General features: G+C 40.8%; 2 protein-coding genes and 1 long non-coding RNA gene across 6 annotated transcripts in view; 2 read left to right on the top strand and 1 right to left on the bottom strand.

Annotated features, from left to right (window-relative positions):
- The window catches only part of LOC125901609 (zonadhesin-like), a 26047-nt gene extending 1316 nt beyond the window's left edge, over positions 1 to 24731 (top strand). Inside the window, exons 4-37 of the mRNA XM_049597342.1 lie at positions 86 to 309; positions 409 to 481; positions 2410 to 2807; positions 4944 to 5508; positions 5642 to 5838; positions 5933 to 6322; positions 6735 to 7027; positions 8274 to 8539; positions 10076 to 10144; positions 10443 to 10580; positions 10671 to 10927; positions 11017 to 11101; positions 11787 to 11858; positions 12059 to 12193; positions 12313 to 12569; positions 12698 to 12782; positions 12910 to 13044; positions 13245 to 13379; positions 13500 to 13756; positions 13883 to 13967; positions 14095 to 14229; positions 14430 to 14564; positions 14685 to 14941; positions 15068 to 15152; positions 15289 to 15432; positions 15556 to 15693; positions 16066 to 16322; positions 16477 to 16561; positions 16655 to 17995; positions 18367 to 18575; positions 18726 to 18882; positions 18980 to 19344; positions 24045 to 24174; positions 24334 to 24731. Coding sequence (XP_049453299.1) covers positions 86 to 309; positions 409 to 481; positions 2410 to 2807; positions 4944 to 5508; positions 5642 to 5838; positions 5933 to 6322; positions 6735 to 7027; positions 8274 to 8539; positions 10076 to 10144; positions 10443 to 10580; positions 10671 to 10927; positions 11017 to 11101; positions 11787 to 11858; positions 12059 to 12193; positions 12313 to 12569; positions 12698 to 12782; positions 12910 to 13044; positions 13245 to 13379; positions 13500 to 13756; positions 13883 to 13967; positions 14095 to 14229; positions 14430 to 14564; positions 14685 to 14941; positions 15068 to 15152; positions 15289 to 15432; positions 15556 to 15693; positions 16066 to 16322; positions 16477 to 16561; positions 16655 to 17995; positions 18367 to 18575; positions 18726 to 18882; positions 18980 to 19344; positions 24045 to 24174; positions 24334 to 24476 — 7697 coding nt within the window. The 3' untranslated portion in view covers positions 24477 to 24731. The remainder of the gene's footprint in view (positions 1 to 85; positions 310 to 408; positions 482 to 2409; positions 2808 to 4943; positions 5509 to 5641; positions 5839 to 5932; positions 6323 to 6734; positions 7028 to 8273; positions 8540 to 10075; positions 10145 to 10442; positions 10581 to 10670; positions 10928 to 11016; positions 11102 to 11786; positions 11859 to 12058; positions 12194 to 12312; positions 12570 to 12697; positions 12783 to 12909; positions 13045 to 13244; positions 13380 to 13499; positions 13757 to 13882; positions 13968 to 14094; positions 14230 to 14429; positions 14565 to 14684; positions 14942 to 15067; positions 15153 to 15288; positions 15433 to 15555; positions 15694 to 16065; positions 16323 to 16476; positions 16562 to 16654; positions 17996 to 18366; positions 18576 to 18725; positions 18883 to 18979; positions 19345 to 24044; positions 24175 to 24333) is intronic.
- Positions 24732 to 44142: 19411 nt separating this feature from the next.
- On the top strand, positions 44143 to 57585 carry LOC125901610 (uncharacterized). 4 transcript variants are annotated; one of them, XR_007451000.1, is made up of 11 exons: positions 44143 to 44666; positions 47449 to 47658; positions 49264 to 49501; positions 49607 to 49719; positions 52182 to 52379; positions 52701 to 52786; positions 54112 to 54362; positions 55381 to 55509; positions 55694 to 55834; positions 56309 to 56420; positions 57128 to 57585. XR_007451000.1 is itself a non-coding variant. In XM_049597343.1 (10 exons), the coding sequence occupies exons 6-10, from the start codon at positions 54123 to 54125 to the stop codon at positions 57343 to 57345; spliced, it is 840 nt and encodes a 279-aa protein (XP_049453300.1). In that variant the 5' UTR covers positions 49207 to 49501; positions 49607 to 49719; positions 50138 to 50276; positions 52182 to 52379; positions 52701 to 52786; positions 54112 to 54122; the 3' UTR covers positions 57346 to 57585. The 4 variants fall into 4 exon arrangements, 2 of the variants coding, with proteins under 2 accessions (XP_049453300.1, XP_049453301.1); XR_007450999.1 differs by lacking the exon at positions 47449 to 47658 and adding an exon at positions 50138 to 50276 and having other exon boundaries at positions 44144 to 44666; XM_049597343.1 differs by lacking the exons at positions 44143 to 44666; positions 47449 to 47658 and adding an exon at positions 50138 to 50276 and having other exon boundaries at positions 49207 to 49501.
- A 175-nt stretch (positions 57586 to 57760) lies between these two features.
- Positions 57761 to 64009, bottom strand: LOC125901612 (uncharacterized). Its single transcript, XR_007451001.1, has 6 exons — positions 63861 to 64009; positions 63503 to 63650; positions 62171 to 62419; positions 61337 to 61421; positions 60207 to 60474; positions 57761 to 60084 (listed from the first exon to the last, which is right to left on the bottom strand). It is a non-coding gene; the product is annotated as an uncharacterized LOC125901612 (long non-coding RNA).
- Between the last annotated feature and the right edge of the window lie 8080 nt (positions 64010 to 72089).

The raw sequence follows: 72089 nt of genomic DNA, 5'->3' as shown, positions 1-72089 counted from the left end.
TGCAAAAAATGAGCTTGGTCACTTTCTATTTGATGGATTATGTGTCATCTAGTGTATGACATCTTCTTGTCCTTTTCACCCCCAGAGGATTTCGTAGTGACTATTTTAGAGAGTGGCCCACTGGGACTGGAAGGCGAAGCCTGTCTTGAGTTTTGGTACATATCGCCAGTTGTAACTGATGGGTCAGAACTTCGAGTTCTGCTGAAAAGCAGCGCTGGTCTGAAAGAAATCTGGACTCTTACTGCCCTCCCGAGGGATTCATGGAGACAGGTGTTTGTCCCCTTGAACGTCATTGAACCAGGCACTCAGGTAAGATGGCATGTAATCCCATACGCATAATTAAACTGTGTTGGGTAATTAAAATACATTATTGTGCATATTAAAATATATAATCTGCTTTTATATCAGGTTGTAGTCGAAGCAGTATCCACAAGCGGACAGTTCGCATTTAACCTGATGGGTGTGAGCAGAGGCCAATGTGGTAAATATGCTTTTACTCTTGATGACAATGTTCATGCAACACATATATTATTACAGTCATAACACCTGTCAGATTACTGTAAAAACACTTTCACAAACCCATCTAAAGCTTGAAGTTGTAAAAAAAAAAAAAAAAAAAAAAACATTCACAATTTTAGTGAGGTAATAAGAATATTTTTCATTCTTTTGATTAATGGTGAAGTATCACTTACATGAACAAAAGGCTGGATAACTAAGATACTTAAAGTGTAACTTGAGTATTTTTTTTTAACCTGGACCCTATTTTTCCATGTTTTTGTGTCTGACTAATGGGAACAACAGTTTTTGAAACTGGTCCAGCATGGAGCGACAGGGCTGCAGCCGGCAAAACAAGCTACAATGTAATGAGTTGGGGCAATTGTGCACTATCAATTTACATCCACTAAAAGTGCTTGTTTTCGCCACTGACAGGCTCAGATTGTTATTAGAAGAGTCTGAAGACATTATGAAAAGGATCCCTACAGAGATAAACCTTTTGTTATAGAGTAAGATCCTTTTTGTTTAATCAGAATCAGCCCCAATTCTGTCAGTCATACCAGACTCCATTTAAATAAACTAGGGCTGTCAATCAATCAAAATATTTATCATGATTAATCGCATGATCATCCATTGTTAACTCATGATTAATTGCAAATTAATTGCATATTTTTACCTTAAAGGGATATTTTTCAAGTTTTTAATACTCTTATCACCATGGGAGTGGACAAATATGCTTGCTTTATGCAAATGTAGGTATTATCATTGCAACAATCCAAAACAATGACAAATAAAGTCCAGAATATTCTTCCAGAATAACCTTAAAGGTACTGCATGCTCAAAAAATATGCTGAAAGCATACCACAGCAAACTCGAGCCCAACAAGCAACAACAGATGGAAATATTGACCTTGTATATGTAGCATTATTTAGAAATACTAACACAAAACAGTGTCCAACTTAACACTTGTAAAGGTTAAACTAAACACCCCGTGAATTCACATCAACAGGAAATGCAAATAAGTCTGGTTCCTTGAGAGAACAATCTGGCAGGGCTTTGAAGCTGAACATGCCATTCAAAAGATGCCTTTCTTTATCCATTTCTGATCACGGAGGTTTGTTTCTGCTTGCCATCCATAACGTTACTGCTACATCGCATCCTGATTTTCCAAACTACAGGGTGGGCTGAGGGTCATAATTATAGAACGTATGTGCGTCAAAGTTAATACATTTATAATGAGTTAATGCAATTTCTTTTTAACACCACAGATTTTTTGAGAGCCCTAAAATAAACAGTAATTTTATCATCGTGAAGTCAACAGAAACAAAATAAAACTCACAAAAACTGTCTTGGTTCATCACCAGTTCTCACCTGGGTGAAATCAATCCTTAATCCACCCAGTAAGATGTGAAAATATGCTATCTCTACACATGCTAAAATTACTGTTATTTAAATGGAGTGTGAAGGGTTTGATGATGGTGATTTTGGGCCTGTTTCTGGTTGAACAAAATGGATCTTACACTTCAACAAAAGGGTCTATCTCTGTAGGGATCCTTTGTATAATGTTGTCAGACACTTATAATAACAGTCTGAGCCTGTCAGTGGCAAAAAACAAGAACTTTTAGTAGACGTACATAATTGCCCCCGTGGTTACATTGCAGCCTGTTTCGCCAGCTGCAGCCCAATCGCTTTATACTGGACCAGTTTCAAAAACTGTTGTTCCTATTAATCATTTAGACACAAAAACATGGGTAAACAGGGTCCATGTTGAAAATACTGAAGTTACCCTCTAAGAAGAGTCCTTATAGTCCTAACACTGAACATAATAATTAATTTATGTTACTAATCAGTTATTCCTCGCCAGATGGTGTTGTGAATATAAAGTGACTGTTTATTCGGCTGAATCCTCCACAGGACCCCAGTGTGAATCTAACACAGAGTTATGGACAGATGAGTCCACCCGTTGCCTCTGTTCCAGCGGCCAGCTCTCCTGCTCTCCCTCTCAGTGCCCTGAGGGCCAAATCTGTGGTCCTCAAACAGGAAGTTCCAGAGGGATTTCCACCTCTGGGACGTGCACGATCCACAGTCACACAGACTGCAGCACTTTTGATGGAGTGCTGTTCCGCTTCATGGCCCCCTGCACCTACACGCTGGCTAAGACCTGCTCACCCTCCGAGGCCCTGCCCATGTTCAGTGTGGAAGTGGTCAATGAGCAGAACTGGAACTCATCTCTGCCGACTGTTCAGCAGGTCGTTGTGAACGTGGGGAAATTCAGAGTGTCCCTGCTGAGAAGGCAGACACACCGAGTTGTGGTGAGTCACTTTTAAAAGGGGACAGAAATTTAGGAAGGCATACATACTGTGGCACATTGCTGATGTCTGTATCATCTGCCAAAATGAACAGTTCTCCCCAAAAGCTAAAATGTCACACTGCTTTACAAAGAGAAACTAGTTTTCTCTTACCTTTATTGAAGAAAAAAAATCCAAACCAAAACTACTGGTTTCTCTATGTGTATGGTTTCTCTAACATAGTTGGTTTCTCAACTATGTTTCTAAAATGTATATTTATGCGCACTTGAAAAGTACCACATCAGAGAAGCTTTATGGAAACGGAAAAATTTGCTAAAACTTTCTCAACTGCACAAAACGTTGATACACTTGCATGAGGTGGTTTTTGCCTTTGTTTAAAAGAGCGGACGAAACACTTTTGCCAAGTAAGTTCCTAAGTAACCGGCATTTAACTCACATGACCAATCAGCTGTCTCTGCTGTCGGCATCGTCCCGTGCATTAGAATCACTGCGTTAATTTGTCTTCGTCTCCAGACAGCGTGAACCATCGCCAATACTAGCTGATATCAAGAGCAATTGAAACGTGCCGAACTGAAACAAATTACTGATGACTACTCTCCTTTTCTCAACTGGCCAAGGTGACTTGTTTTGTTTCCGGTTTGAAACCTCTACTACTTCTTCTGTGTTTACTGGTGGAGTATATGCCATGCCAAAGCCCATACCCACAACTTCTGATGAGACTATGCTTTGTGCAGCCTAGTTACCCCATTTCCAGCAAACACTTTCGGTATGGTACCTTTGAAACCACAAGTAACCCTTCAACTGGGGTACCCAGGTAGACCCCACTGCATTTCCTCATTACTGGTGACACAGAAGGAAGTCTGCACCTTGTTTATCATCCACAGAACAAGGTAAAACAGGCTGCAGTGAGAGTCTCGCTATGAGATATTTGACTATTTGTGCATTTAGTCCTTCTCAGGCAAGCTCAGGGGCTTAGTTTTGCCGGAGCCCACAGGAACAATGTCCTGCGATGCTTTTTGTTCTCCGAGTGAGGAGTAGAATATATGCCATTCACATAACCAGGTCAAAATTAATATATATAGACACTTGAAGATCCACTCATAACTAAAAGTGTATGTCATATAGAAACTAAAGTAATGGTAAAAATTGTCATATTGAAATTTAAGGTGTGCTGATGGATTCAGGTCGGATTCAAGTTAACGTTCCACCTTAAAAGTTACCGGCAGTCAGTCCAGTGAATTAAATCATTTTTTCTCAGACTCCAGCTGCTGTGAGAGGCAGCAAAACATCCTTTCTTTTAATAGCTACAGTCTACTAATAAAACTCTCCACAGTATGAACAGTGATTACATGAGCCTCAAAACCAGCCACAACTGCAGTGTTCACAGCTCCACCTTTTTGTACCAGATCTGTGTGCTAGGTACCCCAACAGAGGGGGGACCAAAAATGGGAACAGAACGGAACGTTTCCATTGGTACCATCCACAACTTTGTACAGTGGAAACGGAAAAAAGGCGTACCAACTGTACCATACTGTACTGTACTGCTTGGTGGAAACAGGGCTGTTTATTTACTCCAGACCAGTTGATAGAAACACGTCTAATTCGCATTTTATTTTTGTAACATTTCAAAAGTTCACTGAAAAGAGAGTTTAATGGAAACACAGCTAGTAAAGATACTGATGTTATATTGATACTGTGATAAGAGACCAGATATCTTAGATTTTAGATATCATAATACCATAAGTGTTGTCCTTTTCTTGGTTTTAAAGGCTGCATTACAGTATTTTTCTTTTTTTCTGGCTAAAGGAGAGGGTTTCCATCTCCCCAAGAGTCATAATTACTTAAGTACTGTCTGTTCAAATTCATTTTTGAGGCACTGTGCCACGATGCTGCACTGTGTATTGAGCAAAGTAATTTACTGGATCAAGCAGTTCCCATATCTGCAAACCATTCTACTGATAAACTCAGTTTATCATAAAGTGCAGAGTTTAGTGGCGTAATGTCCTGGACTTATCTGCCTTATCAATTCCCAAAGATATATCTATCTCCAGAAAGGTGCTTTTTATGGAAACAGTCAGATACAGTGAGTCCGTATTGATGGCAGCTGGTAAGAGGTCTAAAACTTTTTCTGTTCCTCAGGTTAATGGGGTCTGGAGGAAGCTTCCACTGAGCCTCAGCAGTGGCACAATCAACATCAAGAGCAACCCTGCTGCTGTTGAACTGGAAACCAGCTTCGGTCTGTCTGTCTCATTTGACAACGCTGGTGCTGTCCATGTCAAACTGCCGTCCACCTACTCTGATAAAGTCTGTGGCTTGTGTGGGAACTTTAACCACCTCAGAAGAGATGACTTCAGAAAGCCTGATGGAACAAATGCCCAAGATGCTACAGCTTTGGCCAAGAGCTGGCAAACGGAGGAAAACACCTCCTCCTGTGAAACCATTCTAGTACCCCATCAGTGTGACCCACAGGAGGAAGCTGAGTATGCCAGTGAGCTGTACTGTGGAGGCCTCCTCTCTAGCACTGGGCCCTTCGCTGGCTGCCTAGCCGTTCTGGGAGCGGAGAGCTACTTCAGGGGCTGTGTGGTCGACATGTGCACTGCTCATGGTGACCCAGCGGCGCTATGTGAGACATTACAGGTCTACGCCGATATCTGCCAGGAGGCTGGAGTCGCAGTACCCATATGGAGGAACTCTACATTCTGCCGTATGTTGCTTTATTGCTTCCTGCTTTCATTTCTCTACCCTGATATCAAAATAAGGGAAACGGAGACAACTAATTACTGTAATAGTACAATAACAGTTGAGTTCATGTCCTCTCGTCTTTCTTCCCCTCTCAGCCCTTCAGTGTGGTGAGAACAGCCACTATAACTCATGTGCTGATGGCTGTTCCGATGTATGCTCCGTTCTGGATATAGTCGGTTCCTGTGGAGGCTGTGACGAAAGATGCGAGTGTGACTCTGGCTTCAAACTTAGTGGGGGAAAGTGTGTCCCCGCAGAGGACTGTGGGTGCTGGTACAGTGGAAAACACTATGAGGTAAGTGAGGTCGATGAACAGGTAAAAATTTCATATTCACCTATTCACCTCCACAACACTATAATTTATTCACACACTTCCTCTTTGTCTCCAGAAAGGAGCAACATTCTCCGAGGGAGAGTGTGTGCAGCAGTGCCAGTGCATGGGTAACAATGAAGTGCAGTGCACCAGAATGCAATGCGCAAACCATGAGGTTTGTAAGGTCAAGGATGGGGTCAAAGGCTGCTTCCCTTTCAAACCCGCCACCTGCAGTGTGTACGGTGATCCACACTACATCACCTTTGATGGCATGGCTTATGATTTCCAAGGTGGCTGCAGTTACACGCTGACTACCACGTGTGGAGGTCAAAGCTCAGTCCAGTTCACTGTGATCGGACACAACATGCATCCTCCCATTCAAAACTTCACCCGCTCCAAGCTGGAAGCTATGACCCTTAAGGTTGAGGATCTGTACCTCACTCTGAATCAGAGCGGAGAGGTCTATGTAAGCATGAAAACTTCTTCTAATTCTCTATGTTTCAAATAATGCCAACACTTTTATAACATGCAACTGTATCAGAGGAAGTTGCGCAAACATGTCTCATGACCTGTGAGTGGCCTATTTACTGGATTTGGAGTGTCATTGTTCTGTATTATCTCTTGTAATTTATTAATGACTGAGGCTAATGCCCTTAGTATCAGCACACCCATGTTTATAGGGGCCATTTATTACTCTTTAACCAGTCACCATGGGGAGTAACTTGTTTGCAACATAGCGCTTACGAGAATACAGAACACTAATTGCTGACCTATATGTGTGTATTTGCCCTAAACAGCTAGTTGGTTGCTATTTGATTGCACTTATACACAAAAAAGACACTCTAAACAAACTAAATTCTCACTTGTCCTCTCCTCAGGTGAAAAACAGACCTGTCCTACTCCCCTATTTCACCAATGGTACATACGGCTCAGTTTGGGTCGACCTGAAGAAGAATTATATTATCATGGAGACGACATTTGGGCTCAGAATTATGATAGACACACAGAACAGACTGTTCCTGCAGGTGGATGAGCGCTACAAGTATGAACTGTGCGGACTGTGCGGCACCTACTCTGATCGTCAGGATGATGACTTCGTAGCACCAGAAGGCCAAAATGCTACTGGGCCATTTGAGTTTGGTGACAGCTGGAGGGTGCCAGGCGATGATGAGTAAGCTATTCTACTATAAAGCAAAAATAGCAAAAATTTAAATATAAATATAATGAGTGTTATGACATTCTAATAATTCCAAAGGAAAAAACATACAAATTCAACAGCAGGTGAAAAGAAAAGGGTTTTTTAGCCACACTAGCAGCACTGTCGCTAATTACATTCCCATCAGCCTCAGGTGTACTTTGTGTTTAGAGCTACTTAGCAAATGGTAGCATGCTAACACACCTTACTAAGACAGTGAGCATGAAAAACATTGTATCTACTAACTATCAGCATGTCAGTATTGTCACTGGGTCTCATTCACTAATAAATGTGAACTGTGTTTACTTTGCACTCAAAATAAAGGTGTGTGTTCACATTTTCTAAGACTGGAAGGCCTTCAACATTTGTGCATTTGTGCATATGCATGATCCGAGGCAGTTATAAATTTATTCGCAGTCTAATTCAGGTCAGAACGTATTGATGAATCTCAGGTTTGTGTGTAAAGCAGTCATGAACACAGATTTGTGCATACAAACTGGTTGTTAATGAGGCCCATTTTGAGAATGATAACATACTGGCATTCTCGGAACCCATCGGCTGTATTCGGCATCTGACTTCCGGCAGACGGCGATACAGCCTCTGGGGGCAGACCCCCGATTTTTTGGCACTCCAGTTTAATTTGGGCGGAGGAGGTGAATTTCCGTTTCCGACTTCCATTTATATATAAGTAAATATGCTGAACCACTGCAATGGATTCAGAGTTTGCAGTGACGCCAATTATGTTCCGCCTCGTTCGTTCACCGCATGGAGCATTTAACCTGGCAACAACTGCAGCTGGCTCAAACGTGATTGGTCAATATCACGCGGACTACAAACAACCTACAACCGGAAACCAGGGCTCTCCCGCTCTTCTTCCAGAGGCAAGATCTCCGGGGTTTGCCCACAGACTCTACATTCACTGAATGTAGAGTCTGTATGTAGAGACTAGCATACTGGTGATAGCTCAAACATTTACTGTGTCGCCACACAGATATAGGCTATTTCGAATGTGTTATTCATAGAGGTAGTTGTTTGTACTTTAATAACCAAAGTAATAATCCATTATCATGCACACAATCTCACAATCAAGCAACAAGCTGTTCAAGAATTAATACACACATTATGACACATTAATAAACTTCTTTTTTTTGTCTTATTTCAAATGGAACGTTAAATCCTAATGTCTTGATCTCCTTTTTCTTTTCTAAACTTTCTCCTCCAGGTGTGTTTCCCATCCAAATGATCCCAGACTCTGTGACTATGACCAGGAAAATGAGGCCTACAATGAGTGCTACACCATTTTAGGGGATGCCTTCAAGCCCTGCCATGAATCCATTCACCCAAGCATCTACCTCAATAGTTGTGTGTACGACTACTGCGCCACAAATGGTGACCGTCACACCCTGTGCGAATCTCTCAAGTCCTATGCAGCAGCATGCAGTGTTGCAGGAGTGGAGCTTCCCCACTGGCAGATGAACACAGCCTGTGGTGAGTGTTTGAGTCAGACATGAGGATAATGATGATGGTGTGGGTACTCTGTGAGAGGATATGTACAGGGCTCCTTTTTACATTGGTTGCACTGGTGCACCTGACATTTTCACTGCACCTTTTGGTGCCGCAATAATATATTTTAAGCATAACCTTTTTTGTCAGCTCCCATACTCACTGATAACTTCTTAACTAGGAGTGTTAGGGTACACATGGTTCAGTTCATACCCCTGTTTAGGAGTCACGGTTCAGTGCGATTTTGGTACAGTGGGAAAAAAACAAATTCATGGGGATCCATATTTATTCATTTTGTGTCTAAGACAGACAAAACCCTCTTGCTGGGGACCGAGGGAGCATTTTGCCCACTGGCAGCTTTGTTCAACTATTTTCATTATGAAAAATAAGGAAAATTTAAACAGTTCTGTATTTCCCTGTACGAACACAACACAAACTCTTTTCCCAAACAGCAACAAGTCACAATATGCCATTAAACTAAATCTCTTATGATATGAAATTGAAAATACTGAATAAACAGAACAACAAAAAATAAAACTTCTGCATTTAGGAGTGTTACAATTAGTTGCACCTTGGCTATCTGTCAAAGTGCCAGCTGCTTCAGTAACCATTTATCCTGTTCTGCTTTTAATAGTAATAACAGTAATAATTAAGCAATATCACACGAGAGGGAGTGATGTTGTACTGTGATATCGTCACGGCTGTGATTCGGTCATAGGCACGAGGCCGCACGGCAAGTGGACCAGATCAAATGCCTTGCACCAGAAAGCTGCTCTTGATTGGTCAGAATTTCTATGTGGGAAAAACGAACCACACTCAAACAGACTTGAGTTCCACTGAACTGAACCAAACGGTAGGCGTGAAAGCACCCTGATTCGCAAGTCAATCTGTTTGTTTTTCTAACCATTGGACCTGTTGCTAATGGAGTAGGCCTACAGCTCATGCTTGTAAACTTTGGTTCTACATTACCTGCATCAGTGTCATAAATGTCAGGCAGGTGCACCACTGCCACCAATAAAATTGTTTGGGCGCATCTGACAGATATGTGCGACAAACCTCTGGAACCCTGATGTATGTGTAATGGTATCTGGTTATGACTAAACTGATAGCATTTTTTGACAAAATGAAATATGGTGATTTATTATCACAAAAGATTAGATGAAGTTATTCTTTTACATGTCCTATATTTCTTACTTATTGATTTTCTTTTCCCATAACTTTAAATCTTTCTCCTTCTGTTTTTCGTTGTTTGGATTATGACACAGGGCCGGCCCACTGCATAAGCCATCTAGGCAACAGCCTAGAGCCATGCCTGAGTCAATGGTTTTATGTTTCTTTGTCAATGAAATAAGCAACGTTGGAGAAACTAGGTGATTCAGATGTGGAGGGGGTTGCCTCATGCAAATGATCTGCTTGGGCACCAGAAAGTTTAAGCGTGTGAACTCATTTCCCCTTTTTTTTGTTTTTTGTTTTTTTGTTTCTTCGTTTGTTTGGATTTTCGTTCTATTCTCCCCATTTCAGCTGACCCCCCAACAACTGCAACTCTTCCAACATCTCCAGCTCCTACCTCTCCAACACCTGATCAGCATTGTAAGAGCATTCACGGTTGGGAAGGATTATTTGGTGCTGGGTTGGACTATCAGTAGCATAATCCAATTTATGATTAATAATTTATTCATAACTGTCTCAAAAACCTGGAGAGATGTTTAATATATAACTGTATAACTGTCTTGAATATATCTGAATGACCGTGATATTATTATGTAAAGACTGGATGAAATAATATTTTTGTGGTTGATTCATTCATATATCTCATACTCTAATATTCTTATGTATAATTAGCTCATAATGCTTATGATTTCCACTGTGTTTATGTGATTTTTCACAGTCTGCCCCATAAACTGCGACTTTGAAAGAAATTTATGTGGGTGGGAGCAGCTGGTACAGGATAGTTTTGATTGGACAAGACACTCAGGACCCACCCCAACAAGCTTAACTGGCCCAAACCAAGACCACACCACTGGAGGTATAATCTGAATTCAGGTCACACTATCACATCTGCTGCATCTGTATTTCATTATTCATGTTTATCGTGCTGTTTTCAACATTTCTCTAGCTGGCTACTACATGTACATTGAGGGAAACAGTGTAACCCATGGAGATTCAGCTCGTCTGTGGAGCTCAAATTGCCATTATAATGGCCCACTCTGCCTGAACTTCTGGTACCATATGTATGGTTCAGCCACTGCCATGGCCCTCAATATCTACCTGCTCAAAGACAATAAAGCTACCAAGCTCTGGTCCATGAGGAACAACCAGGGACCAGAATGGCATCTGGGAAATGTTGACATCAGAGTGTCTGGTCCATTCCAAGTAAGTACGACACTATAAACAGACAATAAATGGGCCGACATGTTCATCGTATTCTATATAGTGAAATAATATTTTCCATCCTCTTTCAGATCATAGTGGAGGGAATTCGAGGCTCTACTGATCAATCAGATGTGGCCATTGATGACATTTCCATCCACTTTGGTGCATGCTCAGGTGATGTTCACCTCTTATTAAAATTAATTAAATTAATTAATTAAAAGGAGAATGAATTTGAATAAAGATGTAGGCCACGGTATCATAACTTTGATGGATGAAACAATTTAATTTGTGGAATAACTTTCATTGTAAAAGCCGTTTCTCACTAGTGCAATGCGAAAATGCAGTACAGGATTACGGGTCTGGCGCGAATCATGAGTTTGAAACAGGAACCCTCTTGCTGTGAGGCAACAATGCTGTTGTGGCTAGCCACATTCTGCTAACATAGTGTTAGCAGCTGCTGGACAATCTCAAGCCATATACTGTCCGTTATTTGATTGTTGAGGTAGTCGTCAGAGTTTGTAAAAAAACAAATTGATAAGACATTCCCCATTTTGGCAGCAAGCTGGCAATGTCCTGAGGTATGACATCAGTTGGAACAAATAATTGTTTTGGTATATATTTACGCAGGCGGAAATCCGGCAAAATTGAGGTTCATCCGAATATATCTTTTCCCACACTAATGTTCCACATTCATAAGAACCCACAGAATATTTGCTTTTATAAATTTCCTTGTGATTTTTTCGGTCCATTATCCATGCTTGGTGTGAAACGGCTTTAAAGCAAATAAATTTAGACCTCAAATCATAACCACACCAGATGTCTCAAGGTTTAAATAAAGTCAATAATTACTTCACTTCAGGTACCTTCCCTGGCCTGGGTGGTGGAACTGAACTTCCTCCCATAACTACGGAAGTCCTTCCCTCACACTCAGGTACAGTGCTCAGGAAGCTGTATTTTATGGGCCTCTTGTTTTTGCATCAGAAGGCTGAGTGGTTGAAAATTAACATTTATGTTGAGTGAATGAACAACTTCTGATGGTAATATAAGTTATAGATTGTCTAAATTTTGGACAGTTGTATAAAGGCCTCATTACTTAGTTCATGTTCATTTTTTGCAAATGTTTCCTTATAGTCTGCAATATGGACTGTAGCTTCGACAGCAACCTTTGTAGCTGGGATCAAATGATCACAGATGCTTTTGACTGGACATGGCAAAGTGGTTCCACCCCCACCCTGATGACTGGGCCCTCTGCTGACCACACTGGTGGTAATACACTCTTTCTCTATGTAATATGGTCAATAATGACAGATAATATAAAGGTAAGGAAAGAATCTGTCTCACCATGGAAAGCATATCTTAAAATTTGATCATTTCATCTTTTCTAGATGGTCACTATCTTTACATCGAGGCCAGCAATGTGACATACGGAGACATGTCTCGTCTTATCAGCTCTAAGTGTTCTGACTCTGGTCCTCAGTGTCTGCAATTCTGGTACCATATGTACGGCTCAGCAGACACAATGGGCCTCCATGTTTACCTGATCCAGAACAGATCCGCCCATGCTGTTTGGAGGAAGCGAAATGACCAAGGAAATATGTGGCACCTGGCTCAGGTGGACATCACAACAACTGGAGCTTTCCAGGTCAGACATCTTCCACCAGGCACTAAGTAGATTTAAAGAGTGTCAGCCAATGATGCCGTCACTGTAAAATATTAACTATAAGAGACATCTTACAAATAGTAACGAAGGATTTTTTTTTTCCAACTCAGATCATCTTTGAGGGGCGTAGAGGCTCCAATGAAGAATCCGATGTGGCAATAGATGATGTAAAGCTTTATCGTGGACGATGCTCTGGTAAGAAACATGCACACTAAATAAGTACCACACCACTAAGCATTAAAAATGTTGCTTATCTGAAGGCTGTGTAGCCTGGTAATGTTTAAAATATTTGCAGGTATTAACCGTTCTCACACTGTTGCAGATCTGAGTGGTGGTGTGGCAACAAACCCTCCGAGTGTCCCTGTGCCAACCACTGCAGCTCCACAGCCTCCTCTGGTCAATGTCACAGCTCAGCTCCCTGATACAGCTCCAGTTAACGGACCACTACCACACTCAGGTACAGCGCTCAGGAAGCTGTATTTTATGGGCCTCTTGTTTTTGCATCAGAAGGCTCAGTGGTTGAAAATTAACATTTTTGTGTAGTGAATGAACAATTTCTGATGGTAATATAAGTTATAGATTGTCTAAATTTTGGACAGTTGTATAAGGGCCTCATTACTTACTTCATGTTCATTTTTTGCAAATGTTTCCTTATAGTCTGCAATATGGACTGTAGCTTCGACAGCAACCTTTGTAGCTGGGATCAAATGATCACAGATGCTTTTGACTGGACATGGCAAAGTGGTTCCACCCCCACCCTGATGACTGGGCCCTCTGCTGACCACACTGGTGGTAATACACTCTTTCTCTATGTAATATGGTCAATAATGACGGATAATATAAAGGTAAGGAAAGAATCTGTCTCACCATGGAAAGCGTACCTAAAAACTTTGATCATTTCATCTTTTCTAGATGGTCACTATCTTTACATCGAGGCCAGCAATGTGACATACGGAGACATGTCTCGTCTTATCAGCTCTGAGTGTTCTGACTCTGGTCCTCAGTGTCTGCAGTTCTGGTACCATATGTACGGCTCAGCAGACACAATGGGCCTCCATGTTTACCTGATCCAGAACAGATCCGCCCATGCTGTTTGGAGGAAGCGAAATGACCAAGGAAATATGTGGCACCTGGCTCAGGTGGACATCACAACAACTGGAGCTTTCCAGGTCAGACATCTTCCGCCAGGCACTCAGTAGATTTAAAGAGTATCAGCCAATGATGCCGTCACTGTAAAATATTAACTATAAGAGACATCTTACAAATAGTAACGAAGGATTTTTTTTCCAACTCAGATCATCTTTGAGGGGCGTAGAGGCTCCAATGAAGAATCCGATGTGGCAATAGATGATGTAAAGCTTTATCGTGGACGATGCTCTGGTAAGAAACATGCACACTAAATAAGTACCACAACACTAAGCATTAAAAATGTTGCTTATCTGAAGGCTGTGTAGCCTGGTAATGTTTAAAATATTTGCAGGTATTAACCGTTCTCACACTGTTGCAGATCTGAGTGGTGGTGTGGCAACAAACCCTCCGAGTGTCCCTGTGCCAACCACTGCAGCTCCACAGCCTCCTCTGGTCAATGTCACAGCTCAGCTCCCTGATACAGCTCCAGTTAACGGACCACTACCACACTCAGGTACAGTGCTCAGGAAGCTGTATTTTATGGGCCTCTTGTTTTTGCATCAGAAGGCTGAGTGGTTGAAAATTAACATTTTTGTGTAGTGAATGAACAATTTCTGATGGTAATATAGGTTATAGATTGTCTAAATTTTGGACAGTTGTATAAGGGCCTCATTACTTACTTCATGTTCATTTTTTGCAAATGTTTCCTTATAGTCTGCAATATGGACTGTAGCTTCGACAGCAACCTTTGTAGCTGGGATCAAATGATCACAGACGCTTTTGACTGGACATGGCAAAGTGGTTCCACCCCCACCCTGATGACTGGGCCCTCTGCTGACCACACTGGTGGTAATACACTCTTTCTCTATGTAATATGGTCAATAATGACAGATAATATAAAGGTAAGGAAAGAATCTGTCTCACCATGGAAAGCGTACCTAAAAACTTTGATCATTTCATCTTTTCTAGATGGTCACTATCTTTACATCGAGGCCAGCAGTGTGACATACGGAGACACGTCTCGTCTTATCAGCTCTGAGTGTTCTGACTCTGGTCCTCAGTGTCTGCAGTTCTGGTACCATATGTACGGCTCAGCCGACACAATGGGCCTCCATGTTTACCTGATCCAGAACAGATCCGCCCATGCTGTTTGGAGGAAGAGGAATGACCAAGGAAATATGTGGCACCTGGCTCAGGTGGACATCACAACAACTGGAGCTTTCCAGGTCAGACATCTTCCGCCAGGCACTAAGTAGATTTAAAGAGTGTCAGCCAATGATGCCTTCACTGTAAAATATTAACTATAAGAGACATCTTACAAATAGTAACGAAGGATTTTTTTTCCAACTCAGATCATCTTTGAGGGGCGTAGAGGCTCCAATGAAGAATCCGATGTGGCAATAGATGATGTAAAGCTTTATCGTGGACGATGCTCTGGTAAGAAACATGCACACTAAATAAGTACCACACCACTAAGCATTAAAAATGTTGCTTATCTGAAGGCTGTGTAGCCTGGTAATGTTTAAAATATTTGCAGGTATTAACCTATTTTAAATTGTTGCAACCACTGCAGCTCCAGAGCCTCCCCTGGTCAATGTTACAGCTCTGCCCCCTGTAGCAAACGTCACCATACCTCCTGCAGTGGAAGCAACAACTGATGTCATTAATGACGGCAATGTTACTGTAGCTCCAGCAGATGGAAAACCATCGCACCCAGGTACAGTGCTAATTCCACAGCAGCACTGGTACACCCCCAGTGTTTGAACTTAAATTATTTTTTCCACATCCAGTTTTTTGTGATTTCTGGTGATCTAAATATATGTTTGACTTTTGTTTCCAGTGTGCCAACTCGACTGTAATTTTGAACAAGATCTCTGTCAGTGGAGTCAACTTCTTGCGGACGTTTTTGATTGGACAAGGCATAGTGGCTCCACTCCCACTATGATGACAGGGCCGTCTTCAGATCACACCACAGGAGGTAATTAGCCTTCTGACAGAGGCCAAGTAAAGCTGGCGTAGAACTGTCAGGGAAAACATTAAGCCACTATCACACTAATACCTGTGGGGAAAAATCACTGTTGGCCGTTGAAGTACTTCTTCCTTATCAAACCAGAATGGCAGGCTGTCAAGAGTTTCTGATGTACTGTATTTCATCTGGATAAATCATCTTTCCCTAAAATCCTGAGGGTGTGGCAGTAGAGCTGCTGCCAATTAATTAAGACATTTCTGGTCTTGCAGCAGTCAGCTTCAGCTGCAACTTGGCATGCTTTAAACTTCTGACATGATCTAAGAAAACTTCACTTAACTTTTGTATTACTTTAACTTATCTATCTCTTCTGTCCTTTACCAGATGGCCACTATCTTTACATTGAAGCCAACAGCGCATCATATGGAGACACGTCTCGTCTTATCAGCCCTGAGTGTTCTGACTCTGGTCCTCAGTGTCTGCAGTTCTGGTACCATATGTACGGCTCAGCAGACACAATGGGCCTCCATGTTTACCTGCTCCAGAACAACTTAGCCAATGCTGTTTGGAGGAAGCGAAATGACCAAGGAAATATGTGGCACCTGGCTCAGGTGGACATCACAACAACTGGAGCTTTCCAGGTGAGAGGTTTCTTCTCCTAAACCATCTAATGTGCAAAACAGAGCAAAACACTAATAGGGTACTGCTACCTGCCACAAAGAATGAGTGCAATTGGACACAATCAATCTAAAAAACATACAGTACTTTAGTATTAACCTGCGCACTTATTTTTAGATCATATTTGAGGGACGTATAGGTTCCAGTGATCAGTCTGATGTTGCCATAGATGATGTATCACTTCACCGTGGGCATTGCACAGGTAATTATGTCCTCCTATTGACATTCAATCCAATTCAAACACATCACAACTGAAAATGAGTGCGACTGACTGGATTGTGAACTGTAATTACAGACGTGGCCAAACCAACAAAACCTGCCCCATCAACCTTCAATCCAGTTGTAACACAAGGTCCAGAGCGTCCTCCAGCCAACAGCCCAACTGCTGCACAACCACAAACAGCAACTTCATCAAAACCACAGCGACCATCAACAACCACCGCCACAACAACAACAACTACCCCCACAACAACAGCAGCCACAACCAATTGTGACACACAAACCCCTTCCAGGCCAGCAACAACTACAACTCCAAAAACTTCAAATCCTAATGTCTCAACAACAAAACCACAGCTACCAACAACATCAACAACAATAACCACATCTAGACCCCACCCACCAGCATCAGAGCAACCAGAGCCTGAAATTACAGATGGACCCCAAACAACAGCAGCACCAGAGCAACCAGCTATATCTACTAATGAGCCACAAACCACAGCTGGACCCCACCCAACAACAGCACAACCAGGACTTGAAACTTCTGAGCAACCAGAACCTGAAATTACAGATGGACCCCAAACAACAGCAGAACCAGAGCAGCCAGATACATCATCTACTGATGAGCCCAAAACCCCAGCTGGACCCCACCCAACAACAACACAACCAGGACTTGAAACTTCTGAGCAACCAGAACCTGAAATTACAGAAACTCCTCAAATGACAACAAGACCAGGGCAACAAGCTACACCTAATGAACCCCAAACCTCAGGTGGACCCCAACCCCAAACAACAGAAAGTCAAGAACCTACAGCTAGACCACAACCTCCAACTACAGCTAGACCACAACCTCCAACTGAAACTCAGCCACAAACAACCATTAAACCACAACCACCAACCACGGCTAGACCACAACCTCCAACCACAGCTAGACCACAACCTCCAACTGAAACTCAGCCACAAACAACCATTAAACCACAACCACCAACCACAGCTAGACCACAACCTCCAACTACGGCTAGACCACAACCTCCAACTGAAACTCAGCCACAAACAACCATTAAACCACAACCACCAACCACGGCTAGACCAGAACCACCAACCACGGCTAGACCCCAACCTCCAACTACAGCTAGACCACAACCTCCAACTACAGCTAGACCACAACCTCCAACCACAGCTAGACCACAACCTCCAACTGAAACTCAGCCACAGCCCCAAACAACCGTGAAACCTCAACCACCAACCACCCTTGAACCCCAACCCACAACAACTACACCAAAGCCCACAACATCAGCCGGACCACTACCTACCACAACCATTAAACCACATTCAACAACACAAAGACCTGAGCCTACAACTACAGCTACGCCACAATCTACAACAGCCAGACCACAACCACCAACTACACCTGTACCAAGTAAGTTTAAAGTTTTTATTTCCTTATCAGACTTGGGTTGTATGTATTTTGTTCATACCTTCAAACACTCCTTAAATTTCACCAGAGTATACAGTATTTGATAGAATCAATGTGTGGCACTACATACATATAATACATACACCCTCAATACAGCATCTCAGTATGAGTTTAACTGAAAGAGGGGCATCTGTATTTTCAGCGGCAATGAAAATCATAGAGTCAGGATTTCTAAATACCCTGGAATACCATAACACCATGATACTGCCCAAGCCAATTCCCTTTCTCCATAATGCACATTTTTACATATTAGTCACCAGACTCTACGTTTAGATCTAAGTATATACTCTGTCTCTACCACTCTGTCTCTCTAGCACCATCCTGCCCAGCGAACAGTCATTACACCACGTGTATCCCTGCCTGTAGTCCAACCTGTACATACCTGAATGGCCCGCCTCGCTGCAGTGATGATGATGGCTGTGTGCCGGGATGTGTATGTGATGACGGTTTTGTACGGAGAGGGAGGGTTTGTGTGCCCATCCAACAATGTGGATGTGTGGACAGGAATGGCACCAAACATCATGTGAGTAGTAAAATGACTCTTCAGTGACGCCACAAGTCTTGAATAGTGTCAAATGCTCAGGTCTACCTTCTGAAAGGATGAGTATTACTGCCAAAAATGGTGCATGTGGACACTGATGTCCTACTATTACAATGACTTTTTTTTTGTCAGTTCAATGAAGTGTGGTACACCGATCACTGTCGTCAGAAATGTGAATGTGAGAAAGACGATGGCATGGGGGAGATTGACTGCGATGACGATGATGAGTGTGATGGAAATGCTGTGTGTCTTCAAAATGAGGAGGGCGATTACTACTGCCAGTCCACAGGTGCTGTAACTCTAAACATTTAACTCTGTGACGTATACAAACTATGTTACATCTTGTTCACTCATGTGTTAATTGCTCTACATGTGTTGCTCCACAGGCTTCAGTGAGTGCACCATCACAGGAGACCCAGAGTACAGAACCTTTGATAAAATGAAGCATGACTTTGAGGGTGAGCACTGGTACGTGCTGGTCCGAACCAACAACTTGCCAAATAACCTTCCACACGTCTACATCGAGGGCATCAATATCGCACATGATGACGATGATAGTCACCATCATGATGACAGTAGCAGTGAAGAAGACCACAGTCGCAGAGTTAGAGATGAAGACGAAGATGATGATGATGATGATGACAAACATGATGACGACAGTGATGAAAATGAGGAACACCACAGATTACAGGAGCTTAAGATCAGAGTGTACGATCACACCGTGGAGTTCAAGAAGCATCGCAGGCTGATGGTGAGTATCAGGGGCATTTTTAACACCACACTGCCTCCATCTCATTTTCCTTTGGCTCCTTTTCAGCAGACACACTATTTTGTTCATGGGATAATATCATCATATTTTTTGCCCACCCACAGGCATTTGTGAAAGCGCTGAGGGAAATAACCAGTGCTCCTTGATATTTTCTCTGTGAGGTGTTACGACAGCAGTGAGGCAGAAGATATGCACTAAATTATGCTCTGTCATATGTTATTTCCCCATTGGCACTTAACACACATGTTTGTGTGTAGATGAGAGAGACAGAGAGCGAAGGAGAGACAGAGAGAGCATGTAAAAAAGCTGCAATATTGACATATTTTTTCAGCAGTCAGACTTTATCTTGTACGTACAGAAACACATCACCAGGTGTGAACACTCAAAAGATTATGATAGTCTCCGCAACGCAAAATCAGGGTGAAAAGTCATGTAATGTGAACCAGCCTTAAGCGCAAAAAAATGTGCTTTGTATAGTGAGTTGAGCGTGAGAAAGACAGGGAACTTGTTCCTAAACCAAATGACACATGCGGGAGTGTTTTGGATTTAAACCAAATGACAGGGTGGAGCTCAGTAATTTGGACGAGCCGGGGCCTGTATCACGAAGCAGGATTAATGTCTTAGCGAGGTAACTTCAGGGTTAACCCTGGGTTTTCGGTCTCACGAAGCCGGTTCAGTTCTTATCGGGGTAGATTACCATGGTAACTTACTCTGAACGGCTATCCTGCTCTGGAGCAGGGTAAGTTCAGGGTTGAATCTGATCCTATGAAAAGCGCCACCCACTGGCCAATCAGCTGTTCAGAAAAAAATGACTCCGCTGACAGAAATGCAGCCCAGTCATGGCTGGAAGTTTAATTCATTTGATTGATTTTGATTTGAAAGTTTATTTTGAACATTAAAAAATAAAAGAAAGCAACAACAACAACAGACAATGAAAAGATTGTTAAAAAAGAAGTGGAAAGAAATCAAAATTTCATCCCACCCCTTCATAAGAAAGAAACTGACCATTTGCAGACACTTAATAGCACCATTAATTAGTGCCAACACTTGTTTTGTTGGAGGAAATGATCCCTGTTAATGGGCCTAATTGACAGCTTTGCTGCTGGAAATGTGGAAAGTAGCCTATCATGTCTACACTTCATGGTGTTTGAGGGATTTTCCTTTTTGTTTTTAAAGAGGGAGACTAGGTATATTTTTGCGCAGCTGTTAATTTCTAACACAGCTCAATATCAGGATGATTTTATTCAGACTATCAATTTGGTGTTGATATGATTTAATTGTAGCGTCAGCTTTAAGCTTTATTGTAGCATATATAACGTTATGACAAAGAAGACCAATTTATCAGACGCAATGATGTTAGACGATAATTGTAATACACGCAATTCATCTGCACAGCATTGATTTCATGGGATTTAAGGGTGTGATCAGTGTCAGATGTACAGGTACAGGTACTGTAGCTACTTGAACCAGTGATGAGTCATTTAACCTACACATCATTTTATTTGCTACCTTGTTTTGTCTTGATTTTTCCCTCTCTCCTCCTCTATTTCTTCTTTCCTAACCCGTTTTTTCTTCTCTATTATGTGATTTCATTGATGTTTTGTCAGGGGAATTTCTTTGATAAGCTTTTAGTGGCTTCTAACCTCTCCGGCACTTTTCTTTTTTTAATCTTGTAAATGTTATACTGTCTGTTTTTAACATTATGTGCAAATAAACTAATCTAAACTAAAACTAAACATTATTCATCCCGTTATGCGTTGCCACGCATGTTTCCTCCTCCTGCAGCTGCCATGGTGTTGGCCTTTTCTCTAATGTTGCTTTTCTCCTCCTCATATTTTAGTAGAATTAATCTCTGATCCTCACAAGAAATGCTTTTTGTTTCCTCACATATGGCGCTCTGTGAGGACGATCAGTGACGCTCAGTGACGCTGCACTTCTCTCATGATTGTGATTGGTCCGCTGCGTGCGCGTTCACGGCTCTTGATAAGGCAACCCTGAGTTGAGTTACCAAGTTGATATCCAGCGTCGTGATACCGATTATCCTGATTGCCATTGTTAGGGTTAGTCAACCCAGGATAGGTCTGGGTAACCCAGGAAAGGTTGACCTCGCTTTGTGATACAGGCCCCCGGTGTGGTGTTTGTTTATTCGAAAACCACCTCAACAAAAAGAGTGAATACGACCAACTTAACTGCACACCTGAGAGTGAGAGACTGACAGTCTATTTTTATTTCTTTATTTCAATGTTTTTAGGTATTTCGGATATTTAAATTTTTTTGCATTCCTAAATATTCTTGTTAAATAAATGTTTATTTCTCTTTAAAAGGGTGTACTTGCATCAATATGCCTTTATTATCATTATATAAGTTTAAAAAATGGTCTAAAAACAGCAAAATTACAACAATAATAAAAATGGTCTTAAAAGCACAATATTATGAAATATTATCACTTATCGCAATAATTTCTGACGCAATTAATCGCCCAGCAAAATTTGTTATCCTGACAGGCCTAGCTTCTTCTATCCTTGTTTGTGGTTGTTACATTGTTTGTTGTCAGTGGTGTCCTGTGGATTTGTTATGTTGTATGTTTTGTATTATTTTGTTTGGTTTGAAATGAATGAATAAACTAAACTAAACTGGATTTTACTACACTAAATAATACTTTCAAGATCAACTGGACTAAGCAAAAATCGCCTTGTTGTTTACAAGGCGATTACCTCTATAGTCCGGCTGGACGGATGAGTCATGGCCTTGTAAAAGATTATGTTTGTTTCTTTTAGTTGGCAAGAATGTGTCACCACAAACGCGACAAACATCCACTAACTTTGACGGAGTTTTCTGCGAGCACGGCTGAGCCATTTTGTACCGCTTCACGTGTTTCTAGTGGGACTATGTTTACAAGCACAAGAGTTCAGCAAGCCACCGAAGGACCGCCCTGCAGATTTACTATTGGTTCTGCAACGTAGGGAGTTTTTTTAAACTCTGAAATTGTATCCCCCCATCTAAACACAAAAGCAGGGAGAAAGTCATCAGTCTTTAGTTAAGCAAAGCGTCTAAAGACTGACTTGTGAGTCTACATCTGAATGGGGCCTAAATGCATGAAAGTTTTCTAGTTTGTCATTTAAAGCCAAAGGAAGAATCAAGACGCCTACCAGCCCAATAAAACTACAACAACACCTGGAAGACAGCAACAAGTGCAGCTGCAGCAACAGCTTTGTCTCGACTCATCAAAAAGAAAAGCATTTTTTCCTGAGGCCAGTGTATTTTTTTTAATTCTTTGCAATCAGCGCATCGCGTACTTACACCCTGCAACAAACAACAGCAGCCTGACAAGGCACTGAGTGTCTATTCTGCGCCGAGCGCTACATGTTTAGCGTTTTTTACTGGTCACCGAGAGCTGAAAAGAATGTTCAACTTTTGTTAAAACACTGCGCTCGTCACTGTCTTACATGTCGTCTTACATGTAAAAGTACTAAACAACAACAACAACAACAACAATGGAGAAAGAATATGTTAATATACTGCAGGCTATATATTAATTAATATGTTTCCTATGCGACAAAATCTAATTAATCCACGCTGATTAGTACTTTGCGTTTGAGGCTGCTCATCAGGGCTTAGAATGAAATTTAGATTAAAGCTGAATGTTTTAATAAAAGGAGTGTATATTCAAGTACATAGGATTTTTTTGTTGTGTTGTTTTTTACTGTGGTATCACATTAAATATCGAGAATCTTACTGGTATTGGTATTGACTACTAAATTTCTAGTACTGACACACAGTGGACCTTTGAGCTAAATGCTAACATCAACATGCTAACATGCTGATAATATTGCTAATATGCTGATTTTGAGAAGGTATAATGTTTATCATCTCACTTTAGTGTGCCAATTAGCACCAAACACGAAGTCAAGCTGAGGCTGAAAGTCTTTAGTTTTGCAGGTATTTGTTCTACAAATTAAAACTTTGACCCAATGAGAGGATATAGCTGAAAAGTGGTTACCAAAATTATTACAAGTCATTCTGTAGGTGACATGAATATCTACAAAATTTCATGACGAGCCATCAAATAGGCCTAGTTGTATGGACATTTATCTAAAAATTGAGAAAAAAAAATGCCACCATCATGGCGGTGCCAGAGGAAAAGTCTGGGGATGACCAAAGTCAGTAAGATTCCACTTGTGTGTACCATAAATATCTGTAACAATTTTCATGATAATCCATCCCATAGTCATCAAAATATAACAGTATGAAAAGCCATCTCATGAGACATGCTGATAGCATGACTAAAAATGTATGTTTCGCAAATTCCTGTACAAAATACACATAATCATAGAAGAAGAAATACTCATTCAGACAAGTCTACTTAGTCAATCATTCATTTTCCGTAACCACTTATCCTGTTAGGAATCGCAGGGGGTCTGGAGAACTATCCCAGCTGACATTGGGTGAGAGGCAGGGTTCACCCTAGACAGGTCACCAGACTATCACAGGGCTGACACATGGAGACAGACAACCATTCACACTCACATTCACACCTACAATCAATTTAGAGCCATCAATTAACCTGCAGGTCTTTGGACTGTGGGAGGAAGCTGAAGTACCTGGAGGAAACCCACGCATATTTAAGTCTACTTAAATATGATTAACTGCATTAACACATCCCCCTCTCTATCTCGCTCCAGGTGGATGGAAGGAGAACAAATACTCCCGCCTCACCAGCTGCTGGTCTGAAAATCTGGGAACGTTCCTCCCGCATCTACCTGAGGACCGACTTTGGCCTGTTAGTGGAGTTTGATGGACACAGCACAGCAGGTAACTCGTCTTCACCTCATTAAACAAGTCTAACAGAATTAGCAGTAGTCCTGCAGTCTGTAGGATCCTTAACAAATCCTTAAACCAGAAGTTATCATCCCATCCCATGTCAATAAATGAGTCATTGTTGAAAGTGTATTGTTGATGTTGTTCCTACAGAGATCACTCTACCACGCACATATAAAAGGAAAGTGGGAGGTCTGTGTGGGAACTTTGACGGTCAAAAGCAGAATGACTTGATGAAGCCAGATGGTACCCGTGCCAGGAGCGTTCAAGAGTTTGGAGAGAGCTGGAGAGTGTGAATATGTGATAAATGTAAGGATGAGACACGGCACTTAAAAAACCCTGTGAGAGTTTTAATCACTAGTAGAAACATCACTGTAGAAGTTTACAAGAAAACTCCTCACTGATATCACATTTCACCTTACTTGACAAAAACAGACAGAATGAAAGTTCTTTTTTTTTCTTTTCTTGAAACTAAGCTGCCAAACATGATGTGGCAAAAACATGACCCGTGTGAATGATTTCTTTAAGTTCAGCTCTTCAGGACGTTTTTTTGCTGTTATACACAAAGTATATCATAGTTTAAAAACAAGACTACTACTGCACCCACTTTGTTCCGGGATTTTGCATTCTTTCAAAAATCTGATGTCCAGCTTTCAAGTCTATTTTTTAAAAGGCACTTTTTAAAAAGATATCCTTGTACTCTGACAATATATCTGACTTTTTGTGTCATTGCCAATCATACTATTTATTCAAAGATGACGTTCTTACTGCCGCGTGTATACTGTATAAAAAACTACAAATGGATTATTTTTCACTCTCAGATACTGTTGGAAAGAAACTCTGTGTGCAATAAATGATTACACAAAATGTTGCTTGCACTTGGTCATAATGTGTATTTGAATGTCAGCGCTTTGTTAGGTTTTCAATAAAGTCTTCACTGTTGTAATAAACATGCATCCGTTACGTTTGTGTCACCGTTAGTCATTCCAGTCATCAAATCATGACAGATCTTCCGTAATGAGTGAGTGATGAGTCATGAGTTTACTCTGAGAAGATAAGGTAATTGCTTTCCTCTAGCAGACAAAAGGATCATTCTTGTCAGGAGTGTACATGTATGAGTGAGCCTTACACTCAGCAGCCTCTCACAGTCAGTCATGCATTGGTCTGCACTATACGTCTTTCTCCTGCTGGGATTGCTGCCTTGCTATGATGGTGAGTTGCGCATTATCACATTTAATACTGTATAGTTTAATTAAGTTAAGTCATGGCATAGTCATCTCATAATACAAAACAGTTTAGGATACACAGTTACAGTTATGCAACCAGTGAGCTGTGTTTAACTGATCTTTGACCTGATTGTAAAAACCTGGGGCCTCATTTATAAAGCTTGCTTACGCACAAAACAGGGCTTGAAAGTGGCGTACGCCACTTCCCATGCAAAGGTTGTGATTTATAAACATAAACTTAGCGGGAGAATGTGCACACCTGTAAGCAAACTGTGAGTCATGCATGCGCGCATTTTGGAGACACTGGGAAGTGGCCACGCAGACGGTAAGGTGGAGAAGTGGAGTCAGATTTTTTTTGATCTCTCACACAAATTTAATGTCACGCTATATCCACCTTAGATCCACGTTATCATTGAAATTAAATCCAGCAGCCTTATTTTGCGCTTGGAGTGAGTGATAAATTGTTTCATAAATGTGTTGTAAAATCCAACTCAAATCCTGAATTGGAATTATTTCTAAATACGTATTTAATCCGTACCGCCTCTAACGTCTCATTGTCCACTCTGTGAGCGCAGAGGCGGAGAGGATGGCGCAACTGCATGCAATATATTTATTTATTTAGCTAAATATTTCCAGTGCATTTATCATGTCTCGAAATACAGCCATTAAGCACAACCGTTTCATCAGCCCTACTTAGACATTTGCTGTTCATGACAAAACCAGCATGAAGAAACGTGTTTGCCTATTACACTTTCATCTTTGAATTGTATTTCAAATTACACGTTGTATTTTGGGACCGGGAAACCACTGGTTCATGCTGTAACTCAGGCCGGGAGTCTGATCAGACTAACTGCCATAAACATATAAATACTGTGGTGACCCTCGTGCGTAATTGCGCAAGATGGCACTGGCACTCCTTTTTGCCTCCACCTTTAATAAATGTGATTCTTTATGTCACACATCAATGTCAAACATCCTCAAATTTAAAAGCAACACATTAACTACATGTTGGTAAAGGAGTAGAAATATTTCGTCTACCTTTAGATCAGACCACTTTTTTTTTCTCTGTCACTGTCCGTGCAGTCCCACAGACACAGCTGAGAGCATCAGCAGCACTGATGTGTTGCCACTTTTTTTTGCTTTCTTTTATTAGTGATCCCGCTGCTGTGGCCACCAAATAAATTTTTCCTTCAGTCCTCCACCTCACGTTAAAGGGTCTCTAGTTCAGTCTCAGAGAAATTCAGTTTTTTGGTTCGTTTCTCACCTGTTGCCGTGACTCACACAACGAGAGAACACTCGCATGCCGGCTTATTTATACACAGATCGCATTCATGAGGTGATTTGCATTAGAAGCTGACATTTTTGCGGGAGTCCCATGGGTCACGTGATTCCTGTGGGAATCGGTTTCACTATTTTTCACGTGATTGGGACAGGATGGGAAAAAAGTCAACGGGAGCGGGCGGGACTGGGAATCATAATTAGGCCTGTCGCGATATGCGAGTCGGTTAATTGCACGGTAAATTAAAAGGGATTAATTGCCATATTCAGGCGTGTTTGTTTTCCTCGTCTCTCTCCACCGAAGAGACTGGACGACAAGAGCGTTCACTTCCGTGCATTGTCTGGCAGCCAGGTGAGTTGGTTCATTAGCGTAATGAACGGAGGGAAAGCGCTTGTCATCGAGTGTCTTTAGCCCTATTCGGACGGGATTAGTTTTACATAGGTACGTGGGGTAAAGTAATAATTACCAGAGATTTTAGTCCCCGTCCGAATGTGCCATGTCAGTAATCATTACCGCACGATGTCAGTAAAGATTACCGCGACTTTTACCCTCTGTAAAAGGGTCCCGGACAATTACCTCAGGTAATACTAATCCCGTGCAAACAGACCAGCAGTAAATAGGACTGTTGTGATTTAGGGCTGTCAAAAAAAATCCAAGTTATAAATATATTCGAATATATAGGCTATATATGTTTTATAAGTTCGAACCTAAATTTGATAATTCGAATGCCATTAATAATTAATTAATACTATCAATAATGTTGTATATCACGGCGAATCCGTTCGGGCGGAGATGGCTCGCGCACAAGCCGGGCCAGAGAGGGACGCAGCCCGCTGTGCCAACACCACCCACTGCGCTGTCTGCGATATGTGACCTGTTCGGGGAGACATACAGGGAGAGTGGTGCACCTGCTGCCTCCCTGCCTCCCCTTTCTGAAGAAGAGATGAAATGTTACTAGAATGAGACGCCACTACAAGCCGACCAGGATCCACTCTTGTGGTGGAAAACTACACACTGAAGTAGGCCTATCCAAACATTGCTCAGATAGCGAGGCAGAAGTTGATCATACCTGGCACTTCAGTGAGGTCAGAACAGGTGTTTTCATCCGAGTGTCACATTCATATTGTGTCAGCAACAAGCATCTTATTTTTTGTGGGGGGATTTGTAAAAAAAAATAAAAATAATAATAATAATAATAAATTCTAATGTTATTCGAACTCTAATTAATTCGAAAATATTCAAACTCAATTTCCTGGTGCTTTTGACAGTCCTATCATACGCACATGACGGCAGGAGGGGAAGGCAGTGCGTGAATGGATTTACCCCTCCATTAATATTACTGACGTCCTGTGGTAAAGTGACATTACCCCACGTGCCCATGTAAAATGATTTTATAAATCATATTTTTTGGCGCATGCGATTTTCAGCTTTTGGGCGCACGTCAACTTTTAGTATGAATCCTGAGCACTCTTTTATAAATGAGGCACCTGATCTATTGTCAAATGATTAAATAGTTCAAATACAACTTGACTCAGCAAATTATTACTAAAAATAATGGTAAATAATTCAGTGTGCCTCACAATGCAGTTCTACTTTAAATACAAAAACAACTCCTGCTGAATCAGGTCTTTGGCCTTGGGTGCTAAGTTTATTTTTAGCTGAGTCATTAACTCACTTTATAGGTCATAACAAAGACAGTGGCCAAAATGGGAGACTTGACAGATGATGTTTGGAAAATATGTTTGGAAAATATCAGAATTTTATCTCAAAAACTGATTTTTTTACAGCATTCTGAATTTTGCTCTCATGCAAACAATTGGAGTTGATGCAAAAATGGCATTTTTAAACATCAGTTTTTCACTTATGGAGCCAATAAATCACTGTTAAAAACAAATTACCAGCATCTCCATGCTGTCTAGATGCAATTTGTGTATTTTCGGATTTTTGTCTCAATAACTGAATTTTTGACAGCCGTTTGAAATCTGCCTTTACACACTAACAGCTGCTGTCTTGCACACAGGTGACTGGCTTAGTCAATTTGTGAAGCTACGGGCGATATTTCTGTTTGCCAATTAGCTCAGTGAGATACAGGATGGTTCTTGGTGTTTAAGATTGTGAGTTCAAGCCTCAGTTTGTGCAACATTTCCAGATGAGAAATCTACCCAACCTTTTCAGAAAGGTCCAGTCCCATGCCAGATGTCCTCAGCTGGAAACACAAGACAATAGTCCTGATGGTGGCGCTACAGTAAGCGTCTGAATTTCAAAACTTTGAAAATTCATAACAAATCAACCATATGTGCTACAGCTTTGAAGCTTTCACTTTGAAATTTGCATTTCCATGGCATGGACGACTGCTGTCTGGCACCCTGATGATTGGCTTAGTCAATTTGTGAAGCCACACATGAACTGTCGCTTGCTTATTAGCTCAGTGAGATAGAAGACAGACCTCGGTCTCAGAAGTTGTGAGTTCAAGCCTCAGCTAAAGCAGAGTGGACAAATACTCTTTATCAACACTTTTCCCTGTTATCCCTTGTCTCTTTTTCCTGTTTATTTGGCTTAGCTATCAGTCAATATGCAGAGTCTATCCAATAGCTACTTTTACATTTTAAAAATGTTTTCATCTTTGTCACCATGGATAATGTTTAGCTTTAAGCTAGATCAGGCCAGTTTGTTCATAATTGCTAGCAGTTAATGTTGTTCTTACTTTCATGTTCTTGAGTTTTTTCTTTCCTTTATATATTATGAGTCTAATCACTTCAGCCACTCATCCACAATCTGAAGGGCATGCCATAATCATATTATGTAACTTCTATGTTGTGATATGCTTTGTTTTAGTGTGTGTGTTGCTCAGAATTGCCTAATTTTGCCTAAAATTGCCCGGCCACGACCATTGCTGCGCAGCAGCTATAATTATTATTATTATCTTGTTTTGGGAGATTTGCGTTGCACTTACAACAACTGGCCAGTGGGTGGCAGTGTATGGCCATAGTGACCACTCTGTGTGAGGGGTCATTGCTGTTTTTCCTGCATTCCCGTGAAATGACGTGTCAATGTCTTTTTTCATTTTCTAGCTCAAACAGGACCAACAGGTAACATCCACAACACCACCTCATACACTGTACTCCCTGCTCCCATTCCTCCAGTGCAACATACTCAGCCTCCTTCCACCTCAACCCCATCTATGATCTGCAACATCCCTTCTATGTTTCCAAGCTGCATCCACCCAAAATGTATCAAACATTTTCACTGCTCTCATTCTGACTTGGAGCAATCCTTTCCAGCCTTTCCCTGGGCACTAACAGCTCTGCCACGCAGCCACAAAATATCTCACAGGCCCCTCAGTCTAGAGACTCTGAGCTACAACTGCTACTACCATTATATCTACAGTACTTGCTGCAGCACAAGCTGTGCCCATGATCATCCACTCAGACAATCGTGATTTTGTGAGATACCAGAGTGATGCTGAAATAACGTGGTGAAATTACAGTTATTGTTTACAGTCGTGCTGTGTGTGCTGCAGGCTGCGCAGGTCCACCCGTGCTGTGTTGCTCCGGTGAAAACTCCAACTGTTCTAGAACGTGTCATTGTGATGAGGCCTGCGTGGTTTTCGATGACTGCTGTCCTGACTACAGGTCAACCTGCACGCAAAGTGAGGGTGAGCCAAACAATAGAAAGTTTCACTGTTAGTTTAGGATTTAAGACTGAGATGAGGTTTAAGACTGATACTGCAAATCTTTCTTTCCAACTGCAGTTTTCACCACTGGGCAGCCAAGCACACCCAGCACAACAAGCAGCAGTGCTACACCTACACCTGCAAATGACATCTCAACTACTGTGAGCACAACCTTGGCCCCCCTTGTATCTGCTACTACAGAAACCAGCCAAACGAGCAGCAGTGCATCTACGCCGGCAGATATCAACACAACTTTATCAGTTCTTGTGACGACAGCACCCAGCACAACAAACAATACCACCACTACACTAGCAAACACAACCTTAGCATCCACTGTCTCTGGCACTACAGCACCCAGCACAACAGGCAGCACTGCAGCATCTACACCTGCAGAACTGAGTACAACTTCAGCATCTACAGCCTCTGACACAACAACCAGTAGCATTTCTACACCAGCAGATGTCAGCACAACATCATCTACAGAATCTACCTCTCCAGGACCCAGCACACCAAACAGCAGCACTACCAGCACACCTTTAGCACCCACAGTATCTGACACAACACCACTAAGCACAAGCACAAGCAGTTCATCTGCAGTGACAGATGTGCCTGTCTCTTCGACAACAGCACCACTGCATCATCAGCTGTGAGCACAAACTCAGTGTCCACAGTGTTTGCTACGACAGCGACCAGCCGAAGAAGCAGCAGCACTACATCTACACCACTAGATGGCGTCACAACTACAGCATCCCCAGGCTCCACGGTGACAGGTTGGTCATTATGATCTCTGCTGAAGCCATTTCAAACATTCACATTTGAAGAAATGATCCCACACCAGAGATTTCTATGAAGCCGGTGCCACTTCAAACTTCTATCTCTCAATTCCTCCGCTTGCGGTTGCCATGGCTCTCTTTGTTTGTTTTTTCCGCTTCTTTTCTGTGTGAGGCCAGCGTCACTTTCCCCGGCTCCAGTTACAACAGTGTGAGGGGGTGAGTGGGAGGAGCCACAACAGTGATTGGACATTAACTCGCGGGGAGGGCTTTTGTGCAGCAGGCTGACTCAGCCGTTCTCTTTATACATCCATGGACTCGGCCTGTGGACAGGCACACACACACACAGTGGCCTGTAAAGCATCAACGCAAAATTAATTGCAAAACCGAAAACCCGCCATCCACTAGGGCTGTCAACGAATATTCTAAATTCGAATTAAAATTCGAATTTGAAAAAAAAATGGACCTCAGAATGTGAAAATTGATATTCGATTGTGGAGAGAAAAAACACACCAACACAGCTGTCCTCTTTGCGAGTGGGCGCTGGCATCAGGCGCGCATTTCTCCACACTGGTCGACAAGTGGTTCTGCTCCCAGCTGTTGTCTCCGTCACCCAGCTTGACACATTAGCTCACGGCTCGTGCAGAAAATAGACCAGATGCCGAAACGAACGCTGCAGGGCTCGAGCCGGTCACGGTCCAGTCACGGTCCGGCGCTTCGAGGCTATTCGCAGTGCTTCCGCAGACAGTGTGGCCACAGGTCAGAGAGGTGGGGCAAGCGAGAGGTCCGCAGTTGTTTATAACGTAATGTTATAGATAATTGTTTTATGTGTTTTAATGTGTAGGTATGTAAATGTTTTCAAAGACGTTTATGTTGAAATAAAAATACCTACAAGTAGTTATGTTTCCTTGTATTAATACATATACAAGTATGTTTCTTGTATTAGTTTGCCCTCTTGTGGACATAATGCAAAAAAATCAAAAATCGAATGGTTCGAGTTATTTTTAGAAGGAATATTCAAACGTCATTTTTGAGCAATTTTGACAGCCCTACCGTCCACAGGGGCGTATTGATCCTTGCAGAGTGGACCGATCAGTTCAATATTTTACCAAGAACCGCTGCATCCCTAATCAGAACCGTAAATGAAGTAGGCTACTTTATCAGATGCAATGAAACGGTACCAAAAGTGTCTGGGGCTGCGGGACAATAAAATGTCAGTGGCCTGGGATGTAAATGATAATCTGTTATCTTAAAACAGAAAATCTAGAAACATTTAAAACACTGTGTATCCTGTTTTTATTGTTTTTATCTTGTTTTAGTTGCTTTGCCTTTTACCACTTTGTAACTGTGTTTTGAAAAGTGCTATATATAAATTGTTTATCATTATTATCGTCTTGATTGAGATTTGCGTTGCACTTACGACAACTGGCCAGTGGGTGGCAGTGTATGGCCATAGTGACCACTCTGTGTGAAAGGGTTTCCAGCCTTTCCCTGGGCACTAACAGCTCTGCCACGCAGCCACAAAATATCTCACAGGCCCCTCAGTCTAGAGACTCTGAGCTACAACTGCTACTACCATTATATCTACAGTACTTGCTGCAGCACAAGCTGTGCCCATGATCATCCACTCAGACAATCGTGATTCTGTGAGACACCAAAGTGATGTTGAAATAACGTGGTGAAATTACAGTTATTGTTTACAGTCGTGCTGTGTGTGCTGCAGGCTGCGCAGGTCCACCCGTGCTGTGTTGCTCCGGTCAAAACTCCAACTGTTCCAGAGGGTGTCATTGTGATGAGGCCTGCGTGGAGTTCGATAACTGCTGTCTTGACTACGGGTCAACCTGCACGCAAAGTGAGGGTGAGCCAAATAAAAGAAGGTTTCACTGTTGGTTTAGGATTTAAGACTGAGATGAGGTTTAAGACTGATACTGCAAATCTTTCTTTCCAACTGCAGTTTTGACCACTGGGCAGCCAAGCACACCCAACACAACAAGCAGCAGTGCTACACCTTCACCTGCAAATGTCATCACAACTACATCATCCACAGCCTTTTCAGCAATATCTGCGCTATTTATTTATTTTTTAATATTTTTTAATTGATTCACAGTTCCAGTGAACAATACATCTGAAGAGAGTTACATTTTCATTATCTGCATATCCCTCCACCCACCCCCATCTCGAAGACCTTTACATATTTGTATCAACAGGTTGATGTAACCAATTCAATTTAAATAATAGAGTACTTGTAAGAAAAAAGAAAATTTAAAAAAAACTCATCAGCAAATAAATACGCACAGTTAAATAATAAGTAAAAATAAGTAAACAAATAAATCCATAAATAAAAAATAAATTAATAAATTTAAAAAGGAAAGGGAAGAAAGAGGGGGTCACATAGGTTGTTTGTTTGCTGCCTGCATCTCTGCATGTTCAGCAGATCTGCCCACTGTTCCTGAACCAGTCTGAGTGTAGAGGGTCATACCTAGGGGGTCGGTGGACCGGGCAAGGTGTGGGTGTAGAATCATGGGGACATTTCAGTAGCAGGGAGTTTATTGACATAATCAAGTAGTGGTTTCCAGTGTGAATAAAACTTTTCAGGACAACCTCTAAGGTTGAATTTGATTCTCTCCAGCTTCAGTAGAAATAATAGGTCATGTAGCCAGGATTTTTTTTTTTTTAACTTAATTTTTATTTCAGTTTCACATATAATCATACATACAGTCATATTCATCATATCTGCTGTTTTCTCAAAACAAACTTTCAATATAAAGTAGTACTAACATAATGACAACTGGGACACAACAAAAGCACCCACGACTGTAATAGTAGAAAACATTGAAAAGATAATTGAATAAATAAAAATAAATAAAATGGGGGGAAAAAGAAGAAAAAAAGAAAAAAGAAAATAATTATAAATAAAATTGAGTAAATAAATAAAAAGTATCAGATTAATGACATAGATTCAATTTGGAATGTATACAGGCATTCCTCATTATCATAGTATGCCCATGACATCGCTCCACTTTTTAGTAAATATGTCTTTTTGAAGTCTTAGGGAGTAAGTTATTTTTTCCATCTGATGTATTTCCTTTATTTTCTCAATCCACATATTGTGTGCTGGAGGATTAGGCTTTAGCCACCTAACTGTGATGCATTTAATTGCTGTTGTCAGTAGTATTTGTAGAAGATATTTTTTGGCTCTTCCTTTGATGGCTTTCGGTAGTAGACCCAATAGAGCCACTGTAGGGTCCATTGTAATGTTACTTCCAAATACTTCTTTCAGCGTTTCAAACACTTCTTCCCAGAATGTTCGGAAGAACCTCATGATTACCTTCCATTTAAATTCCCTCCACACATTTGCATTAGTTACCAGATGTGCTTCAGTACATATTTCTTCCCACATATCTAGTGATATAGTTGAATTAGTCTCAATTTCCCATCTCTCTTTAACTTTTATTGTATTATTCGAATTCATATCTAGAAATATTTGATAACAATAGCTTATTAATTTCTTATCCCAATTCCTTGTTTGTACTTTTATCAATAGTTCTTCAATTAGTGTAGGCTTAACAACTTTGACCCATTCTTCATGTTTTAATAGGAAATCCCTTAACTGTAAATACCTGAAAAAATCCTATTTGGTAGCTTAAATTCCTCCGATAACTGTGCACATGATTTAAAGTTGCCAGAATCATGGAGTTGATGGAGGTTGGTGAGTCCGTACTTTGACCATTTTCTGAACCCTGAATCCATTTTGGAGGGCATAAAACCATTTATATGTAGCCAGGATTTGAAGGAAGGTGGCTGGGAGGATTTCCATAAGAGAAGAATTTTCCTACGTGCAATCAAGGATGCAAAAGCTATAACATTGTCCTGCATAGATGTGGTTACAAGTTCATCAGGAGGCACACCAAAAATAGCTATCTGTGGCGAAAGACTAACAGAAATACCTAGGATCTCAGAAATAGATTTAAAAAATGATTGCCAATAGTTAGACAATTTAGAGCATGTCCAGAACATGTGTCAAATTGCAGGGCGTCTGGGAGCATCTGTCACACGCTTCAGTAGTTCTGTCTGGATAAAGTTTGAAGAGTTTGTCTCTGCTATAGTGCAGTCTAAAGAGTACTTTAAATTGGATAACAGAAAGTCTGGCACAGCTAGAGGAGGAGTTAACTGCTTCCAATGCTTTTTTCCATTGAGCATCAGAAATGCTTATTTGGAGTTCGGTTTCCCAGTCGGCCCTGCTCTTATTTATGGCTGAGTCATTTGTTGGTGATAAGAGATTATATAGATATGAGACATGGTCCTTAGGCATAGATTTAATCTGGAGCACCAAGTCTATACCATTGAGGGGTGGAGCCTGGGGGAACTGAGGGGAGTAGGTTCTTGCAAAGTTGCGAAGCTGGAAGAAGCGAAAAAAAGTCTGTATTACCTAGTCTGTAGGTTGAGCATAGTTGGTTGAAACTAGCAAACAGTCTGTCTATGTACAAGTCTCCCAGGCATCTCAGGCCTTTATTTTCCAGAGCTGCAAAGCGAGAGTCAATCTTGGCTGGTACAAACAAATGATTATTACAAAGGGGTGTACTTTGGGGAAGGGAGAGCCATCCAAACCGCCTCCTGATTTGCGTCCATATTTTTAATGTGTTAGTTACAATGGGGTTGGATGTGAAGTTTGCGAGCGAGAGGGGGAAGGTGCTACATACTAGTGCCTGGAGGGACGTGGAACATGAATTCGCCTCTAACTGGCACCAACTACTTTGAGGTGAGGTGAACCAAAGTAAAATCTTTTGAACGTTAGCCGCCCAATAATACCCAAGGAGGTTGGGCAATCCCAGGCCACCCGATGATCTGTTCCTCTGGAATAAGGATTTATTTGCCCTGGCCCGTTTACCTGCCCAGACAAATGTGGATATGATGCTGTTGACAGAATTGAAAAATGATCGAGGAAGGTAAATTGGTAGGCATTGAAAGAGGTAAAGGTACCTCAGTAAAATATTAATTTTTACTGTTTGAACTCTATCCGCTAGGGACAGTGGTAAACGGTTCCATTTTTGAAGATCTTGTTTGACTGTTGCCGTCAGTACAGAGAAATTTTGCTCCTTCAGTGTGCGCATAGATCATGTAACCATTATTCCTAGGTATTTTATGCCCACCACAGCGATTTTGAATGGCATGAGGTGTACAGAAATTTCTGTAGCCAATTGATTTACTGGGAGACACTCACTTTTGGAGACAATTTATACCCAGAGAATATGCTGAAAGATTCCAAGAGTGAGAGAATAGGTGGAAGGCTTGACAAGGGGTCGCTTACATACAGAAGTAGGTCATCGGCGTACAACGAGACCCGATGTTCCTCTCCATGTCTCCGTACTCCTTTGAATCCTCCTTCTGATTTTAATGCTATGGACAATGGTTCAATGGCAAGCGCGAACAGCAGTGGGGAGAGGGGACACCCTTGGCGTGTGCCACGGGAGAGGGGGAAAGGATCCGAGCGCTGTGTGTTCGTGCACACTGACGCCTGGGGAGAGGAGTACAATAGTTTGATCCAGGAAATAAAACGAGTGCTAAACCCAAACCGCTGCAAGGAAAAGAAAAGGTAGGGCCATTCCACCCTGTCGAAGGCCTTCTTAGCGTCAAGTGATATGACCACCTCAGGATCTGTAGGGGAGGGTGGAGTGTGAATAACGCCGAGAAGCCTTCTGACATTGGAAAAAGAGTGCCTCCCACCAATGAACCCCGTTTGGTCTTTCGAGATGATTAAAGGCATAATAGGCCCCAAGTGACGAGCTAAAATTTTCGCGAGTATTTTCACATCTACAGGTAGGAGGGAAATTGGCCGGTATGATGCACAGTTTAGGGGGTCCTTGTCTTTTTTTATGGATAAGAGAAATGGAGGCTTGCGTTAAGGTGGTTGGTAGAGAACCATGACTGTAGGAATAGTTAAACATCTCCAGAAGTAGAGGAGCCAGCTGATTAGAGAATCGTTTATTAAACCTAACGGGGTACCCGTCAGGGCCAGGTGATTTGCCACTATTCACTGAGTTTATTGCATTTTTTATCTCAGCAAGTGTTAAGGGAGCATCCAACATCTGATTGTCATTAGGTGAAACTCTTGGTAAGTCTAGTTTTTGGAAGAACGCGTCCATTTGGGTTTCATCGCCAGGGGATTCAGATTTATACAAATGACGATAAAATGATTTGAATGAAGTATTAATTTTAACTGGATCAGTCACTACCGTGTCTGATTCATTTCTAATCTGGATAATTTGGTTGGATGCTTGTCTGGCTTTTAGTTGGTGAGCAAGAAGGCGCCCAGCCTTGTCACCGTGTTCATATAGCGATCCATGGGAACGGAGAAGGAGTCGTTCAGCTTCTGTTGAAAGGAGTAAGTCAAGTTCTGTCTTAAGTCTAAGTCTCTCTTTATACAGGTCCGGAGTATTTGTTACTGATAGTGATGTGTCTAACTCTGCAATTGATTTTTCTAGTTCTTCTTTGCGCATTCTACGTTGTTTATTAGCGTGGGATGTATATGAAATTATTTTGCCTCTGAGAAAAGCCTTCAGGGTATCCCATAGCAATGATGGGGAGGTCTCTTTATTTTTGTTGGTATCGCAGAAGACTGTGATTGAATCAGAAACATATTTACAAAATTTTTCCTCTGCAAGCAAGAAAGGGTCAAGATGCCAAAGCCCAAAATGTTTAAGCTTTAGGTCAAACCTAGCACTTTAAGTGACAAAAACAGACAGAATGAATGTTCTTTTTTTTTCTTTTCCTGAAACTAAAACTTTTTGCTGTTATACACAAAGTATATCATGGTGTTACATGCAGCAGCCTGTGCTGTCTCTCTCTCCTGTCAGGTTTGTCTCCCTCCTCCCTCTGCCTGCTGCGCACCTGAGTGCAATCGGCACTCAGGTAGAGAGAGGAGGAGGGGATAAGAGGGACAGGGAGAGTAGAGACAGGGCTCGGCACACGGCACAGACACCAGCACAGGTGGTGAGGAGTTTTTCCCCCTTTTCCTCCTTTGCTCTCTTTCCCCAAGCAGGTTTTTTCCCCCATGCTCATTTAGGGGCTGGGGTTTTGCTGTGTTAGTTTGTTGTTTTAGTTTGGGCTGGAGATTACCGGTAGTTACTTTATTCGTCTTTTTGTTTATTCTAGGTTTAGTTCCTTTTCAGGTAGTTTAGGGGGAGACGCTGGGAGCGACGGCCCACTGCGTGGTTGGCTCAGCGTCTTCCCTCCTTTTGTTCTTTTTGGCCGGGGTCTCCAGTCCCTTTTGTTTCTCCCTTAGTTGTTTGTGTTTTGGTTAATATTTTGGGTTACAAAAATAAAGCTTGTGGGTAAACTGTTACTTTTGGTGTGGCGTCCTCTTTTATATGTTGCAGCCTCCCGCCCCTATGGGGCCATGATTTCTGTGTTTGTATGGAGGCCATAACACATGGTTTAAAAACAAGACTACAACCGCACCCTGTTGGAAACAAACTCAGTGTGCAATAAATGATTACATAAAATGTTGCTTGCACTTGGTCATAATGTGTATTTGAATGTCAGCACTTTGTTAGGTTTTCAATAAAGTCTTCAATGTTGTAATAAACATGCACTGTGGTTACGTTTGTGTCGCCGTTAGTCTAGTCATTCCAGTCTCAAGTGTAGCTCCAATTGCATTCCTGACATTTCTACAGTCTGACTTTGTTCTAAATCATTACAGAAAAAAAAAATCATTACAGAACTTCCGTAACATGAGTTTACTCTGAGAAGATAAGGTAGTTGCTTTCCTCTAGCAGACAAAAGGATCATTCTTGTCAGGAGTGTACATCTATGAGTGAGCCTTACACTCAGCAGCCTCTCACAGTCAGTCATGCATTGGTCTGCACTGTACGTCTTTCTCCTGCTGGGATTGCTGCCTTGCTATGATGGTGAGTTGCACATTATCACATTTAATACTGCATGGTTTAATTAAGTTAAGTCATGGCATAGTCATCTCATAATACAAAATTAACTGAGACAGTTTAGGATACACAGTTACAGTTATGCAACCAGTGAGCTGTGTTTAACTGATCTTTGACCTGACTGTAAAAACCTGATCTATTGCCAAATGATTAAATAGTTCAAATACGACTTGACTGAGAAAATTATTACAAAAAATAATAATTCAGTGTGCCTCACAAGTGCAGTTCTACTTTAAATATAAAAACACCTCCTGCTGAATCAGGCTAAGTTTATTTTTAGCTGAGTCATTAACTCAGTTTATAGGTCATAAGCAGTAAAAGTAGTAGGTAAACAGCATCCACCTGTTATCATTTTATATGTCTGTGAGAGGTCATTTATCAGTGCTAATTGTACTGACCTCAATGTGAAAAATACTCTCATAGATAAGCGTGAAGAAAAACAAATTACTAATTCAGAAATTATGTTAAATTATGTAAAGGTTTGATTAGCACCCACAATGTTTTAAGATAGAAATCTGATAAAGACTCTTTTGTACTGAAGCTGCTGGTTGATAATATTTTGCACATGTTCAATATCTTTAAATCTGATCATAGTCAGTATTCATTGTTATTTCAGAGAGCTGTTTTCTGGTTGGAGTGGAAAATCTTCTAGGGCAGTATTTTACATGAAGTATCTGGTCATTGTTTGAATTGCTCCTGAAACCTCTCAGCCTTCGCATGTGCATCGACATTAGGTGTGCAAAGTCATCTAGAGGGCCGGGTTGGACATTAGGGGGGCCGGTTCTGGCCCTCAGGCCGTACGTGTGACACCCCTGCCTTAGATGTTACTTGACGTTACCAAATTTTATTTACCTTCAAGGATCTCCTACTGTAGAGGAATTAGCGAGATATTCCTGAGCTGCAGAGCTTTTGTGGCATTTCACCAGCTCATCCACAACTTTTCACTCGGACTAGAAAACATGACCACATCACAGCAATCCTGGCTTCCCTACATTGGGTACCTGATTGATTGATTGCTTTTAAGATTTTACTGATTACTTACAAAGCCGTGAGCAGCCTTGCTCGAAGTTACATAACGGATCTTTTATTGCCCTATGTTCCGTCTCATACCCTGAAATCAGGCTCATCTTTTCTTGTTGTTCCGAGGTCTAGATTAATTCACAAAGGCGACAGAGCCTTTGCAGTCAGAGCACCATGACCTGCCTGAGGAGATCAGAGGCCTGTACTGCGAAGCCAGTTCAATTTACCCAGGATATCTTTTGGTTATCTGGTTTGACTAACCCTAACATTATCCGTGTGGATAACCAGTACTACAAAGGCGGTTATTTACTAGTTCAGTCAACTCTAGGTTTTCCTGTCAAACCAGGCGGGGGTGTTTATTGCGAGTGACATCATCAGAACCGTGAATGAAGTAGGCTACTTCATATCATATGCAATTAAACGGTACCAGAAGTGTCTGGGACTGCCAGACAATAAAACGTCAGTGGCCTGGGATGTAAACGATACTCTGTAATCTTAAAACGGAAAATTTATAAACATTTAAAACACTATCCAAAAATCAGCCAGGTATGAGCTATGGGCCTATGTGAAATTAGTATAAAATATAATTTGCTGTTTAGTTGCATGATGATGAAACTACTCTGAATATGTCACTTAAAGCACATTGAAGTAATGCCAGACTGTTTCTGCTACTGAAGTAAAGGGTGGCAAAGTAGCCTAGTTAATGACTGATGAGGTCTTTATGACCAAATTGTTGAATTTATGATAACGGGAGCCAATTAACAGTGTGTGGATTATTTTACTAATAAAATATTATCTGTTTTATAATAGCTCTCATCGCATAGGTGTCTCCTTATTTTAAGCTGCAGTGATGGAATCAGTGTAGAACAGCAGTGGACTAAAATAAACTTTGCATAATTTCAAATAGTGATAAAATCATGTGTTTAATGTGTAGACGATCTCTGTGTTTGTTAGAAGCTCTGTTTCAAAACCAGTGTAAATACAGCCCTGGAATGATGAAATGATTCTACTGACCTATAAAAATATATAGGCTCCTCTTTTTTACCTGAGACTCCAGACATTTGTCCATAGATACTTTTTCTTCAGTGATCTGATTGGTCAGAGGTCAGGGTGTTGAGAGGCTGTGATCCGATACTCTGAAGGTAACCTGCTCTGTAGCAGGTTAGCTGTTCAGCATAAGTTGCCAAGGTGATTTATCCCGGTAAAATGAGAACCAGCTTCATAGTTCTGAAAACCCCGGGTTAAATCACTGTGATTTTAACTGTTTTCTTACTGAGTATTTTACACTGTTATGTGTATTCTGTTTTTCATTGCTTTTATTTTGTTTTATTTACTTTGCCTTTTGGCACTTTGTAACTGTGCTTTATAAATAATGTTTTTATCATTATCATTATCATTATCATTATTATTATTATGATCATCTTGGTTTTGAGAAATTTGCATTGTACTTCTAACAAATGGCCAGTGGGTGGCAGTAGATGGCACGACACACTGAGGTCCAACTATAGCATTGAACGCCAGGCATATACAAGCAGATGGTTTTTGAATAGCTGTGACCACTATGTGTAAGAGGTTTTTATATGCTGTTTTTCCTGCATTCCCATGAAATGACATGACAATGTCTTTTTTCGTTTTCTAGCTCAAACAGGACCAACAGGTAACATCCACAACACCACCTCATACACTGAACTCCCTGCTCCCATTCCTCCAGTGCAACATACTCAGCCTCCTTCCACCTCAACCCCATCTATGATCTGCAACATCCCTTCTATGTTTCCAAGCTGCATCCACCCAAAATGTATCAAACATTTTCACCGCTCTCATTCTGACTTGGAGCAATCCTTTCCAGCCTTTCCCTGGGCACTAACAGCTCTGCCACGCAGCCACAAAATATCTCACAGGCCCCTCAGTCTAGAGACTCTGAGCTACAACTGCTACTACCATTATATCTACAGTACTTGCTGCAGCACGAGCTGTGCCCATGATCATCCACTCAGACAATCGTGATTTTGTGAGACACCAAAGTGATGTTGAAATAACGTGGTGAAATTACAGTTATTGTTTACAGTCGTGCTGTGTGTGCTGCAGGCTGCGCAGGTCCACCCGTGCTGTGTTGCTCCGGTGAAAACTCCAACTGTTCCAGAGGGTGTCATTGTGATGAGGCCTGCGTGGTTTTCGATGACTGCTGTCCTGACTACAGGTCAACCTGCACGCAAAGTGAGGGTGAGCCAAACAATAGAAAGTTTCACTGTTAGTTTAGGATTTAAGACTGAGATGAGGTTTAAGACTGATACTGCAAATCTTTCTTTCCAACTGCAGTTTTCACCACTGGGCAGCCAAGCACACCCAACACAACAAGCAGCAGTGCTACACCTACACCTGCAAATGACATCGCAACTACATCATCCACAGCCTTTTCAGCAACATCTGCACTATTGAATGTGAGCACAACCTCGGCCCCGCTTGTATCTGCTACGACAGCAACCAGCCAAACGGGCAGCAGCACTACATCTACACCGGCAGATATCAACACAACTTTATCAGTTCTTGTGACGACAGCACCCAGCACAACAAACAATAACACCACTACACTAGCAAATACAACCTCAGCATCCACTGTCTCTGGCACTACAGCACCCAGCACAACAGGCAGCACTGCAGCATCTACACCTGCAGAACTGAGTACAACTTCAGCATCTACAGCCTCTGACACAACAACCAGTAGCATTTCTACACCAGCTGATGTCAGCACAACATCATCTACAGAATCTACCTCTCCAGGACCCAGCACACCAAACAGCAGCACTACCAGCACACCTTTAGCACCCACAGCATCTGACACAACACCACTCAGCACCAGCCTGAGCAGTACATCTGCAGCGACAGATGTGCCTCCATCTTCGTCATCCGCAGTCTCTTCGACAACAGCACCCAGTACAGCAAGCAGCACCACTGCATCATCAGCTGTGAGCACAACCTCGGCCCCCCTTGTGTCTGCTAGGACAGCAACCAGCCAAAGAAGCAGCAGCACTACATCTACACCACTAGATGGCGTCACAACTTCAGCATCCCCAGGCTCCACGGTGACAGGTTGCTCATTATGATCTCTGCTGAAGCCATTTCAAACATTCACATTTGAAGAAATACATTTATTTTTATATTACTGCTAAAAAATATTGGCAAATGTTTGTTAAACTGCTGCTCACTAACAGTTTCCTTGTCCTCATAGCAGGTACAACACTGACAGAAACCAGCACAACTCTGCATTCCAGTAGTGTCACATCTTCACCAGCAGGTGGCAGCACATCTGGAGTCTCCACCAAAAACACGGATTCCTCCACCAGCTAGTATAAATAAATAAATAAATAAATGTATAAATAAATAATTAAATACACGAATAAATGAAAAACCAAGGGCGTTTTAGTAATAAAAAAAGGCTATTTCTGTATTTTTACATTTATTTATTTATACATATATTTATTTATTCTTTTATTTATTTATTTATTTATACATTTATTTATTTCCACATTTATTTATTTATTTATTTCCAAATTTATTTATTTATACATTTATTTATTTATTTATTTATTTCCACATTTATTTCTTTATTTCTACATTTATTTGTTTCTGTGTCAGTGTCACAGAAATGTAAATATGCTAATTGAGTAGGCAGGCCTACGTCAGTAAAACCCGATTGGTCAACTGGGCAAACCAGACAGAAGCAAACGATTTCAAATCCCATGATCGTCTCAATTGCTGCCTTCTAGTGCTGTGAGAAATTAAATACACATCTACAACACAGAGGAAAGACACAGCAAATTGGACAGTTGCCTAGATGTGTAGAGCAATATCTAAATATCACACAGTCTAAACAGTTTCTAACATGCATGTTTTTTTTCTTCAATATATATATATATATATATATATATATATATATATATCTATATATATATATATATATTTTTTTTTTATTTTTTTTTTTTATTTTTTTTTTTTTTTTTTTGCCGTTTTGTGACCGTGCATTTTGAAAGTCAGATTTTATAGTACGTCTGTGAACATATCCCTCACTCTCCTTGTCGGATGAAGGAGAAGGTGGCAGCACGGAAAGTGTTTTGGACTCGTGTAAGGTAACGTTACTTCATAATACAATAATTTTGAGCCCGTGGCACGATGCTTCAACATTTTCAGTTTGGCAACGCTGTAATTGCCCTTTGTAACTAACGTGTAACTTTAGCTAACAATGGCGTCGGGCGGGAGGCATCTAGCCGACCTGTTGCGTCAAGTGGCGGAGCACAGTAAGTCCATTCTGTTAGCAGTTATATATTGATATTGACTGATATATAAGCTGCAGTATTAACTTTAACTGGATTAGCCAGCCATGATTACCATGATTCATTACCCTCCCTGTTATTTTTTCATGCAGCACCGGGTGCCGTCGTGAGCGCGCCAAACTCCCCTCCACTGCTAGCTCAACACACGCCGGGACACCCGGTGGACGCATGGGTGCAGATCCCGGGGGGGACGGGGGGGACATGTCCCCCCCAATCCTGACATTGGATCTGCACCCCTGGGTGGATGGTAGGTTTCTGCAATTGACATTTTGACTACCTGTTGTTCAGGTAGTGTTACTAGTTTAACTACAGTTTGTAGTAGTTGGGTGTAGGCATGTGCTGGTTACCGGGTTCAAGGCAAGGTCAACAACCTTTAGTATGTTAGAATGTCTTTTAGGTCGTTTTCACACCTGACCAAGCGGACTTGGTTCGATTGGGGAGCTGAAAGTCGCAACATTGTTGCATTTATCACTTGTTTTGGTTCTGCTTTCACACTGTGATTTCTGAAGCGCACCGAACTTTCTGAGCAGCATCACGTGGTTGAAAGGGGCGCTCCTCAATTGGACAAAGTAGGAGGGGAAATCCTTCATGCTTCGTCACATTATTTTAGGGAATGCTACAAGGTTAGTGAACGCAACTGTTCCTATAATGCTATCATAGCTTGTCAGGGATTGATTCTGTTATTTTTCTAACTTTGACGATTAAGGGTTTAAGGACTGTGACTGTTGGTAGTTGTGATTTGATTTTGTTTAAATATGCCAAATTGTGAATTTATGGGTTATTGTTGTTCAGACAATTCAGCTAAGATAGCTAGCAACTGCTAATGTCAGCGGTCACTTGTTGCCATAGCAACAGTAAACATTCACGTAAGGACTAATGAGCTGTAAATACAGATGCAGAATCAAGCTATATTATAAATACAGATGAGATACGTTGTATTTTAGCACAGAATACATGATTTTAGTAAACCTATAGAAAATAATTTGTTTAATTTGCATAATTTACCATTGAATTTATTCGTACACACTGCGTATAGCGTCATTATGTATATTTGGTCCTGTGTTTGGTCCGGTGTTTGGTCTGGTGAGCTTCACACTGCATACGAACCGAACCAGGGTTCACTTGCAAGCAAACCGAGACCCACGTTTTCAGGCGGACCAGAGTTCGCTTGTTTGATCCGCACCAGAGTTCGGATGAGCTTTCACACCTGCCCAAACGAAGCGGACTATCCGAGGAAACGAACTCTGGTCCGTTTAAAGCGGACCAAACAGCTCTGGTGTGAAAGCGACCTTAGTTTACATTTGGATTACAGATTGTGCCTTTAAAAATGGTAATTCATGTAGATACAGGTGTAAATCCATTTTTTCTGTCTCCTGTAGCAGTACTGAGGTTAATAACCTTTCAACAGTCTAAGAAAACATGTTTATAAAGTTATTGTATAGTGTTAGTGTCTGTATTAATGTATCTGTAAGTCCTTTTATAGCAGGTTTCATCTTGTGTTTTGATTTTAGTATGTTAGGATTTCCTTTAGTTTACATTTGGGTAACAGGTTGTGCTGTTGTGTTATGGTAATTGATCTAGATACAGGTGTAAATCCATTTTTATTATTAAACCATGTTTTTATTTTTTATTTTTTTTTAATTGAATTTAATAGGACAATGTGCACATACATTAGTCACTTCCAAAAAAAATTAGCAGAAAGCTAATTTCCATCTGTAGTACTAAAAACAACATTACACAGACAACAATTTACAAAGTTAATAAATACAACAAATCAACAGAAGACATTCCTATAATAAAGTGCTTTAGTGTAGGGGCAATGTGGTGTGTATTAAAGGAGTTCAGCCTGATACTAGAGCTACTGAGGCATTTAACGCCGGAACAACCTGGTTGACGCGCTTTGCCTTGATCAATGCTCTCATACCACGATTGAGTCAAAGTCCACACCGTTCCTTCGGTTGCACCACAAGTGGGTTTATTGCTTAAAATGTCCATAAACAAACAAAACAGTGGCATGATGAACGTCTCCGTGCCACCGCGGTCAAAAACCGTTTGCCCTTCTGGGTCAGACACCTGACAACGAGAGCAAACAATCCGCCCTGTGTGCACCTGAGCCCCACACATACACTGAGTGAATTACACCCTGACCTCAGAACATTACACAACACATTTAGCTCCTATAGTGTGAGAAAGTGCTTGTAGGTAATATAAAGTGTGGAGTAGTTCGCTGACAATGTCCTAGGAGTCTATGGCAATAAAGTACAGCAGCAGGGATAATACCTAAAAATCAGTAAAATGAATCTACTAAAACCAGTCCGGCCCATGCCGAGTTGGGTGGTAGTTTAACTACATTCAAATCTCAGTAGCTTTGTCAGTACTTAACTACTTTGGGTCATGTAGTTTAGGTAGTTAATTACTAACTATATACTTCTTAGTATTCTCATGATGTTTGTTGACAAACAATATGGCACAATGCCTCAGCTCATTGGCCACAGTTGTCATTTAATGCCAATCACCTGCTATTTGATTTAAATCTCATGTGGTTTGTGACCAAGATGTCTGCGACTGAATACTACGAATTTCCCTATAAATTTAGCGTTTTCCTGATTCCACTTTAACAATTGTTTCTTATCCTACCTTAAAACTTAAAACACATCCTCAGGCTGTTTAAGTGAGGTTTGGCCTGCCCTGGTCCCTAAATCAAACACACCTGCACTTTCCTCAGTATCACTTAAGTTGTACTTCTGTCAATTTCAGATTCAGACTCAGACAACTTTTTGAAAGTAGTTTTAGTTTTACAAGCTAAATGTTCTTGAAAGTAGCTCTGCATTTTGTGATGCCAAATTCCAGACTCCAGTCATACACTTAATCTGAAGAATTTGCACACTGAATATGGAAATCTGGAACCGGACACTTGTCACTACCTGATCAGTAGATTAATTTGCACCATCGTCGGTGGTGGTGGTTTTGTCAGTTGTGTTATTATTTCCTAATATTGATTATTGCCTGTTTTCATCACTTGATCCCAGCCGAGGTTTCAAGAATTTTTGGGCCATATACGAACAGAGGGAGAAGGCCAATGGCAAGGCAGCGATCCCACGCTGTGTCTACACAGCTTTATTCGTATACACATTCTTTCTGCTGTCTGGAGAATAAGAACACAACAGTAGTCCGCAATCGGTTCTCCAAACAGAGACTCACTGCTGCCCGGTTGGGGGATAAGCGTCTCACATTTAAAGGTATGCAAGGCATGATTACAGTGTAGACTCAGTTTTGTGGATGTGAATTTATGATTCAAATTGAAAAGTCACCTTAAAAACATTCAAGGATGGATCACCTGGAAATCTTTTTTTTTTTTTTTTTTAACTAGTTATTGCATTTATACTTTAGTCATCCCCTAGACCAGGGGTCGGCAACCTTTATCATTAAAAGAGCCGTTTGGGTCCTTTCCCCACCATATTAAAACCCACTTGGAGCCACAGGATGTATTTGACCACTAAATTGACAGACACGAAAAACAAGCACGTTGCACCGTATGCACGCCGCTACGGCGTTGCCGCTACGGCGTCGCTTTGAGTTGTGAGCGTGCATGACGCGCGTCTACATGGAGAGTAATGGGTCTGTGCGCGCAAAAGACGCTACATCTGAATGCCCCCCCCATGCCCATACACACATGCTTTAACCAAGGAGGGGGCCAAAAACACCGAGGCGGATGCCTTTGGCTCAGATTGGCAGAAAAAAACCAGCGTTGTAGGATCAGCTGCAGCAGATTCTCTTTCATTAATAAGGGCAACCCCAAATAATGCCAGTTTATATAATGTCTATTTCAGTATGCCGTCATTCCTCATCTGGCGTAGCAGCCAACCCTTAACCAATATGAAACACAAATACATCAGTTAAGGGTCCGATATAGAAAAATATATTTTCAGAATAATAGCTCATTAAATTGTTTCTCTCATCTGGTTAATGTGATTTCTGCCCCTGAACTTCACTGTACAACATATCAGGGTTGTAAGACGTCACTTTGATTTTCACGATTGCAAGCTCTCATCTGTGAGGCGCGAGCGATGTTTTGATGTAGTTCATGGTGGGAAAAAACCTGACGTGGCACATAGTTTGAGTTGCAAAATATTAAAACAAGTTCTATTTTAATGTCACAAGAGCACCTCAATCACCAAATAAATAACTATTTCAGCGAAAATAACTAAATGACCATTATTTGTTCACTTTTTTCCCCCAAAATGAGCTCGCCCTCTCTAAACCACGGGAGCCACAGCAGAGGGAGGAAAGAGCCGCATGCGGCTCCGGAGCCATCGCAGGTTGCCGACCCCTGCCCTAGACTGACAAGAGCTGACATGTTTTTTCTGTCAAAGAAGCTTCGTTGTTCTTCCCGCCCCATAAATTCACCAGGGGTACATTTCAGAAATGAGGTTCAACAAACTCTGAGTGTACCCTGAACTCTGAGTTGATCTACCCTGAGATAGGAAACTTTGAGTTTTCAGTTCCAGAAGAGCGGATTAGAGTTAGCTTAATCAACTCTGAGTAGGTTCACCCTGAGTTAAGCTCGGGCATGACTACAATAAAAAGCCAAATGAAACAGCATGTGTGGCTATGAAAGAGGGAGGGGACAGAGAGAAACTCAAGGTTCATTGAACAAAACCTGCTCCCGACCAGGTAAGGTTCATAGAGTCTGTTACTGCGGTAACCCAGAGCTTAAGTTACCTCCCTTTCTGAAACGGAAAACTCACTTTCCCTCATATCAGGGTTAACAGACTCCTTTAAGTACTTTGTATGTTTGTAATTGCACTTGTTATTTATATTGTTAGCTGTCTTCCTTTTTTCAGGTGGTCAGACAAGTCCTGCTGAGTTCAAGGAATTCCTATTTTCAGCATTTCCGAAACTCAGAGAGGGGGGTGGGTTTGAACTGCTGAAAATATCTGGAACTACCCGAAGTCGCGACCTGGTCCTGTCCCCTGTCCCAACGAAGGCTACCATGTCCAACATCTAAAAGATCCGCAATCCCAGATTGGCCATGCAACAATTTTCATTCGACCTCTTCAACGAAACCTGAATCTGGAGCCTGTAAGTTTCTCACTTAAAAACTGCTGTTCCTTTCTTAAAAAAATGCATAATGAGTATGAATGAGAGTTAAATCATTATTTTTGTGTGGAATTTTCTCCTCTACAGATTTCTCAACCTGAATGCAGCGGTGAGCTTATTGGACCACCTCAAAAGTGTGTCACATGTGGTGAAGTATTCCCATTTTCAGCAGTCAAGGACCACAGTGATGAATGCATGAGGTATGGCTCTACAGAGCTTAAGTATTCCATTTGTAAGCACGTTGCATGTGTAGTCATACATCAGACATGAGGCATAAGGCAGTGAGAGTCCACCACCAGCCAACATTTGTAGAGCATCTTGATAGTGTGTGTCTCTGTGTGTGTAGGACCAACCTTGTAGTGCAATATGTACAGTGGGTTCAGAAAATATTCAGACCCCTTCACTTTTTTCACACTTTGTTATGTTGCAGCCTTTTGCTAAAATCGTTTAAATTTATGTTTAATCTCATCAGTTGACTACACTCCCCCATAATGACAAAGTGAAAACAGACATTTTGAATTTTTTGTAAATTTATTAAAAATTTAAAAATGAAATATCCCATTGTGGTGGAAAATTGTGACCTGTCTTCTGATCTTCTGGTTTTTCAATTGTCCCAAGTCTTCACAGCCCAAAGAGACTGGAAATATGCAGATCTTGCCTTCAAAATAAAAGCGCTGAACGATGGTACAAATATGGACATTACTTCAGGACAGTAACAGTAGAAGTCTGCATGTCGTCATGGCACGTGTATCCATGGGTATGGACTAGTAACATATAATATAACATAAAGAAGTGGGCGTGGCTTAGCCAGGAAGTGGGTGTTTTTTTCACCTGAAATTGATGAGTTGATCAGAAGTTGCTACTGTTTATTTATTGTTGATTAGAAAACTATTAATATAGCCTCTGAATTTAGCTTCAGATAAATGTTTTTGATCACAAGAGTAAGAGAACTGTTTACAGAAAAAAAGGTTTTATAAACACAGAACACAACATGAATAACTTGAGTGAATCATTGAACATATGCAGTATTACAAGGTTTGATGTAAAATGCATGAACTATGCATGAGTTTTCATACTCCGGTGTGTAGCCTAATCACTTTTTTTTTTTTTACAATGTGTAATCACGGGGGCGTGTAGCTGTGTGTGATTGAGAGAGAGAGAGAGGAAAAGAAATAAAAAATAATAATGTTCTTTGTGTATTATTCAGCAAATACGGGTGGTGGTGAGGTGTTTGAGTGTGCGTATCTTACGTTGTTACGTGTTGTCATGATACCAAAATCTTTGTTTCGGTACCAATACCAATATGAATTTCGATACTTTTCGATACTCTTCAGTACTTTTCCTAAGGAAAAGTCCTTTTGGATACAAACCTTTAGAACAATAAATAGTAGGGGTGTAACGGTACCAAAAAAATCATAGTTCGGTAAGTACCTCGGTACGGACGTCACGGTTTGGTAACTCAAATGTTCCACCAAGTTTTTTTTGTCTCGTGTTGATCCAGGTGTTGTCATACACACCACTTGCACAATATATGCTCCAATAGGAACAAGGAAGGCATTTGTGTGCATAAATGAATTAAATAAATGAATGAATTGAATCAATTTAAAAAGTACTGGTATTTTCCAAATGCAGTATAGTACCCTTTGGAATACTCTAGTACTGCGGTACTATTTTAGTACCGGTATACCATGCAACACTACTTACGTTTAAGTGATAGACAGGAGCAGCACTGAGCTCCGTGTGTGTGTGTGTGTGTGTGTGTGTGTGTGTGTGCGTGTATGTGTATGAGAGACACCAAGTGGTGAAAGTTTACTGACGTTAAGCTATTTCTGAATTGTAGAGGTGGTTAAACGGTGTCATGTTACATTACGATGAAAATAAGTTAACATTTAAAATTGTATCAGGGCTTAAGCCCCAGTAAATGACTAGGCAATGCCGATGCTATGCTATGAAGTTAGAAAAATCTAGTAAAAAGTAGGCTGCTGGAGATGTTTTAATGTCCCTGCCAGTGTATAAGAAAACTATATGAACACCAAACATTATGACAAACAGCATCTGTTTGATGTTTTAAAATGGGCCCAAATGTTCCTCTTTTGATTCCAAAGAAGTTACTGTTAAAGCCAAACTGTGTCTGCATGTCCTGGATATTGGTTCAAAGGAACTGTTGAATTGGAATTTTTAAAATTTTAATATGACCTTGCGGTATTTTTGTAATTGTGTCTTGCAATATGAAAAATAAATTAAAAAATCATCTCTATTTATTAAAGACCATCACAGTGCAGAGTTGAGGGACAAATGGAGGTAGCCACAGAAAGTGCACCCCCCACCCCCCTCAAAGTGAAGGTAGATCTGTGAGCATGCTGACAAGACCCCAGGAGAGTCAGACAGCAAGGGCCAGCAACAGAGACAACTCAGTGCCACGTCAGGGAAATGTGCCAGCCTCAGTACCGCCTCAGCCTCCACCGCAAGCGTCTACTGCTCAGATCATTTATCTCACTGAGGAGAGTCACATTTCTGGTCTGTTACATTAAATGTTCACATTGCATGTTTTATTGTAGCAATTTGTTGTTCTCTCTCTCTCTCTCTCTCTCTCTCTCTCTCGCTCGCTCGCTCATATATATATATATACAATTTATATTTACTCATTTTTAACTGTGTTTAGATTGGAAAACAGAGCCAGATACCACAAAGGCAGCAAAAAGATTCGAGGAAGACATATTAAATCAGCATGCGACCGGAAAACCACTAAGTCTGGCCGTGGACGTTGGAGACAGCACAGAGGACAGGGAAAGGGAAATCCTTTCTTTTTATAAGATGGCGCATGTTGAGTGGGCTTGCCCTTTGACTTGCACACTGAGGGGTAAATGTGTTACACACTTTAAAAAAACTGTTTTAATCGCCAAAATTATTATTTATGTATTCATTCAGCCTATACATATAAATTGTGTTTACTGTTAAATCAAATCACAAGGAAAATAACAAAGATGGACAGACTCATTAAAACAACATAAATTAGACCGGAATGTGCAGGCTCAGTGACAGCAGTTATACACAGGTAGAAAATGATTATTGGGAATATTATGCAGAAGTATAGGTGTTTTATTCTTTAGTTAACAAACTACATTTCCATAACTATATTTTCAGTTCACTGATATATGTATTGTGTGTTTTGTTTGCTTAGGAGATCCAGCAATTGGTGATGGTGTAACTCGCCATTTCTTCGCAACAATCATGTCCAAACTTCAGTTGGTTTTGATCTCAGTTTTGGTAAGTTTTTTTTTTTTTTTTTTTTTTGTTCTATCCATTTCTTTCATATATATATATAGGGGTGTAACGATACCTCGATGTGAATCGATTTATCGATTCAGTGATCAATTCAATATCATCGATGCAAAGTGAAAATATCGATCCTCATCATCCAGATATGCCTTTATTTTTAAACTGACCTGCTTTTTTACCCACAAAAACTGAACTACAACTCTAAAGCCCCGTTTACATGGGTCCAAAAATCCTACTTATAATCAGATTGATAGGTCAATCGGATTCAAAATGTCTCATGTAACCACTTTAGCGGATCCGATTCACCCGGATCTGATTAAATTTACAATCGGATTGAAAGAGGTAGTCTACGCCGATTGATAATCAGCTTGATGCCGCATATAAACAGCTGAATAGAGTGGATTCGGTTGATGGAGTGGATTATTCATTCTGTGCATGCGCTCCCTAGTACATAGGAGTCACGTATTGACGTTCGCGGGAAATAGGAAACAGGAAATACGTACACGGTTGTCCGCCCCAATGGTGTCATCCTCTTTACCCTTACCAAAGAGTATATGCGCACGAGATGATGACGGACAGAGAGGATCATCATCTCGTGCGCATATACTCTTTGGTAGAGACAACCAGTGCTTGCTGTGTACTTTTCGTCCACTGGCTCCGAGTTTTTTGCGGAGGAAGGGGCAAGCTGATCATTCCAGGTAACAAATAGTACAGTGTTCTTCTCCTGGCCAAATATCTCTTGAGGATAATGAACTGCTGAGACCGTAGAGCCGCAAATAAATGAAAACACAACACAATAAGCGTCCCCAACAAAACATGACGTGGATCCATTTCTCCAGATGTAAACACAGAAGTGCACCTCTTCTCTTGCACATTTGCAGGTAGTGGGAGAGAGACCTTTTGCGCATGTCAAAGAAACTACATAATCGGCTTCAGCTGGGGCCATGTATACGCGGATTCAACGTGGATCGCTTTATTTAGCGTTCATGTATACAGATCGAATCAGATTAATTTAATCTGACTGTTTTCAATCAGATTGAGGAAAACACTGCATGTAAACATGGCTTAAGAGAGCGATGAGTATAACAGGTCTATTTTTATTGTTTTTATTAAAAAGAATAGATCGTTTTTCATTTAAATCTCTCGAAGAGCTCAATAATAAAATTGTCAAATCATATTTTAGTTGCTTTCTATGAATTGATATACTGTAACTGATGTAACTGATTGTGATTTACTCTACCAGTGCTGTATGGCAGCGGAATATCTATATCAATTCTGTTACCTTCTATGTGGTTTTCTTCTGTTATTTTAAGTGCCAGGGGGAATGCTCCTGTTTGAAGGTGAAAAAGACCACTTGATTCCCTCCACTTCCCATCTCCTTCTGGAGAGTGACTTTTTCGTTGTTGCTGGCCGAATGATTGGACACTCCTTTCTGCATGATGGGCCATGCCTAGGTGGACTGAGCCCCGCAATTGTACATGTGCTCTTTGGTGGATCCCCAGAAGAAGCTACAATAGATATTAAGGATTGTGCTGACCTTGATATCCGTGAGACAATCAAGTTGGTATGATCATGTTTTACAAAAACCTTTTTATTGATAGTAAGTAGGGGTGGGGTACTAATGTTAGAGTATCTGACATCAGGAAAAAAATATAAATGAATATTTTTCATAGTAATTGCAATTTGAATACTGCTTATTCAGCAGAGTGACAGATGCCACTCTAGAATGTTTTGTGAGCAAACATGGTTTTATCAAATAACTGCTTGAGGAATTTTATGCTGATAACAAATGGAAATAAAATAGTTGTACATGTAATTTGAGATCAGTCAATGGTTTTTCAGATTTAATTATTAAAAATAAAATATTAACATATTTAATAGTGCCCCTTTCACACATGCAGTGTTTCATCACGCACCTCTTTGGATAATAATATAGTTTCTATCAGAATTGCTCACCTATATTTCCATCGCAAAAACATTTATTTACCTGCAACTCTGTCTGCACAACAGACCATGCTCGTCGCCCGCATATCCCAATCCATTCTTTCACACATATACTTTTCTTTTTCTGCCTTGTCTTTTGCTGCAAATCAGTGCACTCCTGCTGCTTGTTTTCATGACAAAACATACTTTGGAAACCAGACAGAGTCGTCTCGGATTTCTCCTGGTGACAGATCTTTAATGTGTGACCTCCATTTACAAAAAAGAAAGTTGTGTAAGGTGAACAGTACAGCAATCTGATCACTGTGAAAGTGGTGTAGTGTGTCTGTGGCTTAGCTGCATTGTTTTGACTGGACCTGAACGCTGTGAAGCTAACGCTAATGGGAGAGAGGACTTCCTGTATTTTCTTGTAAAATAAAAGCAGTTTTATTTATGATGAAAAGCTTAAAAACGGTGAATTACAACCACAGCGTACTTTGCACGACGGACAATCTCCTGATGGGTGCTACATGTGTGAAAGGGCGACTCCGGACTATGTCCAGACTTGATCCTCCACACATTGACTGGAGTTTATATGTGAAAGGGGTTTAAGTCTTCTTGGGATATTAAATGTTTATGTTAAATGTTATTTTCATTATTAGCTGGATGGCACAGCAGAATTATCGTCTGAAGATAAGCAGGCTATCAATGAGCTGGCAATGTCCTGGGATTTGCCACGAGTCACATCTGAGAACAGGAGATGGCTGCTTGACAAACTGCTCCTCCATGCTGTGAGTATTCTGTACTTAAAAGGTCATAAATCCACTGACTGATCAGTTTGATTTTTGATGGACTGGGTTTTGGCTTTTTTCCCCCCACAAGATGCACAAATGGATGCTGATGGGTTTGTTGAGATATGTCTTGAAGATTAGTAAGGATTCTTGCCTTTTCTGTTGTGATTCAAATATTTTGCAGGTCCTTGGAAGAACCTCCAGACAAGTCAAGCAGTTAAGACGGGGTTTAAAGGAGACGCTGATCTGGCCTTTGTTAACAGAGAGGAAAGACACAATTCCACTCCTTTTACCAAGAATGTCTGACATGCAGTGCACTCCACAGGTAAATGCACAAACTCAAACAATCCTAGCCCATGGAAGTTGGTCTTATTTTGTAATTGAATCTGAATCGATACCCAGCACTACTTGCAGCCCTTCTCAGGAGAGACCTGAAACTTGTAATGCGCTAAATTGTCATCATTGCATCACTTTTACATTCAGCTATACTTACAATGTCATTGCATGAGCAAATACTGCTCAAACATGATCATCTTGAAGTATCTGCAAGGTGATTTTGCTATAAATTAATGAACATCAATGGCTGCCTGAATGGAAAGGAAATCAATCAAAAAAACGTATGGATGATTTGGAAAATGGTCAGCAGAAATGGATAGTATTTTTTAGTTGTTTTCCACATGCAAAACTATCAGTATGTTTCTTTAGACACATTAAAACCTGACCATGCCCTTACAACACTACAACTGTAATCTGTATGGAGAAGCAGGTGTTAATTGTTTTCAAAAAAATGTTTTGTCAGATGGTCTTGGACAAGATTAACTGGTCAACACAAGACGAAGAAGAAGACAGTGATGTGTCTTTAGAAGATGCATGTCGGGCCACAGGATTCCTAAGAGCATTTATTGAAAATGGTAAGTAATAGGGGTGTAACGATACATTGATATGGATCATAACATTGATTAAGTAATAAACAATCCAATATAATCATTGTAAAGTGAAAATATTTATCAATATCATCATCTAGATGCACCTTTTGTATTTTGAAACTGTCCAGCTTTTTAACCGCAAAAACTAAACCACCACAAAAGAGCGACGAGTATACTAATATATACAATCTTTACAATTTCTATTAAAATGAATAGATTGTTTTTAATTTAAATGTCTAGAGGAGCTTGAAAATTGTCAAATCATATTTTAGTTGCTTTTGGTGAGTTGATATACTGTAAATGAAATGTGCATATGATATCGTCTCCTATCGCAGTCTCTTGAATTGAATTTAAATCATATCATGGTAGACTTTGTGAGTATGTTTGTTTGTGTGTATCAGCAAACATAGCGTTCTCCAAAGAATTGCTGTACTATTGTATTGTGATGAAACTTATGATTTACATTCCCAGAAAGTAAATGTGTATTTACCCTCTGTAATGGGGACAGAAATTAGTTGGTGACACGAGTGTGCTAATTTTCTGCTCAACTGTGGGATGTCTGCTATAGTAACATCCCACAGCACAATTGAATTAAAATTTTGTGGTGAATCTTTTGTTTCTGCATTAATAACTGCTGTTGTTCCAAAATCATTCGACAACTGAAAAAAATATTTTCTTCTCTCCTGTGGTAGCTTCTTCAGACATTCTTGGAAAACTTGTGCCGTTCTGGGTGGGCTGGAATGTGCTTCCCAGAGAGTTGGATATTGAAGTGGTGGAGAGCAACTTCTTCAAGTCATCTACCTGCTTCCACCTGCTTAAAATCCCAGGGCATTTTAGTACACACAGCTTCTTCGAAAGAGACCTCCTTGCCGCAGTTTGTAGTGTCGACAGTGGCTTTGGATTGGTCTGAGTAGACTGTTACTCAACATGTGTCTAGGTCTCTTGGTTGTAACACTGTCAAGTAGGCTGCACACGATCAGAATTTTTGGGCCGATCAGATCGGCGGAAAGCCTACTGTCAAGTTAAAATGGGGTATTGTTAAAGGGTATTGTTCAAAAATCTCCAGGACCTCTAAAATTTCCTTTAGGACCAACAATCAGGAAATGAAAAAGGTTTGTTTAATTTTCTAACAATAATGATCTAAAGTGCACTTCTGTTCATGTACTTCAAACTTGTGAATGGTCTTGGAAATAAAATTATGGGTCCTTAAGTCATTGAAAAGTGTTTAAATTTTGTCTGTGAGAAAGTGGGGGAACCCTGACCACTGCTTAATAAAGCACGAGGTTGTTTTTTTTTTTTCGTTTTATATGTAAAACGTTTGTGGGTACAAAAAGTAGTTCAACAACAACAGTTGATTATGAATGAATAATTCAACCCCAACCCCACTTACATGAACACCAGGTCTCTCCAGTGATTAAAGCTTGGGTGCTTCTGTTCAGTATTCATTCAGAGCTGAGCTTTTTTCATTTCACCTGACTGAAACGTAACATTTCAGTTCATTGGTAATTCATTATTTCCGCAAATCTGTTACAAAATGTGTTGTTTAAAGAACAAACTGATGCTCATGCATACTAATACGCAACAATTGCTTCCAAACAACAACTTTTCATGTACTTCAGAAGTAACTTTTGATAAGATTGGATCTTGATTAAGAGGCTCTAAACAATATTTAATTCTACATTAAACTTGGAGTTACAGGTCAAAGTAGCTTTGGCAGTTTGGCCACTTTTTGTGACACTGTTGGGGATTGTTTTTATTGCAACTCCTTAAAAATATAGGAGGGTTAAATCAAAAGACTGGACCAAGTCCATCACATATCAAAGACTTAAATCACATCACACTGCCTGACTTCATCTAATTCAGATGTTCAGTCAGTCACTTATGAAACTCAATTGTTTTCATATCCTTCTCTTACCATGTAAAGACTATAGGAGTGTTCAATGTTATCACATTCTATCCTTACCCTTCTTTTCAGATCACAAACACCCAACCTTAATCACCCCAGAGGTCCTAAACACAACATAATAATATTTCATGTAAACAGATTACATTGACAAAAGCTCTATAGAAACTTAACTAGTAATATAAAGCACAGCATACAAACACACAAGAAAAAAATTTGAGTTTCCCAAGATGGCACACAAGCTGTGTAAACAATAACAGCAACTCTTGTACAATGTACTGCAAAAACAACACGAGGATACAGCTGGGGATAATCTGAACATCACCTCATAGAAGTGTTGCTTTCACCGTTTACCTTGTGTTTACTTAAATGTTCCGTCAGTTTAATATTTCACACTGATGAAGCCAGTCAAGATGGCGTTTCTTTTAACTGGGATCAACACACCAAACCCACATGCAGCAGGTACAAGTGCAGCCACACGTTGGTCACTCAGTGTTTTAAGACCAGCAATGTTGCTGCATCACGACTCTTATTATAACAGAGCGAACACGTCTATGGCTGTGAAATCTAATGATGTTACAGGTCTTTGATGCTGTCACAGGTTCATCTCTACACTCTGCAGTGTGCTTACATGCATTTCAGTAATTGTTACACATCAACTATTTGTCGCAGGACTCCAGATTTTTAGTGTGCATTAAAGGTTTTCATTCACATATACATAGTGTACTGTTCAGAAGAATCTGATGTTAACTGGTCACTGCTGCTGACTCACCCCAAGTAAGACTGAGATCAGATCAACTATCACATTTCATTGTAGCTATCTTTGAAGAAACAAAGAAGAGGAGAAGCATGGAGGACCGAGATGAAGCGGGGGGGTCTGACCCAAAGGTCTGGACTTCATTTGTGGTGGTCTGAATTCTTAAGTCCAACACTTGACAACTGGTTGCAAACCAGCAGTGGATTCACAGGCTAACGTTTGATTGGGGTAAATCAGTTTTCCCCCAAAATCACACATTAATGCAGAATTTCCACAGGTTTTTCCAACCAACCCAGTTTCATCTGCATTCCCATTCAGCTCTTTCAAAAAAAGATATCAATAGAAAGTACAGAGGAAAATGTTAAGAGGGGCAAAACCTAACTGGGTAACCACACAAATAAATATTATAGATGGGAAACACTTGGTCTTGATTTTGAAGCTATACAGTGGAGGTCCCTTATGTTGAAAATATGGCAGGTTCTTTATAGGCTGTTGTACTCTTCATTAAGGATGAAACCAAAAGGCTTACTGAGGAAGAGTGAAAGACAGCCAGTGGAAGTAGAGTAATGTTAGTAGGGGTGGGAATATTCAGTTACCTCACCACAGTATGACTCAATGTTTGCATGATACATAAACATGTATTGTTTTATAGAAATGACTCCTATTAAAGCAGGTCCAGAAATGTGGAGTAGTAGAAACATTCCATTAGTCCAAAAAATTCTAATATCGTCTTGAACAATAAAGAACATCAAATGATGAGGCAATGACCAGGATCACATCTGAGTGGCTCTGGAGAAAAAAAAGATATAATGTGGAAGTCAAGGCCAGCGACAGGACATGAAGACTTCACATGATGGCACACTCTCTGGAGGACACCTGGCCTGTTTGTGCCTCTTCCTCCTCTTCCTCTCCGTTCTCTACCTCCACCTGAGTCTTGGTTACACTCCTGCTGGCTTGGTTACACTCCTGACTCCTCGCCATTTGTTTACCTGGTAACATAATAGTACCTAGTTAAAAAAAAAAAATCAAAAATTTGTTCAATGTTCAAAATTACCCTAAATTATTTATGAAAATAAAAATCCTATCATACACAAAAATACTGAATTCTAACCTGCATGGGGTCCTGCTGTGCCTCATGCTCATGGCGAGTCCACAGTTGAAGTGGGGACTGATTTCCCTCAGTTCTCAGTCAGTGGCAGTTCCAGCCATGCTGGAAACTCTCAAGGCGTCTCTGAATGTGAGACATGAAGCACCAGTGTAGAGCATAGAGGTGCACTTCGTTGTCCGGATTTAGGAGGCCTTCTCTCTCAAGGTTGGTAAAGATTGTGTAGAACAGATCAAGCGCTCCCACATAAACGTCTCTCCAGAGCCTCTCTATTCTGATGGAAAAAAGGAAAACCACATCATTCTCTGAAAATTTCTGTATTAGACTTGCTGTAAGCGTGTAGCATACAACATAGGTTACACACAGTATTATGCAAGAAGAGTGTGAGGAGGTGGATGACAAAATTTAATTCAATATTTAGTTTTTGGTTCCTCCTGCAGGTTCTGGTGCTTCTTTTAAAGGCGCTCTCAGCCTTCTACGCGAGTCACTTGTTGATCTACTCTAATTTTTAAGTCTTCAATTACGATGCTTTTGGGAAACGCATCTAAACTTAAGAAGGATTTTAAGTTTGATTTTGCGACTATCTCAGCCTTAAGATAGTTTTGGGAAATGAAAGTCAGAACTGTAGGAAATACATTATGTTCTGTATTCAATATTCAGTCTCAATAACCAATAAAGGTTCATGGGGGACAAGACAGAATGCAGTTATTCTTCTGTGTAAGTATTCTGCTCTTGCTTTGTTCTGGTTAGCTTAGCAGATAGCTAACATAAAATCCTCATAATAAAGACTCAGGAAACCGGAGTAAAGTTGAGGCCTTTAGTGAAGATTTTCCCATTTTGTAAAACTGTGGAAACATACATACATGGCATTACAAGCTGGCCAGATACATATATATGAACATAAAACTCAAATTCTGCGTACAGCTATCTCTAAAGAATAAAATAAGTAGCTTTGATGCTAACTAGGCCTGCAAGCCATTTAACACAGATGTTAATGGACAATGCTGTTAGCACTTTGCATCTATTACTACAGCCTAACTGTAAAACTACAAACACTTAACAACAGACATACGTAAGGATTACATCCCAGTAGGCATTTATATGTCACAAAAACTCCAGAAATAATCTTTACTTACAGACTTAGACCCTCAAAATCTACCAAAAGCAGCAAGGGGAAAGGAACTGCAGCATGTCTTCTCAATAGGCAGAAACAACAGAAGCCTACAGCAAGAGAGGAGGGTCAAAGGTAGGAACTCAAATACAATAAACGTTTGTACCACTAGGGGGCTCCAAAGCACCACATGTGGGGCAGAACAGTAAGAATGCATTTTTAAGTACAGCTAAGTTAAAATGAGATGACTGGGTTAGTTAGATCAATTTGGGGTCTATGAAAGTTACAATCTCTGAAGCTCAAAATGATCTGTGTTACTATACCTTTACCAAAGAGGGAGAAACTATCTATTGAAACACTACGAGGCATTATTATAATAAAAACATAAATGTTGGTTATTTTGCAAATTACTGAACAGTACAGTAGGGCTGGGTGATTTGGACAAAATCGAATGACACTATATTTTTGACCAAATACCTTGATACTGATACTGTAACAATATTGTAGGGATGACTGTTAGTGCTCTCACAAAATATTAACACAATGAGATTTTTGATAAAGAAAATTACTTTTAAAAAAATCACTTTACTGTAATGCAGAATTTAAAACCAGGAAAAGACAACACTTATGCCATATAATATTATGATATATAAATCTAAAGACAATATAAAAACATTTAGCGTACATATGGCCACATAAATATTGTATTAAGACAGACTTGAAAATTATCCTTTAATTAAACAATAATGGGCAGGATAAAACTTCAGCCCCATGAAAAAAGTGAAAAAGTTTGTGTTGCCATCTTTTCCAAAAAAAAAAATACTATATAGATAAATGTTTGATTTAAAAAAAATGTTACCTTTGATTATGGACACTCCTTCCAGCAATATGTGAATTCCTGTCAAGTCCTCTATTAGCCACCATGTAGCGTGCAACGTCAACATTTTCCCCTCCTTTATCTGACCTCACACGTGATGGCACACCGTAGACATTGACAGCTTCTAGAAAGCTTCTCAGGACTGTTGCTGCGCGATTGTTGGTGGTGGCCTTCAGGTACACAATGAGACGACTAAAGCCATCGATACCGCCATGCACGACAAAACGCCATCTGAAAGATATGGACATAGATTAAGAGCAATACCATTACCTGTATCATACATCTGTGTGCAGGCCTACGCCGGTGTTACACAGTGATCTACCTAAATCAAGCTTTTGGTATTGTGTTTCAAATGTCTTGAATAAACATTACATGTTACCTCAAAAACCCACTCAAATACAGGTCTTGATTAACTCAGTTCTAGGTCACCAGCAGTTCAAATACATAATATTTTAAGTTGCACTTTTTATAAAACACTCACACCCAAATAAGTGGATTTATTCAATTTATGGTTCTGTGGAGTGTTTAGATTAAAGCAGTCCTTTAATCAATTGTTTCCAAACCTTACTGGCAAGTGTGCCCTTAAAATAAAACAAAGTCCCTCTGGGACCAATAGTGGTGTGTGGCAAATTTTATTGAGGAAGCCAGAAAGCTTGGTATGGAGATCATGGTGCCATATGATAGTGATCATATAAATCACTCAAAGATATCACAGTTACTGAAGTAACCATTCAGTGTTGATCCTGAACTAAATCTGATTGGCTAAATGAAATCAGAGGAGGCGAATCTGGCCTCCTCTGATTTCAACGACCACTAAACAGAGCAGAGAACATCAGATACACATTGTAATGCATGAAGAGCAGAGGGGCGCTGTTTCTCTCACTGCAGCTAAAGAAGAAAATATGATAATACATGGAACGTTTGAAGGGCAATGGCAAAACTGTAAGACAATAATATAACAATACATTTCATTTTATTTATCATATATTTATGGGGAAGTCAGGCTTCCTTTGGCCCCTGGGAGAAACTGCCACTGCCTGGAACCCCTTGTCGCATGTTGCATTTAACTATCAGTCTTCTGTATCCTATCCTGTCCTATCATCTCGCAACCCCTTTGATTAATCCAGTGACCCCTTGTGGGAGTCACGACCCTCCTGTTGGAAACCACTGCTTCAATTCACACACCATGAATAAATCAAAATCTTAGTTGACAACACAGGATAAAAAGTATCTGGTTTTCAAGGCTAGGATTATTCACTGGACTAAGGTTGCTATGATATTTTGTAAAACTAGTTTATGATGTTCTACACACACCTTATCAATTTATGATTGCCATCGATGTGCCACAAACTGTTTGGTGCTGGTACAGAGTACCTCCTGCGCCTTCGTGGGTTTAGCTGAAGGGTGCGCATCAAAACTCCATGAGGATCCACGCGCTGCATGGATTCCTGCACACGTTGCCCTACAATATGCAAAAAAAGGACACAGAATTAGGTGTACTCCAAAACCAAGCTGACCCTTTCTCAGTCTCCCAATTAAGTTACAAGCAGACTAAGAGCAGCCTGGCAGTAAATAAATCGACTTATTTCCCATGTTGTCAGTATATCAGCAAGAACCCCAAATGCCAACCTGTTGGTAAATTACCTCCAGATCCCAATGGGTAACGACTTACTCTGTATGCGGATGCCTTGTGCATTCAGGTGCCCAAGCATCATTTTGTATCCACAGTTTGGATGGTGCCGCAGAATCTGAGTCACCGTTTCATCAAGATCTTTGTCGTCCAGTGGAGTCAACAGATCATGGACTCTGATCATCAAAAACATACAGTTAACATGACACAAATATTACCACAGTACAAACAGATTATAGTGATCTCAAGAGGGCAGTTGCTCTGGCATTAGCTTAGCTGTCATTAAAAGTAAACCTGTGTTGTCTGGAATGAATGCACTTGGTCTCTATCTAAAACCTGTTTGACTTATGCTGTAAAGCAAACGTGGTCTAAGAGAGATTTACATCAAGTTAAGCCAGTTTTATTTATAGCTCAATTTCACACATTTGCCTCAATGGCCTTTACAATATGTACAGCAATAGAATATCTTCTATCCTGAGATCTTCAATATGGATACGGAAAAACTTGTAGGAAGAGCAACAGAGGAGAGATCCCTCTTCCAGAATGGACAATAGATGCTATTAGAAAAGATCAAGATAAGATCTTAGAGTTACCTTGACACACCCAGCACACACATGCATTCTCAATTGTTGGGCAATAACGTCACTACAAGTAGCGGCATTACTGGTTAAGCTACATTTGTCATTATCATGGTGTTAGCGTCACTAGTTTTTTAATCAAATAGCTTTTCAGTAGTGAAGGTCTTTTATTGATTAATTTGTGTGGTGGCTTTCACACAAGCTATATTTTCACAAGTATTTCTGAAGTTCAAGTGAAGTGGAGCATTCTGCCACAGTATAAAATAAACAGAAAACATTTGTGTGTGTGTCCAGGTCATTTGCTGTCTCTGAGGTTGTGGCATGTCAATACATACTGGGAAGCAAGATATGCCCTGTCTCCTTCTCTTTTCTATCATAGCCAGTATTAACTTTTTCAGCAATTTGTGCTCTTCTGTGGGATGGGTCTAGCCTTTACTCCCCACATGTATCAGTGAGCCTTGGGTGCCCATGACCCTGTCGCCTGACAACTTTGGTATCTACTGACAACTGTGTAACAGGAAAACCCCACAAGACCTGCTATGACTGCTGCAAAAATAAAAAATAAAAAAAAATAGCGTACAGGCTTCATAGTCTATGTAGTAATCGGAATGTGAAGGGGAATATGAGTATTGTGTATCAAAAAGCTGCCACAGAACTAATCTATGGACACATCTAGTGACACTAACGTTAGGCTACTTGATGACAAACAGGACAGTAACAAAGTGGGACACCTGTGAACTGTTCAGTCACGGAAAACAGAATGAAATATTGATAGACCTATTTAATATTAACATTAATGTAAATGCGCCTTCTCCGGAATCGGGTTGATATATTAATTCGGCGTCTCCAGTGCATCAACACATTAACGTTATTCTCTAGCCGCAGCCGCGCTTCATTTTCAAACTCTATCGTTTGCAGAGAGTGATACATATAAACGATATAAAAAGAAATGACCAGCGCTACAAACAACCGGCGTACTTGTGTCATCCACCCCCCCACGCTTACCTGGCCTGTCCAATAAAGGCAAAATGGCCAAAAAAATATCTTTAAAAAAATATATATATATACACTAAACAAAAATATAAACCATTTTTCGTGAGCTGGACTCAAAGATCTAAAACTTTTTCTACATACACAAAAGACCATTTCCCTCAAATATTGTTCACAAATCTGTCTAAATCTGTGTTAGTGAGCACTTCTCCTTTGCTGAGATAATCCATCACCTCACAGGTGTGGCATATCAAGATGCTGATTAGACAGCATGAATATTGCACAGGTGTGCCTTAGGCTGGCCACAATAAAAGGCCACTCTAAAATGTTCAGTTTTTTCACACAGCACAATGCCACAGATGTCGCAAGTTCTGAGGGAGCGTGCAACTGGCATGCTGACTGCAGGAATGTCCACCAGAGCTGTTGCCCGTGAATTGAATGTTCATTTCTCTACCATAAGCCATCTCCAAAGACGTTTCAGACAATTTGGCAGTACATCCAACCGCGTGTAACCACACCAGCCCAGGACCTCCACATCCAGCATGTTCACCTCCAAGATCGTCTGAGACCAGCCACCCGGACAGCTGCTGCAACAATCGGTTTGCATAACCAAAGAATTTCTGCACAAACTGTCAGAAACCGTCTCAGGGAAGCTCATCTGCATGCTCGTCGTCCTCATCGGGGTCTCGACCTGACTGCAGTTTGTCGTCGTAACCGACTTGAGTGGGCAAATGCTCACATTCGATGGCATCTGGCATGTTGGAGAGGTGTTCTCTTCACGGATGAATCCCGGTTTTCACTGTTCAGGGCAGATGGCAGACAGCGTGTGTGGCGTCGTGTGGGTGAGCGGATTGCTGATGTCAACGTTGTGGATCGAGTGGTCCATGGTGGTGGTGGGGTTATGGTATGGGCAGGCGTATGTTATTGACAACAAACACAGGTGCATTTAATTGATGGCATTTTGAATGCACAGAGATACCGTGACGAGATCCTGAGGCCCATTGTTGTGCCATTCATCCACGACCATCACCTCATGTTGCAGCATGATAATGCACGGCCCCATGTTGCAAGGATCTGTAGACAATTCCTGGAAGCTGAAAACACGTGGAGACACGTCTCGTCTTATCAGCACTGAGTGTTCTGACTCTGGTCCTCAGTGTCTGCAGTTCTGGTACCATATGTACGGCTCAGCAGACACAATGGGCCTCCATGTTTACCTGCTCCAGAACAACTTAGCCAATGCTGTTTGGAGGAAGAGAAATAACCAAGGAAATATGTGGCACCTGGCTCAGGTGGACATCACAACAACTGGAGCTTTCCAGGTGAGAGGTTTCTTCTCCTAAACCATCTAATGTGCAAAACAGAGCAAAACACTAATAGGGTACTGCTACCTGCCACAAAGAATGAGTGCAATTGGACACAATCAATCTAAAAAACATACAGTACTTTAGTATTAACCTGCGCACTTATTTTTAGATCATATTTGAGGGACGTATAGGTTCCAATGATCAGTCTGATGTTGCCATAGATGATGTATCACTTCACCGTGGGCATTGCACAGGTAATTATGTCCTCCTATTGACATTCAATCCAATTCAAACACATCACAACTGAAAATGAGTGCGACTGACTGGATTGTGAACTGTAATTACAGACGTGGCCAAACCAACAAAACCTGCCCCATCAACCTTCAATCCAGTTGTAACACAAGGTCCAGAGCGTCCTCCAGCCAACAGCCCAACTGCTGCACAACCACAAACAGCAACTTCATCAAAACCACAGCGACCATCAACAACCACCGCCACAACAACAACAACAACTACCCCCACAACAACAGCAGCCACAACCAATTGTGACACACAAACCCCTTTAAAGCCAGCAACAACTACAACTCCAAAAACTTCAAATCCTAATGTCTCAACAACAAAACCACAGCTACCAATAACATCAACAACAATAACCACATCTAGACCCCACCCACCAGCAACAGAGCACCCAGGACTTGAAACTTCTGAGCAACCAGAACCTGAAATTACAGAAAACCCTCAAATGACAACAAGACCAGGGCAACCAGCTACACCTAATGAACCCCAAACCTCAGGTGGACCCCAACCCCAAACAACAGAAAGTCAAGAACCTACAGCTAGACCACAACCTCCAACTACAGCTAGACCACAACCTCCAACTACTGCTAGACCACAACCTCCAACTGAAACTCAGCCACAAACAACCATTAAACCACAACCACCAACCACGGCTAGACCACAACCTCCAACCACAGCTAGACCACAACCTCCAACTACGGCTAGACCACAACCTCCAACTGAAACTCAGCCACAAACAACCATTAAACCACAACCACCAACCACGGCTAGACCACAACCTCCAACCACAGCTAGACCACAACCACCAACTACGGCTAGACCACAACCTCCAACCACAGCTAGACCACAACCTCCATCTGAAACTCAGCCACAGCCCCAAACAACCGTGAAACCTCAACCACCAACCACCCTTGAACCCCAACAACTACACCAAAGCCCACAACATCAGCCGGACCACCTACCACAACCATTAAACCACATTCAACAACACAAAGACCTGAGCCTACAACTACAGCTATGCCACAATCTACAACAGCTAGACCACAACCACCAACTACACCTGTACCAAGTAAGTTTAAAGTTTTTATTTCCTTATCAAACTTGGGTTGTATGTATTTTGTTCATACCTTCAAACACTCCTTAAATTTCACCAGGGTATACAGTATTTGATAGAATCAATGTGTGGCACTACATACATATAATACATACACCCTCAATACAGCATCTCAGTGTGAGTTTAACTGAAAGAGGGGCATCTGTATTTTCGGCGGCAATGAAAATCATAGAGTCAGGATTTCTAAATACCCTGGAATACCGTAACACCATGATACTGCCCAAGCCAATTCCCTTTCTCCATAATGCACATCCTTCTTTACATATTAGTACCCAGACTCTACGTTTAGATCTAAGTATATACTCTGTCTCTACCACTCTGTCTCTCTAGCACCATCCTGCCCAGCGAACAGTCATTACACCACGTGTATCCCTGCCTGTAGTCCAACCTGTACATACCTGAATGGCCCGCCTCGCTGCAGTGATGATGATGGCTGTGTGCCGGGATGTGTATGTGATGACGGTTTTGTACGGAGAGGGGGGGTTTGTGTGCCCATCCAACAATGTGAATGTGTGGACAGGAATGGCACCAAACATCATGTGAGTAGTAAAATGACTCTTCAGTGACGCCACAAGTCTTGAATAGTGTCAAATGCTCAGGTCTACCTTCTGAAAGGATGAGTATTACTGCCAAAAATGGTGCATGTGGACACTGATGTCCTACTATTACAATGACTCTGTTTTTTTTGTCAGTTCAATGAAGTGTGGTACACCGACCACTGTCGTCAGAAATGTGAATGTGAGAAAGACGATGGCATGGGGGAGATTGACTGTGATGACGATGATGAGTGCGATGGAAATGCTGTCTGTCTTCAAAATGAGGAGGGCGATTACTACTGCCAGTCCACAGGTGCTGTAACTCTAAACATTTAACTCTGTGACGTATACAAACTATGTTACATCTTGTTCACTCATGTGTTAATTGCTCTACATGTGTTGCTCCACAGGCTTCAGTGAGTGCACCATCACAGGAGACCCAGAGTACAGAACCTTTGATAAAATGAAGCATGACTTTGAGGGTGAGCACTCGTACGTGCTGGTCCGAACCAACAACTTGCCAAATAACCTTCCACACGTCTACATCGAGGGCATCAATATCGCACATGATGACGATGATAGTCACCATTATGATGACAGTAGCAGTGAAGAAGACCACAGTCGCAGAGTTAGAGATGAAGATGAAGATGACGATGATGACAAACATGATGACGACAGTGATGAAAATGAGGAACACCACAGATTACAGGAGCTTAAGATCAGAGTGTACGATCACACCGTGGAGTTCAATAAGCATCGCAGGCTGATGGTGAGTATCAGGGGCATTTTTAACACCACACTGCCTCCATCTCATTTTCCTTTGGCTCCTTTTCAGCAGACACACTATTTTGTTCATGGGATAATATCATCATATTTTTTGCCCACCCACAGGCATTTGTGAAAGCACTGAGGGAAATAACCAGTGCTCCTTGATATTTTCTCTGTGAGGTGTTACGACAGCAGTGAGGCAGATGATGTGCGCTAAATTATGCTCTGTCATATGTTATTTCCCCATTGGCACTTAACACACATGTTTGTGTGTAGATGAGAGAGACAGAGAGCGAAGGAGAGACAGAGAGAGCATGTAAAAAAGCTGCAATATTGACATATTTTTTTCAGCAGTCAGACTTTATCTTGTACATACAGACACACATCACCAGGTGTGAACACTCAAAAGATTATAAGTCGTGTAATGTGAACCAGTCTTAAGCGCAAAAAATGTGCTTTGCATAAACGGGAAATTGTGCTTTGCATAAGGTAGCTTTAAAAAATATCATACATTAATACTATTTCCAATATTTTAAAAAAAAAAAGATCAATTCCAAGGCCAAAGCCCAGACTGACACCCAGATATAATAAAATGCATTTATTATGCTTTAATGAAAGTGGGATAAAAAAATTGCAGTTTGAATGGGCGCATTTTACGCACGCACGCACACACACACACACACACACACACACAGTGCGATCTTCGTGAGGTGGAGACGAGGCGGAGAAAATAAAAAGTGAGTTGAGCGTGAGAAAGACAGGGAACTTAAAAACCAAATGCCACGTATGGGAGTGTTTTGGATTTAAACCAAATGACAGGGTGGAGCTCAGTAATTTGGACGAGCCGGTGTGCCAGGTTTGTTCTAAAACCATCTCGACAAAAACAACAAATACGACCAACTTAACTGCACACCTGAGAGTGAGAGACTGACAGTCTATTTTTATTTATTTCTTGCTATTAAGATTTTTTATTACAAATATCACAAACAGACAAATCACCAAATTAACACAGAAAACACAAAATAAACCCACAATTGAACACTAAATAAAAGACACAAAAAATTAAAAATTAAATAAATAAATAAATAAATAAATAAAAGGGGGTGGGGGATGCAAGAGTGACACCCAGCAAATAGCAGAACACAATATTATGCTCTCATTATTCCGTTTGCACAATCATGAATCCAACGCCAGACAGAACTGGAGTGATACAGGGACAGTATTAACACAGTCTAATTGATTATTATTGACTCACTTTACAGAAAGGGAAGAAGCAGAAAAGATAAATAAATAAATGTGAATAGCAAAATAAATAAATACATTTCATGAATGAGCAAAATACAAACACAAGCCTGGTCAGGTAAGGCTGTTGCAAACAATGTCCCAGTGGCCCTCCAGGCCCTTCTCAAAGTCTTTTAGCAGGCCAGCTGCATGTTCCATGTTCATGTTCCATGTTCCATGTTGTTATTTATTTATTTTGATGTTTTCACGTGTTATTTCGGATATTCAAGTTTTCTTTTTTTGCATTCCTAAATATTCTTGTTAAATAAATGTTTATTTATCTTTAAAAGGGTGTACTTGCATCAATATGCCTTTGTTATCATTATATAAGTTTAAAAAATGGTCTAAAAACAGCAAAATTACAACAATAATAAAAATGGTCTTAAAAGCACAATATTACGCAATATTATCACTTATCGCAATAATTTCTGACGCAATTAATCGCCCAGCAAAATTTGTTATCCTGACAGGCCTAGCTTCTTCCATCCCCCTTTCAAACTGTGTTGTTGTTGTTCGTTTGTGGTTGTTACATTGTTTGTTATCAGTGGTGTCCTGTGGATTTGTTATGTTGTATGTGTTATATTATTTTGTTTGGTTTGAAATGAATGAATAAACTAAACTAAACTGGATTTTACTACACTAAATAATACTTTCAAGATCAACTGGACTAAGCAAAAAACACTTCAATATGGAACTTTATTCCCCATCACATTTTCTCTAGATTTGGTGGCCTAAGTTTTATTTTATGTTGTAATTACAATCTTGAGAAACTCCCTGTGAAATTATCTGCATTTCATGAACAGGTCCTTCTAGCATGGTCTTTAAATACAATTTCTCACCACACAGTTACCTGATTTGGAACAATAGAGACATTTTCTTCAAAAATAAATCACTGTTCTTTGAGAGATGGGTTCAGGGGGAGGACCCAAAGATCATCCAAAAATTTTCAGTCCGAGCTATGTCATTTTAAGAGAGTCGCACACAGTATATAATATTCAGTATCCAAAGAAGCTTGAGCGTATTTAAGCAGTAGCACTTTTGAAATTGCCATACCTTTAGGCTATTTTCTGGATGTTTAATACAATTCTGCATATAATCATTTGTTCAAAGAAGCTCAAAGCCATAATAAATAAACTGACATTACCAAGGTCACAGTTACTGTCTGAAGAGTGAAAAATATGTTTTATATTACCACTAGAACATCGACTTTTAACATTATCTAAAAATTTTAAATATAGTCAAGCTAGAACAAGAGTCTACAGCCATGCTAGCAGCTCTGTGAGGTTGTGCTAACTAGGGATGTCAGAAGAACCGATACTTTGGTATCAAGTCCATACCTCAATTCTGTAAGCATGGTGGTACTCAAAGTCATCCCACATTGTAGACACAACGGTTGCTAT

Source organism: Epinephelus fuscoguttatus, linkage group LG15 (assembly GCF_011397635.1).
Source record: "Epinephelus fuscoguttatus linkage group LG15, E.fuscoguttatus.final_Chr_v1".
In the NCBI taxonomy this organism is placed as follows: Eukaryota; Metazoa; Chordata; class Actinopteri; order Perciformes; family Serranidae; genus Epinephelus; species Epinephelus fuscoguttatus.
The sequence above is the reverse complement of the archived record's forward strand: the minus strand, read 5'-3'. Positions and strand labels throughout refer to the sequence as shown.

Coding starts and splice junctions, on each gene's coding strand:
- LOC125901610 (XM_049597343.1), top strand. CDS start 54,123: ATGCTCCTGTTTGAAGGTGAAAAAGACCACTTGATTCCCTCCACTTCC. Junction 54,363..55,380: donor TCCGTGAGACAATCAAGTTG/GTATGATCATGT, acceptor TTTCATTATTAG/CTGGATGGCACAGCAGAATT. Junction 55,510..55,693: donor ACAAACTGCTCCTCCATGCT/GTGAGTATTCTG, acceptor AATATTTTGCAG/GTCCTTGGAAGAACCTCCAG.